The 72,089-nt window shown below is 36.2% G+C and overlaps 1 protein-coding gene and 1 long non-coding RNA gene across 2 annotated transcripts; one reads left to right on the forward strand and one right to left on the reverse strand.

Moving 5' to 3' along the window:
* Positions 1-19,995: 19,995 nt before the first annotated feature.
* LOC113716631 (uncharacterized) lies at positions 19,996-23,543 on the forward strand. Its single transcript, XR_011822805.1, has 3 exons — positions 19,996-20,546; positions 22,398-22,481; positions 23,170-23,543. It is a non-coding gene; the product is annotated as an uncharacterized lncRNA (long non-coding RNA).
* A 10,072-nt stretch (positions 23,544-33,615) lies between these two features.
* On the reverse strand, positions 33,616-35,434 carry LOC140017041 (polygalacturonase-like). The gene is made up of 4 exons (XM_072071401.1): positions 35,253-35,434; positions 34,783-35,094; positions 34,161-34,676; positions 33,616-34,065 (listed from the first exon to the last, which is right to left on the reverse strand). Exons 1-4 carry the CDS (start codon positions 35,382-35,384, stop codon positions 33,811-33,813), a joined length of 1,215 nt encoding a protein of 404 aa, XP_071927502.1. The 5' UTR covers positions 35,385-35,434; the 3' UTR covers positions 33,616-33,810.
* Between the last annotated feature and the right edge of the window lie 36,655 nt (positions 35,435-72,089).

The following is a 72,089-nucleotide window of genomic DNA, read 5'->3' on the forward strand; positions in this document are numbered from 1 at the left end:
TCCGCTTCACTTATGATATGTAATTTTGGAGAATTGGATGTATCATTCGAGTTGTACCTTGTAATTTACTTGAGGAATATAGTAAGTGAGTCCCGGCGAGAGTTGGGCAGGCGATCCGCCGAACCCTTTGGTACGTCTTAGGAGGAGGTGGGGTCGTCACAGGTGGTATCAGAGCATAGGGTTCAGATTTTTGTAGTGTATCCTAGACTTAAAATTTAGGATGCCGGACTGTGGGATTGGTTTGTACGTTCAGTGCTCTTTTGGAGCGTCAGTTGTGAATCTTGAAAGTGGTACGTGTAAGATATGATTTGGTTGAATTACGCTTGTGAGCGTACGGCCTGAGCTGTACAGTTTCTTAGTTTTGGATTCTTGGCTAGGGTTTTGATAGATTATGGTGGTGGCCGGAATTGTTGAGAAAAGTTTTGGGTTGCATTTTTCTTCTAATTTTCCTGTTTGATTAAGGATATACCACCCGAGTGGTAAATGTTAAGATTTGATACATTTGAACTGTCTAAGACCGACTAGACTGAGCTCATTTGAGACTTGAATTTGTATCGGCTAGTGTACCCATACGTACCCTTGATAGACCAGACCAGGCTAAAAATAGGGTATCTCTTTTACTCTTGAGCAAGTATCTTGATTCATCTATGATCCGTATGTGGATTTGAGTTTGATGACTGCTTGAGAGTGTGAATTACTGGGCATAAGCTAGGCGAGTGAGTTCCTACTCGTACTCATGTTCTTTGAACCTGAAATAATTGACCCTGCTTTTGAACCGATACACTTGAACCCTGCTTTTGACTCTGTTTCTGAACATTTTCGTACTTGTTTGGTTATAGACCGGCTACTACTCTTCTGTAGCGGTTGAACAGAACCTCTCTGGTGAGGCATTGCCTGTTGTGTTTTCAAGCACTGCCATTCTTCTGGCGAGGCATGCCTGTTGTGTTTCCAAGCACCATCAGGGATGAAACTTTGACTTGAGGCTCTCTGGTGTAGTTTAGCCGTAGTGCTAGCTTGATGTGTTTCCAAGCACCACCAGTCTTGAGCTAAGATCCTCTGGTGAAGTTTAGCCATTGTGCTAGCTTGATGTGTTTCCAAGCACAGTTTAGCCGTTGTGCTAGCTTGATGTGTTTCCAAGCACCACCAAGGATGAAATTTTGAACTGAGGTTCTTTGGTGAGGTATAGCCGTTGTGCTAACCTGTTGTGTTGTCCAGCACCGCCATGGACAAAATCCTGCATCTGAGATTCTGGTGAAGCTTAGCCATAGTGCTAGTTTGTTGTGTTTTTAAGCACCACCAGGGGTAATTTCTGACTTGAGACATCGTTATGTCCTGGATTATTTTTCCAAATATCAGGGACTTTAAGTCCGATTTCGAGCCTTTTGTATATGTATCCAGTTACTCGTCTGACTATCTATTGGATCAAGATTATTTGATAAGTTGGATTGGAGTACTTTTAGTACTTGATTGTGATGAGTGATTCTTAGTATGTGATTGACCTTTGAGATATTTGATCTGATTAGTATTTGATTATGATAAGCGAGACTGAAATGATTCTTAATACGTGATCGACTTTCGAGAACTATTTTGATCTGATTAGTACAAATTGGAATGTCGAGGATGACATTCTTTTAAGGAGGAGAGTTTGTGACGCCCCGAGGCAGAAGAAAAGGGAAAAATTTTCTGGTGAATAGTGTTTTGTGGAGAATCCGGCCAGAAGCCGTGCAAATTCCCTTATATTTTTCTTAAAATTCCCTTTTCTTTGACAAATACTACTTTATAATGGCCCTACTACTCAATCACCCCACAATAAGTGCCAATGAACCTAGAAAGTAGGGTTTCACTCTTTGGTTTCAAGATTGGAGCAAATTAGGGTTTTCACAATTTTTCGCCGGATGAATTTTCGGTACGGAGCAAGGATCAAATTTGGTGATTAAAAGTGACTCTTAAGTGAGAAATAATATGTAATTAGGAGCAATGAGATAAGGTTGGTGAATAGGAAGTAAAAACCCTAGTACGTGTGTTTTTAAGAAAAATTGCGCGAACCGGCGGGTCCCGCGCACTACTGATTGAAGGCACCACTTGACCACCACTTTCTTACCATACAAGTTTATTGATATTTGAGCAAAATATCTCCTAATTTACAGCTAAGCTTGACCGAAATTTGTGGCTCGAATGCAAGGAGGGAAAGAGAAAATTTTTGTGGTTGAGATTAAGCCAAGTGTTGGCGAAACTTGTGGTTAGAATTAATTCTTATCTTTCTACTTTCTTATAAGACAAACTTAGCTTAATCTCCTTCATTATTTTCTGCATCTTAGCCGAGCAAGAGAAAGAGAAAGGGAGAGCAAGAGAAAACAAATTCCTTCTTGATTTACACCAACCAAGGGCTAAAATCGAATTCTAAACCTATTGATTGTAAGTTTGGAAGCTTGGCAAGCTAAGGGAACCAAAAACTTCAAGAAATAGTGGAGGATCACTCTTGCAAGCCTTCTTTTTGAGATATAAAATCTGATCTATGGCTTTGATCCTTTTATTCTTGTTTAAGATGTTAAATAGTCCATGTTTTGGGTTTGATTACAAGCGATGCAAGTTGTTGTGGTGATTTTTGGATGGAATATGTAAGTTAGAGTTTGATTAATTTCTGCCTAAACTTGTTGTATTGTTAGTATATGTTGTATATAAGGTTATATAGGGGGTTTTGGTAGCAAGTGTAGCAAGAAATTATGAAAACTATCATTGAAACCAAAAGATTTCAGATTTCTGGAAATTTTCATCCTATTCTGCCCGTTTTTTTTGCCTCATGTTAGAGGCCGAATTGGCCTTAGATCAAAACATGAAAGTTGTAGAGAATGGTATTTTCTAGTTTCCTACAAAATTTCAGCTCAATCAGAGCATCTTAGCTTGTGAAAAGATGAAAATACCCTTGCTGATTTAGGTTACATTTAAGAGTTCCGCGTGGACAGTTTAGTCTATTTGATTACGTTTATTCATTATAATCCGTTTGGATTTAGCCTTTCACCAAAACATGAAAGTTTCAGTGCCCTGTCTTAACTTTGTAACGCTACCAAGAACGCCTTAAACGGACCTTGGTAGACTGAGATATGGTCACCTGAATGCAGTACGGTCGATTAGCCGAATAGTTGAAACCAGGTTATGTGAGTTGGGAATTTGATCAGGTTACATTGAAAATTTGACTAAGTGATCTTCATGAACATTGTAGCCCTGTGTCTTAGCTTCGAAATGGCATAAGTTGCACCTCAATCCGATAAGTATAGCCTCGGATGTGTTATTTCCGCAACCACACATCGAATCTGTCTTTTGCTAGATTGTATTTCCGCACTTGTTATTACTTTAATTCTTATTCTTATGATGTTATGAGCCTATGGAACGGCTTTTGACTTGAATTTTTGATATGTGTGACTTTGGGTTTTGGTTGAGGAAAAATAATGAAGCCTAAATGGTTGGAAAATTAGGTAAACACAAGGGGCATGCTGCCAAATTTTCACGAGAAAGATAAACTAGCTTTTGGAGTTCTAGTTCTATATTTGGCAAATTTGACTTGGATAAACTGAAAACTTGGTTGAGGTGTCTTCATGAAAGTTGTAACTCTTTGTTTAAGCTTCGAGAAACTACCTAGTACATTTTGATCTGATAACCACAGCTCCAGTTATGGGCAAAATCGTATAACCCATTTTGTACCATTTTCATTTCCGCGCACGCCCGATGCATTCCTTTATTGTTTTTCCGCTTTGATCGTTTTAGTCCTTATTTCCATTTGTGATCTAGGGTTTGGACTTGAGCAAGACAATAATAAATGATGGATGAGGTTCGTGAGTCGTGGTTGGTGAGTGATCTCTCAACTATTTCCAAAGTTACTTTGAACTAATTCTTGCATTTATTACTCCATTGCATATCATTTGGGTTTGGGTGTGTGCCATGACATAATTTGGCTCCAATGAGTTCCTGGAAAGTCTTGTGCTTAGAACCAATGTCTCCACTACTGTTTACACATTCTTTGGAGTACGATGACTCCTTACTTCTGTTTCACGATTACCTGATCTAAACGAGCATTGGGTATTTAAGTACAAGAACTTCACTGGCTCACATGAGCAATAAATGAACATTTGATTACTGCATCATGACATCATATCAATGCTTTATTGTGAAATATACTTGGCTGTTACTTTTACTAGTCACTCACTGAGTTTCTAGCTCACCCCCTATTATCTTCTTCTCCCCACAGGGATCGAAGTAAAGGAGATCTTGTATTAGAATCTTTGTGTGGCTGGATGGCGTACATCTTGTATAGTTTAGATTTGGTTTTGGTTTATGTACTTTGGGCTTGTATAAATATTTGGAATTGAATCGGATGTATATCTACATTCTACGCTTAGAACTAGTTTCCGCTTCGCTTATGATATGTAATTTTGGAGAATTGGATATATCATTCGAGTTGTACCTTGTAATTTACTTGAGAAATGTAGTAAGTAAGTGAGTCCCGGTGAGAGTTGGGTAGGCGATCCGCCGAACCCTTTGGTACGTCTTAGGGGGAGGTGGGGTCGTCACAGTGCCTGTTTTGTCCTTCTTCAATCGCATTAGCGATCCAAGTTAGAGTCTCGTGCTCATCTCTATTGTTTTCTTGCTATGAGATAGCTCATAAGGGTTATAGATGTTATGATTCCATTTCTCGTAGGTTATGTATTTTTCAAAATGTCATTTTTTGGGAACATAAATTCTTCATTGAGATACCTAAAACTCATTTTCATTCCTTCTCTTTACCTCCTTATCTTACCAATCCCTTAGCTGATCTCTTTCCGGAAAATTCTTCACCAGATTCTGAACAGTCACTTACGCCTCCCGATGAGTTGTCTTCACCAGAGGATCTGCCAACTCTTGACTCTCCTGCTCATGATCCACCTACTCCTAACTCTCCTCGTTATCCCTGTTCGGTAAGAACTCAACCGACCTATTTTCGTGACTATCTTTGCTTTTCTTCTTTATCTGCTCTACATGAACCAACATCTTTTCACGAAACTTCTTCTCATCCACCGTGGCAAAAAGCTATGTAAGAAGAGCTTGATGCTTTGCTCAAAGCACATACTTGGGGTCTAGTTGATTTACCTCCTGGCAAAACTCTAATCGATTGCAAATGAATTTATAAAATTAAGACACATTTTGATGCTTCCATTGAGTGTTACAAAGCTCGTCTTGTGGCTAAATGTTACACTCAAGAATATGGTATTGATTATGAAGAGACCTTTGCTCCAGTTGCTCGTCTTACTACTATTCACACTCTTATTGCTGTTGCTGCTGCTCGTCACTGGTCTCTCTTCCAGATGGATATGAAAAATGCATTTATCAATGGTGATCTTAATGACAAAATCCATATGTGACCACCTCCAGGTTTTTCTCATCCTCCTCATAAAGTCTGTCGCCTTCGTCATGCTCTATACGGACTTAAGCAGGCACCTCATGCTTGGTTTGCCAAGTTTAGTTCTACACTTCACAGTTTGGGTTTCATATCTAGTTCTCATGATTCTGCTCTCTTTCTTCAACGCACTGTTGCTGACACTATCTTAATTCTTCTTTATGTAGATGATATGATCATTACAGGTGATGATTTGGATGGTATCCTCCTCATTAAGTTTGAAATGAAGGATCTTACGAAGACCCTGGGCCATTATTAGAAACACCAATGAGATAAAAAAATTGGTCATAAAAAATTGAAATAGTACTAGAAAACCATGTCCTACTTTCTTCATAAGCTATTTGTCCACGAAGAAGTCTCCATGAAATATTTAGATTACAGTTATTCTCAGAATTGTAAACTTTATGTTTCTCTCTTTTGATAGTTAATGGAAAGTCTAGGTGCTTCTTTTTTTGCTATCATTTATAAGTGTAGAATGAATATTGCTGCCCTTCGTGGAATAGAAGCACTTCTCATTTAAGAACTCCTTCAAGTCATTTTTGCCATGCTCCTTCAAACATCCAACATGATTTTACTTTTCACACTGAGGTAGATAACTACACTTCTTTACTTTTCTTGGCCTCTTTTCTTGGTCTATGTGTAGCTTTTTCAATCTCAGAAATATATATCAGTTCACCTATACAAGAAAAATGTGACATAAATCAGCAAAAGTACCAGAAAATAAAAACTCAAAAAGAAAGAAATAAATCAAATTAGGCACCAATCTCTAACAATGGCGCCAAATTTTTGATAGGTCATCAGCTAATCAAAAATAAAATATCTACTCTAGAAAAAAAGAATTTGTATGCAATGGTGAGTAGGATTGTGTCCACAAGGATTGGGCTTGTTTATTTCCTTCTAAAGTAATGAATAAAAGGGAAGATTTTAAAGAATTAAACTAAATAACTAATTCAAACACAAATAAACATACGAGAATTAATTAATAAAAAAAAATTAAAGCTCCAGCCAAAGAAATAATATCAAAAGTGGTTCAAACAATTAATCCTTAATACAAAAATAAATTCAAATATTCATGAATAAATTGGTTATAGTTTACAATAAGTTCTAACAACTAGTTTTTCCTTACTTTAATTTGTCCGTAGCCAAGGTATGATGGTTAACTAGTTCATTAATAAAAGACAACCTTAGGTATGACCATAGGATTTAATCTCTTAACAGCACTAAGAATTAGAAAAGCCCAATTTTAAATAATAAACATGCTATGAAAGTTTATTTAAATTAAATCATGTATTTTCCTAACACAAATCTAATCATACTAGTTGCCACTACTATTAAAACAATCAAATAATTACAGAAGCAATTATTTTAATTGGCAATAGATTATTGTGAATAATTAAATATCATGCGCCTATTTAATCACACACAATAATCATCACCCATGTTATATAGAAAATATACAAATATCCATGAATATGTGAAGCATTAAAAATAAAATAGATCTCACAATTGCTGTAGAACCAAATATTCAATTGTTATCTTTTGACTAGAAAAGTAGGTTTAACCACTCCTTATGAAGAAAATGCAACCAAGAAAATTAGGTATTTGTCTTGAGAGAAGAAGAAAGAAAAAACTAACTATGATGTTTTGAAATAAGAGTGAGAGTTGGAAGTATATTGATCTTCCACACTCAAAAGATATCTCTCCTAACAAAGGAATTATCTCTTGTCTAACAAAAATCATGGATAAAATTGAATAAAAATCCTAACTAATTATTCATTCAAATGAGATTCTCAAAGAAAATAGGACTCTTGGTCTTTCTCCAAAGCAGCAAAAATCAATCAATTGTCCACTTTAATTACTAAAATTAATTTTGAGTCTACAACCTCAGAATTTTGAATGTTCTTTAAGACGCATTGGCCACTGGTGTCTTACAACAAGTAGTTTCTGCTGCAACAACTCTTTTTAGCACTTTTTCATCCCAAATTCCTAAGACACAACCCAAACACAAAACATAAGTAGAATCAACCCAATAACACAATAATCTATTAAAACCAAGGAGGAATTGACACAAAATATATATATCAATTAAGCACACTATCAATGCCTTTGATAGACAAAAGTGAATCCCTGGACGTAAACGAATATCTTGTCGAGGAAGTGATAGTAAATTTAGACAAAGCATCACTGAGTTAAACTCATAAAGTCCATGACTGAGAGTTAATTTGATCATAAAATTTTCCTATAATAAATAAGTTTAAATAAGAATCTCCTCGATCAGCTAGGAGCTTTACTACAACCAGTGAATTAAGGAGAGGAGAAACTGGATATCCATTTTCTAAAATTAGTATTTATGTTATATTTTAGGAGGGGAGGCTGTGAGGACCCGAAAAATTTCTTATTTTTATCGAATATTAATGGTTTAATTAAGTATTTATCCACCTGTTTTCCCCAAATAATTTATTACGACCATTTTAAATCCATTCGTATGGAATAATGTCTTCATTATGCTTTTAAAACGTCCCGTTAACAACTTCAATTTTCGGAGGATTGTTTAGGTGAGAAATAATGAACACGATTGTTTCAAGGTGATATTATATTCGAGATTATGATTATCCTGGGGAAATTAAGAACGGACAATAGCAGATTAAGAAAAGTTAATTGAGAATTAAAGGCGAATAAGTTCTAAGTGAGCATATACTACTCACGCGTGGATAGTGTTCCAAAAGACGCATGGATACAAATTTATTGGAGATTTGAGGATTTAATACTCGACTCATGTGAGGACTCGTAAAACTCCTATTAAAACCCTATTTTGAGATTATTTAATTATTTACTTGTTCATTTATTTCGAATATTATTTTCTAGACCTATTGAACCTAATTACGTGGAAATATAGCTTCATTATATTTTTAAAGTGACTTGTTTCAAAAATTAATTTCCGGGAGCGCGTTTAGTGAGAATAGTGAATAGTGCTTGGAAATTTTACCCGATTGAGAGCACAATAGGCTTGGAATATTAAAGACTTATACAATGGACCTAAATTCGGTATTTTAATGATTAAATACTCAAGTGATAGTTATTAGTATTATCGTTATAAGGATTTCTTGGAGGTTTCGCGTTATCGCGCTTAAATTGGTGGTACACGTTTTCACGCGCGCGATTTTAATTGAGGGACTTTAGACCCTTATTTTGGGACGAATAAGAGTGAATAATATTTACATGAATATAAGTGCATTAGAGGTTTAGTGCACTAGTGAAACAAATGCGAGAGAAATCGAGCCCAAACGCACCCTACGCGCACTATTGAGAGTTGACTTTTGCTCCATTTTACACCACACAAATGAAGCTTCTCTTGGAAGCTAAAATTGAATCAACTCTCTCTCTCTTCCTCACTAGAGCAGCCGGCCAAAGGGGAGCAAAGAACAACACCCAAGTTCTTCCATTTTCTTCTTCATTTCCCTCACCAAACTTGCACCATTTCACATCAAATTTTCACCACACTTAGTTTGTTACTTGGAGAGTTCATCTAGCTATCAAAGGAGCTCACTTTCCACGGTTTTCTTGGAGCTTCAAGGGACCGAAATTCTGCTCTTGTACACCCACCAAAGTAGGTAATGATCCAACACTCTAATCTTGGCCTATGGAGGTTGTTTTACACTTAGGAGTTTAGATATTCATGTGGATGGCTTGTTATTGTTGGAAAATTTGAATGTGGGCTCTATGAACTCCCACTCTTGGGTTGATGGCTGATGTGGTGCTTGATGATGGATTTAATGTTGGTTTAGTACTCAAAATGGTAGATTAATAGTGCATAGCTAGTATAAACTTCAAGGAGTGCATGAGAGAAAAAGTTCCAATTCTGCCCCTGTTTTGATCGTGCCCTTTTTTGTGAAATTTTGAGGGTTTAATGACTTGTATATGATGATTATATATTGTATGGACAGTGTACAAAATTTCATGGAAAAATATTGCGGTTTGGTTGGTCAAAGGAATTATTTTTGTGAAGCTAGTAAACCTGGAAACTGTTCCCGTAATGCTCAGACCAGCTTTGTTGTTTCGTCCATAACTCTGTGCTCCGACGTCAAAATTGAGTGCCATCAGTGGCATTTTAAATTAGACATTCCCAGCTTTCCAACGGTATAAAACACACGTTCTGGTTCCATGTGTGTGAGCCGAACCAACCATTTAAAGTTGGCTGTTCTGTTTCTCTGTTTTCCTGGAATGAAATGCTAAAGCTGCGACTTGAGGCTCGAATTCGAGCTAGTTTTGTGCTGAATTTTAAAATGATTTCTTCTGTGAAATTATAGCTCTATGGATGTATTTTCTAACGCCATAAATCATGCTCAATTCTGAGTTAAATTGAGTGAGTTGTGATCAAAATATGGAACCTGCCCTGCTCTTGAAAACCCTTACTTTTGGACAGAATTGATGCAAGGCTTGGTGTAGACTTGCTAATTGAATTTCTTGGTGTTAATCACCCACAAATGTTGTTTTGGGATGCCCTTAGACCTTTTCTATGTAAATGGACCATGGTTGAGGTACCCTCTAGGTTAAACGTTTTGAAAACGGTAAAGCGGAACTTACAAGGCAAATTGCCTTGGAAACTTTGAAACTTTGGTGATTTAGTTCACCAAATTCCGTGCATATTTATTCATGAAATTTGGTAGAGGAGTAACCCTCATATGGTAGTATGTCCATACCAAATTTGGTGCTATTCCAAAGCCGTTTCAATTTTCAATCAAACTTCCAAAGTTCATGATTTAAGCTGAAAAACCCTTGTTTATCAAGGAAATTTTGGTAACTTTGGGTCACCATATCTCGGTACTCAAAACTCCATTTATCATTCTGCTTGTTTTGTTATACTCTTGGATTGCAACTCTAACAGAGTTTCAAATTTCAAAGACTAGTTCAAATCGAGTGAATTTTGCCAAATTTCCAAAGTTGGCCAAAAACCAACTTAAAACTACCTTGGTAACTCAAGTTACCAACTTTGAGCCAACATTTGAGTGCCTTTCACTTAGATTCATGGAAAGGTGTCTTCTAGGAAATTTTAGTACTTTGGAAAACATTTTCAACAGTACCAAATTTGCCAATTTTTGACTTGTAGAAAATAAGTTATGATTTTTTCAATGATTACACCAAAAATCGAAAACTTTGGAACTTTCAAAAGAAATCCGCGCGGGAACTATTCTACCAGAATCCGGCCTTGAATCCGGCCAGTTTCTGGCCGGATTAGCGACTGGATTGGTGATGGGATTTGAAAAAAAATGGAGGCTAGCCACTGTCTCCAACCCGGCCAAGAATCTGGCCGTATCCGGCCAGGTTCCGGCCGGATTGTGACGTGGCTCGTCTCCTTCCGATATCGATCGTTCGTTTTGCAATCTTTTTACTCGTACTTGCTTCCGTCCAATGATTTCAAGAATAATAATCCGATTTTACTCGAGTCTTGTACCCTTTTGCGAATCCAACTTCAAAGACAAACTCAAACGAAATTCCCAAAATATTTCCAAACCCTACTCGTGTTCAATCTTTCTCACCACTTGGGGACCTGTAGTAATGGTCTACTATTCGTTGTTCAGGCACACACGAGGACCTTCAAGAGGATTCTACGGTGGAAGTTTGAAATCTCGGTTGAATCTACTTGCTCGCATAACTTGGTGAGTGTCAAGTGTATGGCTACTTTAACTCTATGGACTTGATTCATGCTTGGCTTACCTAATTACATGCTTAGCCTACTTGGTTTTTTGAAAAATGGAGTCGAGTGTGTACTTTATCGCACTCGTTCTCATTCGAAACAAATGACTCATGCTTAACATGGTTTACCTGGTATACATGACCTGAAATACATGCTTAAACCTGTCAAATACTTGAATACATGACATGGTATGCTGTGGCTGCATACGTCATTAGAGTGAATCTCCTCGACACTTACATAATACATGGGGGACGCCCAAACTCATAGGCCGACCTTGGGACTCGAGCCGGCATGGGCTTGGTCGGGAACCTTGAGGAGCCATAAGAATCACATGATATGCTTGATCTATTTGAGAGATCTTGCTTGGCATACTCGTGGAGTATAGCCTTATAAATGTCGTGTGGGCCCGAAGCGGTGTAGGGTGGACGGATGAGAAGTAAGTGGTGATCTACGGTTTGGAAATATCAACCCGGTTGACGGAGAGTCATGGTAGGAAGATATACGAATGAACTGGCAAAGTAAGTGGAACTTAGCTCCTGAGAGCTACCATATTCTTGAATTGTTTCTGTTTACATTTCGTTGGTTTTATGAATTACTTGTAATTTATCACTTGAACTGTTATTTGGGCTTGTTACTTGAACAATGTACTTGCATGTGTGTTCTTGGCCTCACGAGCATTTTGCTCACCCTGTAGATTTGTTTTCCTTAACAGGATTGGACTTGGAGAAATGTTAGAGAAACCCCTCTTGGCGTACTCTTGTTTTAGGGTTTCCGTTGCACTTTGGGGCTAGACTTGTGATTGATGTATATTTTGAATATTGATGTATTTCGAGGTCCCGATGTAATGATTGGGCAGATGTTGAATATTGATAAGCTTGAATGCTTACACACTGATTGTATTTATGATATTTAATCGTAACGTCTAGTATTGTATTAAGTTTGGACGGAAATTGCTTGAGTCCTGGCGAGAGTTGGGCAGGCGTCCCGCGGATACCCTTTGGTTCGCCTTAAGGAGAAATGGGGGCGTCACAGTAGCAATTGCCAATTTTTCACTCTAAACAATTCAAACGTCAATAATCCAACAAGTATCAGTCAACTAGGTACTCAGTAATTATCATTCATCAAGTATTCAATCATTATAAACAAATATAGAACATTCACTCAAGTTAAGTAGGTTACACCTCGGTCTTGGGGATTGCTTTCATGCTCACTAGTGGCTCCTGAAATATATTACATGTACCATAGTTATTTACTAGTAAGAATAAATACTAAGTGCAAATACTTTCCTCCCCAAGAAATAATTAGGGTTAAGGTTTGGTCTTAAAATTGGAATAATTTTTTCTAGGTTTGCCTAATTCATTTCCCTTGTATAAAAGATTAATTTCTTGCTCAAGTCAATAGAAAACTCTCATAAAATTCTACGGTCAATATACTAGGGGTATAAAATGCCAAATATACAACATACGTGGCTAAATTAGACAATGGATGTTGCATAAAGTGAGTCTTAACTAAGTTCAATAAAACTCTTAGCAAGAAAACTGAAAATTTCCAGCTTTAGTGTTTCCTCCAAAAACCAGTCTTTTCCTGCTTTTAACTCAACAAATACCACATGCATGTTTAGATAAAAGAAGTAAATAGCATATGAAATGAGTTCTTGATCAAAACCAACAAAATTTTGGAGTTAAAGCTGCAAATTCCCAGCTCTACTCCAATGGCTCTCAAATATCAACATAAATAGAAATTTTCAGCATGGTTCCTTCAAAACCCAACACTTATCTCACTTGGATTCAAGCAAAACACTACATGCATATCATAAAGAGAGGGATAGGAGGTATATAAAGTACTTTTAGACAAAATCCAGCAAAATTTTTGAAGAAAAGAACAAAAAATTGCAGCTTTATCCTCTTGGGTTTCAAGCAGGAAAATCCAGTGATACCATTTATCATTTGTTCCTTACAGCTTTTAGAATTATCACACCAAACTTGATATAAATCTAACCAAGGTATTTTACAAGAATTTGCAGTAAAATAGCAACAAATTTTTGAAATAAGGCTGAAATTTAGCTATGGTTCAAAGTTGGGAGCTTCATCCCAAAATAGGTTGCATGCATGTTGATTTCTAACCAAAATCTCAACTTTCTTTCTTGATTCAAGCATAAATCATACAATATATCATAGGGTGACTATAGGGCATGAATATCTTTGCAAAACTTCAACAAAAATAGAAGTTATAGGCTGGAAAACAGAGCTTCCACCTTACGGTTCAGCCAAAACAAATTTCCAGCAAGCCTTTTCTCACCAAAACAGCACCCCACTTACTCACTTTCAACCATATATCACACAATAATAGACTTGTAACATGATATAAGGTATCAATCAGGCATTCCTGCAAAATCAGCAAAGAAATTTGCATCTAAGAGCTCAAAACTCAAGCCTCTTCCACGATTCCAAAGCTGAAAAAATTTCCAGCAAGAAGACAGTTTGCCAAATGAATTGTCCTCCTACAAAACTCTTTATTTTTCACTCAAATGCAACATGCATGTGAAGATTAATGTGTTATAAGATTTATTGAATAGAAATAAAAAATTTTGTAGCCAAAAATTCGTGGAGAAACTAAAAAAAATCTCTCTCTCCCTCACTCGGCCAGTTAAGCAGGTTTCCAGTAGTTCCTTCAAGCTTTTTCCATCTAAATTATCATCTTTCTACTAAATTCAAAGGTAAACATATTGTATATATCACGCAGAGCAAGAAATAAGACATGTCTCATACATTTCTAGTAAAAGTTTCCCCCAAGATTTCAAATGAAAAGCTGTGAAACATGATTGTCCGTAACCTGCTTAACTCACAACTTCCACATGGATAATTTAGCAGCCAAGCTCACATGCATTCTATGTTTATACCAAAATTCATCTATTAAAAGGGATTCAAGGATTTCTAGCAACTTACAGCAAAACAAGAGCCAAAATTGTAAGGACCCGAAAAATTTCTTTATTGTATTTCATTTTATTTTATTTCTTTGAATACATTTTCTTTACTTTACTTTAATGCCTTAATTTCTTAGATATTTTTATAAGAGTGTTAAGATTTTTAACCATTTTTCTTGTATAAGTTAGTGCATGATAAATTCGTAGTACATTATGAAAGTAGGACCCACTAATGAGGTATGTGTGATAAATTTTTGAAGATTAGGAAGAATTTTATGCAAAGGGATATTATTTTATAAGGTGCTAAGAGATAATTAGAGGTTGGCAAGATATTTTAGCATTTGGCAGACAATAGGATGAGAATTAACCATAGAAAGCCACTTGTCACTGATAAGAGAATATTTAACATACATTTTGTACAAGTTTGGCATGAATTTTTAGTATGTTTTGAGAAGATTAAAGCTATATTTGAACTCTTTTGGTGATAATTGTTAAATATTGTTTAAGTGTTCAAAACTTGATAAATGAGTGGATTAATGCGTTAATTTTGTGAAATTGTGAAGGATATGGATGTATGAAATTCATGCACTAGATGAAGGAAATGTAAGGATCGTCTAGAGGATAAAGTACACAAGAAATTAGGAGCAAAAGTGAAGAAAAAGAAAAAGAAGTGAAAAACTGAAAAAAAGACTAGAACGGATCCGAGCTCGGATCCGTGTGAATCAAGGGCGATCTGAGCCCTCGTCTGTACTTCTGGTGCAATGCATCCGAGGCCAGATGATCTGAGCTCAGATCATTAGAGAAAGGCCTCGGATCAACCTTGATCCGAGCTCGGATCATTGTTCACCCCTCGGATCCGAGGCTCGGATCTGCCTCTCTCTTGTGCAAGTGACACAGCCGTTTTTTCTCACTTTTCACACAACTTTTCAGCTATTTGGAGTGAGTGAATTCGGTGGCACATGCTTCTAGAACAAAAAGGGAAGACAAAATAAGTTAAAGAAAGTCAAAACAATATTTTCTTTTGACTTCCTTTACAAAATCTAAGTGTTTGAAATCATGAAGGAGAAAAAAAATGCCTTTCTACCACTTTTATGCAGAAAAACAAGGGAGAAGCAGGAAAGGACCTTACGTAGCTAGTTATCCTTCTTGTAACTAGTTTCTCTCTAGTTAGGAGTTCTTTGAGAAGCATTTGGAGTTTTCACTTGTAATCATCGTGTACAAAAACATAGCAGAAATTGGAGGGCTTCACCATCAATTGGCTAAGCTTTCTTTTATCTTTCTTATACTTGTACTTCATGATGTTTTGCATTAATAAACTTGTGAGTTTGATTGTTAAATCATTCATGAGTAGCTAATTTTCTTTATCTAGGGAATAGATGAAACTTATGGCTAAATAATATGAATTGAATGTGATTTACACTTGTTATATCTTGTATTAACTTGTCTATTTGTGCATGTAATAATTACTTGTTATTGCTTGATCACCAATAGCATGTTTATAGTTGTTATTGTTCAATAAGAATTGGCAGTAACAATGGAAACACATGAGTAAAGCTTAAGTTGTATGTTCATGAAAATAGAGATACACTTAAGTGGATTTTCTAGCATTTCATGAAGGAAAACAGAGTAGAACTAGTATTTCACCATGAAAATAGGAAAAACTATATTGCTCTAGGCCATTTCATCATGAAAATGAGATTTGGTAATATTGGAAATGAATCCCTGGTTAAACAAGAAAAATAACAAGAGGTAAATCTATTCATTTGTGTTGTTAATGCCATAAGTGGAATCTACATCTCTAGATTCAATCTTTAGTGAAATTTCTCCGTTTGCATTTAATAATGATTAAACCAGATTTGTAGACAATAGCATTATAATTTTCTTGCTCAGATTTATTGTAAGTCTAAATAAAAGAGAAAAATAAGGGCCTAGTACTTGTATAATATTGCTCCTCGTGGGATCGACCCGATACATACCCTACATTATGCTTTCGGCCTGTATACTTGCAGTCAACGGGTATAAAATTGGATTTAAACTTACATTGATATAAAAATCCCGTCAGTCACAAAAGCGTTGGACCTTTGACTTTGACTAATACCTTTCTTAACCTTTTATTAACAAAAAATTTGACCAAAAATCTACCATCTTTCCCTTTCCTTTGGCCGACCACTTGAGGGAGAAAAGAAAGGAGAACACTTCAACTTCAACTTCCAATCTTGCTTGAATCTTTGAACTTTCACCATAAACTTGCAATCCAAACCATAAAAAGTGACTTTTTGGGAGGATTAAGGACTTTGGTGGAGGGATTTGGAAGGAAGAAGCACTTGGTTTCCATTTCTTCTTAGGGTATTAAGGTAACTATATCAAGAAGCCCTCTTTTCTTTTATTACTTACAAATGAGTAGATTTAAGGTTTGATTTTGGTAGTTTACATGGAAAATTTTATGGTTTAAGTAGTGATTGGTAAATTTCAGCTTTAAGTGAGAAATTTCAGCTTAGACATGATGGTTTGAGTTTGGATATGATCTAGTAGCTTTGCCATGTGAATTTTCTACATTTTATATGTTATTTTGGCTTGATTATAGAAAATTTCAGCTTGTAGTTGAAAATTTCAGCTTAGGGTTTCAAATTTCGGCTTTGTTGTGGTTGATTTTGAGCTAGAAAATTGACTATTTTGGATGGTTTTGTGGCCTTAAACAAGTGTACTTTATAACCTATAACTTGTGATTGTGATTGAAGTTGGATTGATATGAATATAGGTGTTGAGTTAGGATGAAAAGTTAAGAAAATAAGAGGAAGTGCTGCTGAAATTTTATTTACTTTATTTCTTGTGGAATAAGTAATGTTAGAGGGGTGATTTTGGGTTGGTTTGGACTTAGGTTACATGTGATTGCTTGAGTTCATTTTGTTGGTGGTGTATAAGCTAAAATTTTGACAAAACCGTGTGTAAAGCAAAAGGAAAAGTAATGGTTCTTCTATCATGCTCTTTAGTTTTGTTTGTCCAATTTTAGACTCGAGGTTGGTTGTTTCTTCTAATAATGGTGCATATGTCTTACGTATGTCTTGCTAAGTTTCATGAGTTATATATATATATATATATATAATTTTCCTTTTTTGGTTTATTGCACCTTTTGAATCCAAGTGTTTTCTTTTCATATTAATAACTTATTGGAATTACTGCCTAGATTGCACTTGGATATTTTTCGATTAACACTTTCAAGTTGTCTTTGAATTTTATGTTTTAAGAGGCCAAATCTTGTTCCAAACACTAGTTAAGACTTTTGTATGTTGAACTTGATTGAAAACTATGAATTTTGGAAGGTGAAAACCTCATGATTGTGTTTGTTTCATTGCTGAAATTTTTGGTAGGCAGGGCAGTAGTATGCCTTGCCGTCTTTTAGCCTTAAAGTCCTTTGGTTTGGTGGTCTTTTGGACTCAATCTTGCTCATTTTACTTGCTAAAACCTTGAACTATAATGATTTGTTGAATTGGAGTGAATATCATAATTTAATGAGGTGAACTACCCTGGTTTCTTCACTGTTTTGCTGCTGGAAATTTCTAGCAATGAAGTGAAATGTGGAACTCTTTGGCTGTTTACATTTTTGAGTCCAAATGCTTTCCTTTCGTTCCAAAACTATACTTGAATCATTGCCCTAGTATGTAATTGGATTTTCCTTGAATTGCACTTCTAAATTTATCTTTGAACCCTTGTGTTTTGAGAGGCTAACTTGGATAGGTGTATGACCCATAGTTGAGTCTAAAATATGAATTTCGTTCACCTAAGTTTTGGATAGTTGGATCATAAATATCTTTTACCTTGGTTGCTCTTAGGGTTTGATGGTATTCGAGAGCCACTTGGAGACGAATGTTATCGTTGCTCTGTTTTGAACTGGTGAGTGTTTCAACTGCATAGTCCATGCTACTTGTGGTTCAAAAATGACTTGTTGCTTGAACTGACTTATTACTGCTTAGGCGAGTGTGTACTTTATCGCACTTGACCTAACTTAACTGAGTTCTTGATATCTTGTTTAAAAGTGTATTGATGTGAATGTGCATGACTTGATATCTGCCTGGGATCCTAAACCCCTATTGGTTCGTTGGTCGAATCGAGCCAACAAGGGTTTGGTCGAGAAAATTGGCGAACCATAGGTACTGATCACTGTTTATTGTTTCTCCTCTATTTACTGCTTTGTCCATTGGATGCGTCCTTTGGAATCGGTATATTCAAATATTACCACCTCTGTTACCATCTCTATTATTTTGGTATTCGGCCCCGATAGGGGGTTGATAGGTGCATGGAGATTGGAGATAAGCGGTATTCTACTGGATTTGTTACTATATTTCAAACGTTAATGGAGTGTCAACGGACATGGAAAATGCTACTGCGAAACCATAGATACTGATCACTGTTTACTGTTTCTCCTCTATTTACTGCTTAGTCCATTGGATGCGTCCTTTGGAATTGGTATACTCTAGTATTACCACCTCTGTCACCATCTCCATTGAAACTGCCCCTGCTTCATGCAATCAGTGATGGGAGCCATAATAGAGCTAAACCTCCGAATAAATCGCCTATAGAATGAAGCTAGCCCATGGAAACTGCGAACCTCCTTCAAATTAGTAGGAATCGGCCAGCTATGGCCTCCACCTTTTCCAGATCAACAGCTATCCCTTCATTTGAAACAACAAAACCCAAAAATACAACATTAGGAGCCATGAAAATACACTTCTTCAAGTTGATATAGAACTTTTCTTGACGAAGAACTCTCATTACTTGTTGAAGATGGTTAATGTGCTCCTCGTTGTTCTTGCTGTAAATTAAGATATCATCGAAGTAGACAACCAAAAAGCGGCCAATAAAGGGCTGAAATATCTGTGTTATGAATCTCATAAAGGTACTGGGAGCATTAGAGAGGCTAAACGGTATCACTAGCCACTCATAGAGTCCATCCTTCGTCTTAAAGGCTGTTTTCCACTCATCACCCGGACGAATTCTGATTTGATAGTATCCCTTTCGCAAGTCAATTTTAGTGTAGATAGTTGAACCAGCGATCATATCAATCATATCATCAAGTCTAGGTATGGGAAACCTATACTTGATTGTTATCTTGTTGATTGCACGGCTATCTACACACGTTCTCCAGGTTCCGTCTTTCTTTGGAGTCAATAAAGCCGGCACTACACAAGGACTTAAGCTGATTTGAATATGTCCTTTGTGCAATAGCATCCACTCGTCTCTTAAGTTTAGCAGACTCACTCGTGTTCATGCGACAGGCAGGCAAGTTAGGAAGTTGAGAGCCTGGTATGAAATCTATTGCATGCTGGATATCACGCATAGGTGGTAGTCCATGCGGCAAATCTTCAGGAGCTACATCAGAAAAATCGGACAGCAATTTGAGAATTTCTGGAGGCACTTCTTCAGAGTTGACAATTGCTGAAATTTTCACCTCTTTGAAGACTAATACCATAATAACTCCTTGCTCCTTGCTCTCCCTTTCAAATTGCTTCTTGCTCAAAATATGAAAAGGCTTCTTCCTTGTCTCGATCACTTCGTTAACTCTTGAATTCTCTTGTTTGGTTGGTTTCTTCTCGTGAAACTTCTTCATAGTTTCAGTACTCATGGGCTTTAAGACAATCTGCTGGTCATTAAACTTGAATGAGCAAGTGTTCGACTTTCCATTATGATACACATCTCGGTCATATAGCCAAGGTCAACCAAGAAGCATGTGGGAAACAGTCATTGGAATAACGTCACACCATATAGTATCACTGTAAGGTCCATGTTTAATGGACACCAAGCAACGTCTCGTTACCGGTATAGAGCTACTGTTGATCCAAGCAACCTTGTAAGGTTCAGGATGTGGCTCTGTAGGCAAGTTTAACCATTGTACGGTAGACTCTGAAGCCACGTTCATGCTGCTACCACCATCAATAATTAGCTTGCTAGTGTCTTGTCCACAGCAAACCAAGGTTTGAAAGATTGAAGTTCTTCGCCAGTCTTCCTTTTGTGACTTTGGTGCACTAAGGATACGCCTCACAACCGAGAGATAAGACGTGTCTTCTTCTTCCTCTTCCAAATCATCAACATTAAGTTGTGCTATCTCAGTCAAATAATCAGTACCTTCATTTTCCTTCACCTCTAGATTTTCCTGATCTCCGACATCAGCGCCAATGTGCAAGTTTCTCTTGTTCGGGCACTCCCATGCCATGTGTCCCTTCAAACCACACTTGAAACATCCATCTTTGTTCTTGTTTCTTTCATCGATTGTGGAAGCCTTAGTTTTTGTCTCTGCAGTCTGCAGGCTTGGAAGTTGCTTGAGTTGCTGCTGATTTATATGACTTGCCATTTGCAGCAAATCTTTTAGGAATTAACCCCCCCACCTTGAGTGTTGAACATCTTAAGTAGTGGCTGCTGCAGGCTCTTTTCAAGTCTAAGAGCTGCTTGGAATGCATTATCAACTGTGTAGATGTCACGTCCCATCAACTCTTTGCGAATTTCAGGTATCAAACCCAACTTAAATCTGGATAAAGCTTGTGCTGAACCTTCGGTGCCTCCGCAGCGAATTTTCAGCTCTTCAAACTTATTCATATATTCAGCAACTGTCATTTCTCCTTGCCTTAAGCTATTCATATCATCAAAAAGATCAGTTTCATAATGTAGAGGCACGTACTTTCTCTTCAAATGCAGTTTCATCTCTTCCCATGTCAAGTCTAGTTGTCCAGCAAGTCGAAGGTCATGCTCGACTCTTGTCCACCACACTTGGGCTTGTCCAACAAGTTTCATGATAGCAAACTTAACTTTTCTCTCATCAGTCATATTATACCAATCAAAATAGCGTTGCAAAGTAGCGAGCCAATCATAAAATACTTAGGATCAATTCTTCCATCGAAATCAGGGATATCTACTCTTACCTTTTTTGTGATGTCTCCTGCGAAATCACAGGGTCTTGTCTTCCTTGCCTTGGTGATTGAACAATCTGATCTGCCATGTCAAAAAGAGAAGCTTGTGGCCTTCCAAAAGATTGATTTAATCTATTTTCACTCCTACCAGATTGATTCCCAATTGTGTGTTCAGGCTGTTTGAGATGCTCTAGTTCCTTTCCATTGTTTTTGACCCGAGATCCAGACTCACCGTTGCCTCTAGATTCAGGAATTTGCTGTTGCTCAGTATTAAAAATTTTGTCTTCTAACACTGCAAACCTCTCTAAGAGAAGATTAATGATGTTATCCTGTTCCTTGTCTGTGTATCGACCCCTAAAATTTAACCCAGTTCTTGTCGTCATGGGAAAGCCTTGCTCTGATACCAAAACTGACACAACACAAAACTTGGTAGGCACACCAGCTTTGTGGAAAAGCTTAGATATTGAATGTCACCGAACTTATAATAGCAACTTGGAATAGGATGGCAGAATATGCTTAAGAAGGTGAAAACTGATTGGTAATTCTAAGAATCACTCCTAGGAATCTTTAGACCTTACACCTAAAGTTGGGATGTATCACACAGCCCTAAGGAAGACGCTAAGTCTGCAGGAAAATTTTATTAATTACCAAAAAACTGACACCTGTTTGTGGAGAAGTGGTCATTTATAGACCTTAGAACAAAGCTCATTCCAAACCTAATTAGGACTCCTAACTAGAGTAGAATTCTAGTAGAGAGCTAGAAGGCTAAACTTTTGTATTCCCTATAACAACTAAAATACTAATTACCAAAAAATAACTACTAAACAGAAAATTACCATAAACATAAAATTCCTGCAGCTAATTCAAATTTCTAAAGTACGCCTGCCGGCAAAAATCAGAAGATAAACTCCATAGAATTCAAACCAACTCCCAAGTTGGTTCCTAGTCATCAAAAGCATGCCAAATCAATGCTTGGGCATTTGACATATCCTTCCCATGCCTCCTATAAACCTTAGTGGATTTTTGCCATCTATCTCTATCAACTTTTCTACTTTGGAGGTAAAATAATTGATTTAGTTTCCTTCTTGTTCTTCAAATTATTTCTTGCCAATTGATAGTGGTATAAAATTGAGAAATAATATGCACCCCCTCTTTTTTTAGTTCAAAGAATGCCACTGGGGTCAAAGAATGCTGTTACTTTTTTGTCGAAACCCATTTTGTTTTCTCCATTGTTTTAATCTTTTTGGCTTTTTAAGACTTTCTTCTTTAGTTAGGATTTTGTGCTTTTGCATGTAGGTTTTGCTGATATAATTTGCTGTGCTTGTTTCTTTTGTCATTATTTGGTTGGTAGTAACTATGGAAATTTCAAAAAATACTTCTGTATTATGTAAATGTCAGATTAAGATAGCGTGGGGCCGATTAACCGAACAATGTATGATTGTGCTCTTGCAGGCAGTACAGGCTGGTGCTTTGATGTAATTTTTCTAACTGACAACAGTTTAAGCAACTCTTGGATGTCAAAAATATAAGGGAAAGGTATAGTTATTCATAACTTTGCAGGTTCTTCCTACCCTTTTTCAAATTAAACTAATAGATTGATACATGTTCAATTTGTATATAAAATATCAGCCTTCAAGTTTTTTAATCCATATATACAAACTCTAGTTCAATTACAATGAGCAGAGCAGTTTTATGTTGCTTGAAATTAGTGGAAGTGATTTTGTAAAATAAAATTGTTTGGAAAAAACTATTTTACATTTGTTTGAACTTCTGGAAGTTGGGGGACCTTTTCTCTTGTTGATACACTTGTGTTCTTTATCTTTTTTTCCCCCTTTTACTGATCTTTTGGAGACCCTTAACCAGGTGTACTTTTGTACATGAAAAATTCATAATAAATGTGTATTATATTTCTTGGTCATGTACGTTGATGTCCATGAATGTGTTAATATGATTACAATAATTGCAAAAAATTAATTGCTTAGGTGAAGATTGCTTTAATTAATGAGTTGTTATGAATTACTCAAAGAGAATGTGAAGAATGAGTTATTTATTGGATAGAAGTGGATGAAAGGGGAAAGGGGAAAGGGGAAAGGGGAAAGGGGATTATGTTACTCAGAGGTGGATGAGGAAACGATGATAATGTGTGACCTTGTGGTTCATAATACATTTTCAATTTGGAAAATATTTCTGGGTTCTATATGGTTAAATTTTCATTGGTGATTAGGCTAGGCGGAAAAAGGGAAACTTGATCAAGGATTTGAGAAGATTGGTAAAGCAAGGGCTTTCATTTATGAACAAGAGCTGCTTTTAAATTTGGTCAATTGGGAAAAGGCAGGAAGTTGAAGAGATGAACTTTAGCTTTTGGCTATTGGAACTTTATTAGCTTTCAAATGCTTGCTTCTCAAATGCAGTAGGTAACTAGGTAGGTAGGTAGGTACTACCTTTCTCTTCCTATGTGTCTCTTAGGATACTGGTATTATTGTCTGAATTTTTCAATAGTTATTTATGTTTTCACCTGCTGGTGATGTAATAACTTGGATTTTCCTAAAATGTTTTGAGCAGGTCTGAACTCTGTAGTTATTCATCATATATTCTGGACTTTGTTGGAGCCTGTGAGACTCGGAAACATAGAGCCTGGGAAACATAGCCATTTTTTTTATTTCAGATGTTTGGTTGTTGGCAAAGTATTTTTTGTGCATCGCTGTCATGAACTATATGGTGGAGTGGGCTTTCTTTTGTTGATCAAGAAGCTTGCCAGCAATAGTTGTTGGTGCTGTTTTAAATGTATTTTCTGGAACAAAGAAAAAATTCTTAATTGATGCTGTAAATGTATTTCCTGGAATTTAGAAAAGTTCTTGATTTAACGCTTATGACATCCCTTGCACTTAAAGAAGAATTAAATTTGCAATTACTATCAAAGTTTTCCTGCTATTTCGCTTTTTGACCGCCTTAGTTTTTTAGTTTATTTCGAATTCTGATCATGAAATCAATAAGCAGGGTGAGTGATAGATTATTGATAGTTTAGAGTATTTTTTTGGAGCATTTTTGAGATTTCCAAGAACTTATCAAATTCATATGAAAGGGGCAATTTTTAAACTATTTTAGTATGCGATGGGCAATTCTTAAACTATTTTTTTGAGCGGTTTATGCCTCCGAGTACTATACATATCTTGATAGGCCATGGCCTTCTGTTTTCGTTGTTTCTTTTGTAGATTTGGTTGCATATTCAGAGCATGTAACCATCTCAGATTTTTCTGAGAGAATGTAGATTTGAAACCAGTGATGATTCAGGTTTAATTCCGATGGAGGCTGGCTAATGGACATTTCATAATAAATTATTGAAGCGGTGAAAAAAGTGACGAGAATATCGAATTTTGGTCTCACACAAATTCAAAAAAGTAAACGAAATAAATAAGATTGCACACGCTAAGCAAATCAATCTAATAAACATAAATTTCAATACTCTATATTTCACCATTTAATTTTAAAATAAAAATTTCTAATTTGCTTGTTATCTTTTTAACGATTTTTTTATCTCATATACATTACATAACAAAAATATTACAGTGATTATTCTAAATAATATTTCAAATAATCTCCTATCCAAATATACTCATTATTAGTTTATGCTTTAGTCAAAAGTTACTATATTGTAACTTTGTACTAACTCAAAGTTCTAGTATGTTGATTAAAATTTATTTCAATAAAGTACTACTAAAAAAATACAATCAGAAATTTAGTAATTAGAAAGACTACAGGAAGTAATTTCTTTTTTATAAAAAAACTAAAAACCCAAAATTAGTTTGGAGAGGACAATGCAACGTCCAACAAAACCAACTTGAAATAAAGGCATGATATGGATTCACATCATTTTTGTATGTAATGGTAGTGAAATTGGATGGTAAAAAAAAGTGAAGGTGGAGAAACAATTCTATTAGGAAATAAGAAGCATGATTAGATATTTCATTAAAATTGCTTCTTATCATTCGTTTCTTTTCTTCATTTTTTATTTATACACTTTGCTTGTCAAGAAGATGGCATGAAACGAAATTCAAAAAAAAAAAAAAAAAAAAACACTGGCAAGATTTATTTTTCTTTATGGTGGAGATTACAAATTTAGGATGCATATACTTTGGCTAAGGTTAAGGTAGGATGAGTGTATTGCTAATGATCTCTAGATGAGCATTAGCCTCATGCAATAAACTTACTATTTAAGGACTTGCTACCTCATTTGTCTAAGAGGCCTTAATATGGTAGCCTTAATATGGTAGTTAAAGTTAAGACTCTATGTTTGGAAGTCTTGGGTTCCAATTCTTCTTATTCCTCTTCACTTTTTAAATCACATCTCTTCTCAGCTAATTCTTTTTTTTTTTTGAAAATCAAATTTTACAAGCTTTTTTTTTAATAACAAAACATATTTCATTAATGGATTGCTAGAAATCGTCCAGCACGATTGATATACATCACTCTCCTAATGGCAGATAAAATATGCATTAAACTTGTAGATCTATAATTTAACAGATACAAAAAACTTGAGAAATTAAGAACAGATCTAAAAAGTACCATAAATTTTAAAATCATCTACTCGTAGAATAAATCGATGCAGCCTACTTTGTGCATGTTATAATCGTCAGATCTGCTGATCAACAGTTGTAAACTCTAATAAAGATGATGAGATCTGTCAAAATAGATCCAAATCTGAAATAAATTCAGATCTGACAATCAGATTTGAAGTAAATTCAAATTTAAACAATAAAACAAGGAAAAATAACACAAAATCTCACTAGGAACTTCTAGAAAAGTAGAAATTCTCACTAGAAATTTTAGGAGAAACAGAGATCTCCCACTAAAAAAAATTTAAAGAAGACTTTATTAGGAAAATAACAAAAACGAAACCTATGGGAGGAAGACCAGCGAGACCATGGTGGTCTTCCTCTCAAAGAAGAAGGGATTCAGAGAAAAGGAGCAGTAAAAAGAAATCGAAGAAAAAAAAAGAAGTTATTCAAATTGTACAAGCTAGCATGACAAATATGTGCGATAATCCAAACTGATTTGTTGAGATAACCTTGGTCTAGTGGGCAAGACTGATACCCCAAGACCTAGAGATCTAGGGGCTCTCTCTCTCTCTCTCTCTCTCTCTCTCTCAAATTTCATCCCTCCCCACATCTTGCGATGATGCATTATCCAATTTGGGTGATGATTCTGCCTTTGTATCTTTAGGTTATCTTTCGTACATTTTACACATTAAATTTAATCATTGCATTGCAACTTGAGCTCAGGTTTTATATACCTCGCACCCTAGAGTCACTAACCTCATGTCATCGTTGTCAACTCTAAATGTTATTAAGCCGTCTCTTATAGTGGGAGTTTGGGGACCCCCATCAGTTTTGGGTGGTGAAATTGCCAGAACAAATATTTTCTTGTCAGAGCAATTTTGTATCAAGTACCTAACTTATCCTTCAATGGTAAAAATTAAGAGTAAATTTTTCTTACACTGATGGTGTATACACTATCAGCGTTGGATTCATGACATGTGTGTAAAAGTTGAATTTTAAATTCAAATTTTGCATAGTTGTTATTCATCCAACGCTGATAGTGTATACACTGTCAGTGTAGGAAAGATTAATTCAAAAATTAATAGTATCCCAACATTTTAACAAAACTCTCTCTCTCTCTCTCTGTTACTTCGCCGGAATTCTTACTTGCTTCCCAGCATGATGGGCCGTAGCCTGTAATTTAAAGACAAGAACAACATGCCAAACCTTGACAAGCAAAACTTTTGCAGACTAGAACCCAAGCAAATTCTAAACAAAAGGACGGATCCTCAAAGTGATATGAACGTGAATCATGTCTAAGCAATCTTCAAGTTGTGATTAAAATAAAATTCAACACCGATTTGCTTGGAGTTATTCATGAACAAATTGATCCAAAAGAACGTATTAACACTTGAAGCTGAGCTTTAAACTCTCTTAGTTCGAGATCCCTCTTACAAACCACCAGAATTAAACCAGCAGTGATGCTACAGTACATAAAAAATATTATCTTTTCCATTATGGATCATAAACTACAAAACTGACAGCAATTGGATAAATTCTCAAATGTAGAAGTCTCATGTTCTTCTTGCCATTCAAGAACCAATATGCATACTCGAATGTGTTAAAAACCAAATATTTCCAAGCATTTTGGTATTGCTTATAGTTTGTGTCACACCACAAATCCAGATTCCTAGATTAGATTTGCAACGTGGCACGCCGTACCTGTGACATCTCACTCCCACGAATACACGATATTGTGATGATAACTTATAAAAATTTAAAACTAAATACATACATTTCACTAAATACATCTACAAAAATACTTTACTCAATCTTCCTAGAATTTAAACATATGTCTATTTACCTTTCTCACTTGTCTTCTAAACATACATGATCTATCTTTCTTGATTTGTAAGAAAAAAAATAAAGAGACATTGGTTGAGTGATGTACGCCCCATAGATAGTACTTATTCCTTTGTCGGATCATGTAACTATATACATACTATATACATTTACAAATTCGGTCACACCATACCACATGCATACATCAAATAAAAACATTTGGATCATTTCATATAGGGATAATTGCATAAACCTCCCTTGAGGTTTCTGATGGTTGCACTCACCTCCCTTGAGGTTTGGAAAATAGCATTAACCTCCCCTATCATGAATTTAGGGCCTATAGTTGGCATAAGATAGGATAAATTTACTCCTATACCCTAAGAGTTTAAGATTGTTAGTGAACAAATTTGGGGCAAAAAAAAAATTAGGGCAGTAAACAAGTCTAATATAACTAATTAAACAAAATTAACGGTTATTTTTTGTTTTATTAGGCACTATAAATGCACTTATAAAATGGTGTCATTTTGATGCTCCAAGATGGTGCCATTTTGTAATGGACAATACTTGAGAGAACAATGTAAATCATATATTTTCTACATAGAAGAGAAGTAGAAGCAATAAAATGTAGGAGAAATAAACATCTAGGTAAGACTTCATAAAAGAATAAGTTTTAGTGGTTTTGATTGAGTTTATTTTTCTTATGCATTCATGAAACAAAAGGAGAAAGAAAGCAGAAATCAAGGCAAAATCTGAAAATTTTTCTATTAAAAATCTGTGACAATCAAAAGATGATAGGTAAGTAATCCTTTATCATCTCAACTTAATACACAAAGTTCAGGTGTTAGTTATAGTATGATGAAATTGCTATGTCGATCATGAGAGAACATAGCTATGTATGAAATATAGTAAATAGTGTGAAATCGATATACTATAAAGTATGACAAAAAGAAACTCTCTTATACGGATCAAAGGTGAATATTCTTGTTTGATTAACAGTCTCTTTATATGTTTTAGAACCTCATATTTCTGAACATATGTTTGTTGTTTCTTTCAAATTTTACTACTATCGTTGTTCGCTTTGCACATGTATCATCTGAGTTTCACTAATTGTTTCCATCTCATAATGTTTTTCATTCTTTTACTAATACTACCGAGGTAAAAAGGTATAAATGGAACAAAATTATTATCTCACTTCCCAAAAGACATTTTTAATGGCACTTTCTCTAACATGGGCTGAAGTTGCTATCAAAATCTTAAGTTCAGGGGAGATTAGTGCTATTTTCCAAACCTTAGGAAAGGTGATAGCAATTGTCAGAAACCTCAGGGGAGGTTTCTGCAATTATCCCTTTCATATATTACATAAATATATTTCATTGAAAATGAGCGGTATATACATAAGTGGCCTTCATCCGATGTGGCACTTAGACCCATAGGTTCTAGAGGTGACCTTCGCCGAATGTGGCATGGAAAACATATAACATGACATAATTGTATTCATTGAACATATTTTCAAATCATAGAAAATACCAATCATGTCATCTCATTTCATAAACATAACTCATAAATAAGTACATGTACTATCTGGTTTCTAAATACTTAGTGTAGAGTTTAACCCCTTCTAGAAGGGCAGTAGATCAAGCATTTTTCTTGATTTTCACTTGATCTACTCATACATGAGTCAATCAACCGGGCACAATGGCTACCATAACTATTCATAACCTATCAATTATTTTCCTTGATCTTAACTTGATCGTCATACATGATAGGACTATAACCCCTATTGTTTATTTCATGACTATTTAGAACTTTTCGTAATATAAAATCATTTTACATGTCACATGCATATTATTTTTTCATTTCATGAAAACTATTCATAACCTATCAATCATTTTCCTTGATCTTCACTTGATCGTCATACATGATAGGACTATAACCCCTATTGTTTATTTCATGACTATTTAGAACTTTTCGTAATATAAAATCATTTTACATGTCACATGCATATTTTTTTCATTTCATGAAAATATGCCACTTGTATTGACGGGTATTTTACATACGTATAAGTTAAAAAACCGAATTACATCCGCTCACTGCAAGTATATAGGTCAACTAGTAGTTTAGGGTATATATCGGGTCGATCCCACAGGAAAGAGTGAACAATTACCGGTATTACTAAAGCTTCTCTATTATTTAGACTATCAATGGATTATAACAAATTTAACCTACTGAAATTACACAAAATAACAAATAAAAACTCCTTAGGTTGTGGAATCCCCAACTACTCATGCAAGCGCTATATTCGGATCATTGAGTGCTATATCTAGGCTAGTTATGGTGTAATTTCCTTATGCATTTGAATCCTACTTTCGTAGTGAATCAATTATACTTATAACTAATCCATACCTATTCTCATGGTTATAAAATTAGTTACAAGTTCATTTCTTTAGTGAAATTACATGAAATGAACACTAAAAACCACATAGGTGCACCTCTACTTTCATGAGCGTACTCTCTATGTTTAGCACTTCTTAAACTAGTGTTAAATCTCAATTTTCATTGTGAAAACAACATCTTAGATAATCACAATCAATGGTACCAGATTAATCATGATTTAAAGAGCCAAAGAGCTAAATAACTTGCTCAAATCATAGCAATCAAATAACCAAATAATTATAGAAAGTTCAACCAAACCCAAGGCAAAAACTTTAGAAACACATATTGAACACAAAATCCAGAACTTGCATATTAACTATACTTAAGAATCTGATACAAAAGATAAAGAGTTGGAGAAGAGATAACCCATGTCACTTGAGTTTCAACTCCTCCTTCTTCATCTCCATCTTCATCCTAATCTAGCTAACATTCAAGAATGGATGAACTATACCAGTCTACACTAATGCTAACCTAACACTCAGAAGATGAAAGAGCTACATTTCTGTACTCTCCAAGTTCTCCTGTATATCTCTCTATATCCCTTCAATCTTGCAAGCTTTGGCTATATAAAGGTGAAAGTTGGTCAAGAAGTGAGGCTTACACCTCCCTTTTATAGCTGGGAATGTTTCTCACATGTCTAGCATCACATGTGACTTAGTGGAGGTGAAATTGAGTTTTCCACGTAAAGAGCAGACTTCTCTGACCACAATCCGACCAGAAATCCGGCCAAGTTCCCGCCGGATTGCTACAGTGACGTTTTGGTGCACTTTCGTTCAATTTCCAGCTCTGCTCCGATTTTGCGTCAACTTCAACCAAACTTTTCTTGATGATAAAAGCTGATTTAGCTCTTGACCAAAACATAAAACTTGTAGCTCTTTGAGTTAGCTTTCTAATTCATCAAGAATCACCTCATTTGAATTTGTGTAGACTGAGAAATGACCAAAATACCCTTACCTGCTCATTGCCCTGTTTCAGCTTCGACCAATAGAAATTAGCTACTGTAATTCGGCTTTTTGACCTGGAAAACCTTCAAACTGGATTCAGATGTCTTCACCAAAATTGTAGATCTATCTCTTATCTTCAAATTGGTTTAAGAATCATCTCAATCCGATCATTGTAGCTCAAGTTATAGCCAAAATACGAAAATGTGTCAAAACTGTCAAAATACACAAAATCCAAGTAAAAAGTGATAAAAACCTCATTTAATTACTTAAAAGCATTTTTCACCAATTATAGCCAAAATGATTCATTTTCTTCCAATAATATAACCAAAGTGACTAAAAATAATATAAAATATCATACAATTATTACGTAAATTAGTCACTTATTACGTATCCTAAAACATAGCATAGCAAAATATTTTAAACAAGCACACATGTTCCATTTTACATGTATTAATATAAAGCATTTAATTGAGAAAATTTATATTTAACATTTCATAAAACATAGAGGAGTAAACACCACCTACCTCAAACTGCTTAATTGAAGAGATCCTTAACGTGCCTTTGAACTCACCTCCAACTCTAAATAAAAGTTAAAGAATCCGATCCCAAAGTGCCAAAACTTGGTACATCTTCATTTTTTTAAAATCTTGGTTTATTTACCATTTTTTTACGCTTAGCAAGTGTCATTATTGATATTAAATCAAATTTTTTTCGTAAATACATGCTTATTATTACCAGTCACTTGTTAATTAAAAAATATGACTGTCAATTTGTGTCCCCACTAAATAATATTTCTAGCTCCGCCACTAGTTTTCTCGTGATACTCATATTATTGCTATATGTAAATTAGTATAAAAATAGTTTTGCTGATAGAAGTGCACATGATAATTTGTTTGTTTGGATTGTTAGTTTCTGCAGAAAAATTTTTACATTTTCTGTGAATATATATCTCAATCACTTTTTTATCTCACATACATTAAATCGCTACAGTAGATTTTTCAGCAACAACTCCTAAAAATAGCAATCCAAACGGCAAGATTTTGGAGGAATGTATTGTGCGAGACTAACAGTAAACTCTATTGTTGTGTCTATTGATTTTTTTCATAATTTGGACGTGATAGGATAGAAGTCCCACAAGCTACGATGAGTACCATCTTTCAAGGCAAGGTATATCTTCAATAGCTATTCTTTTTTACATTAAAATCCTGCTAGATCAGTGAATGTAAAAGGCCTACTCTTTTTGGTTGCTCTAATGCATAGTACATATGGAGGAACCAATTTGGTTTTGAAAATACAAGCACATATTCAGAAGCAATGCATAAAAGACTGTCAAATAATGATACTCTAAGGAACATCAATCTTGCATAAAAGACTAACAAATTATATGTTATTGAGATTTTAATCGTGATAGAGTATATATTATGAAGGTGTCGTGCATATAGGTACTCCTGAATTGTTGCTAAAGTAATTAGTTCATTCCTAATCCATCTGGATAAGATTATATTATCTCAAATTGTAGCATGTTATATACATATACATACATATATATATATATATATATATATATATTAAATTTACATCGTCAACTTTATGAGATAGTATTTCTATATTTTTCATTTTCTTCGACCAATTTTCTTTTTGAAAATATTATTTAAGTTTGGAGTACCATATCTAACATTCTTCATGCTATTTTTTCTTTTTATGGTTTTTCGATTACTTATAACTCCAACTCTAAGACACTGTCATTTTTTATCCAAGTTATTGTACACTCATAATATTATTATGCTTAATAATTATACTATGATATTTCCATCTACAAAGCAATACTGTTAAGTAAGAAAAGTGGATTTGCACATCAAAGGGTGGGAATAATAATAGAGTTTATATCAAATGCTTAATCTGCATCATTAATCTATGGAAGGTCATTTGTATAAAGGAATTGGCTTATTGGATTTGTGTCATTCCATGTTATTTGTTATACTGCGCCACCCACTTAATCCTTCTCCACCACCCTCCCAGCCAACTCATTTACCAACCATACCAGTGTCATGCTCAAATTGAAAGTAAATGACAAACAAGTTGTGAGAGTTCAGTTATTGGGTTAACTTTGTACATGTGAAAGTAGATGAACAAACACTTTATATTTTTTTTTTGGACTTGGTAACCTGAATTTTTTTTCCCAAAGGGAAGTAATTCTTTGCGTAGAAGTTGTATGCATGCTTATCATTGTTATTATTTCTTATTACATGAGAAAAAGATCGATAATGTTGCAATCACTGATGTTGATCCAATGATTATGGGAAGGCTTCAAGTCGAATCTTTAGACTGATAGTTGGGGACAAAAAATATATGGGAAGAGATGAGAGGATAGAAAATAAAAAGTTCATTAGTATTGCAATAAAGTTGCTTAATATGAAGTAAGACGCAATGTTTTTGAACTTGAATAGATGTATGTTGTTTGAACATGAGCTATATGCATTCTTTTGGGTGTAGTGTTTATTAACAACGGGGTGCAAATAATCCTATATATCTGATTGTTCTTCACTACAGTGGTTTATTGTCATTAGTTTAAACTTCATTTGGGAGAGATAGTTGGTTTTCTCTCTTTTTTTCTCTATTCTTTTTCTTTAATTTTAAGTACACTCCAACACAAAACACAACAAAAAGTTCTTTTTCCCCAAAGTATTTTTTTAATAGGGAGAATGACAATAAGTAAGAAAGTTTGACATGTAACATAACTAATGATGAAGTGTAATGTAGATAAAAGTTTTAGTTGGGAGTGTGGTAATTTAATGACCATTACAAGTTGAATTTCCTCTTTGTAATGGAGAATTTTATCTTTGTAACTATTGATACAATTAATTGAAAAACAACAAACATAATTATAAGATGAAGGGTATTAGGATACGGCAAAAATTGAGACAATATTTTATTTGTCTTCAAAAGTATCAAAACTAATTACATTTTCATACAGAGCATGGATTCATCTAAGAGAATTACTTCTTGAATGGATTCAAAAAATAATAAGACCTGAAATATATTTTTTAGAAATGGGGAAAGAAAAAAGAAGGAGAAAAAAAATTTCGAGCTCATTCCTACGCTTGCGGGAATTTAAGCAGCCTGAGCAGGAATGGTGGCATTGGCGCAGATTGGAGGATTCAGCTTGCCACTCAGAGCTGGCTTCACATTGGCACAATTGCTTGACACATTCCCTTGATTGCCATTGTATGCCAAGTCAATGTCAGCAATCTCTACACCATCGCATGGGATACTCTTACTACAAAGAAGTGTCACAGCAGCTGGTGTTGCTGAAGTGCCAGTGATGTTCTTGAAGCTGACCTGAGCAATCTTAACACTTGATGGGGCCTGTAAATCAAAACAACGAGGAGAGAAAAAAATTAGCTCGAAAAGAAATGCACTTTAGAATTTGATTGTCTTAGCATGCATGTTTTGCAACTTACAGTGTTTGTGCATTGGTTGTTTGGGCAATATTCTTGATCAATGATCACTGGATTGCTGACATTTTGCATGATAATACCTTCAAAGTGCATATTGGTGGCACTACCACTTTTAGCAGCTGGCCAGCTCTTTACTCTTACACCATTTAAAGTACCGGAGATGGTGCAGTCGGTAACAAAGATACCCTCAACAGGCAGTTCATTGTCATACCTTCCAAGACTTCCAACACTGATTCCATGGCCAGGTCCACATGTCACTTTACTTATATTAACTTGTTTGGCACCATCACCAATTGAGATGCAATCGTCCCCGGTTCCTATGTTTGAATCTGTGATGACTACTCCAGTGGAATGTCCAATGTGAATACCATCAGTGTTGGGACTGTCCCCAGGTGCTGTGATTGTGAAGTGTTGGAATGTTATATTGTTGCATCCGAAAAGATTCACGTGAAACAGTTTGCTGTTCAAAGAAGTTAGGTCGCGGATAACAGTATTGTTGACGAAATTCAAGCTCAAAGTCTGCAATTTCAAGTTAAAAAAATGACAATCAGATTATTAATTTCACTGCTGTATCATTGGCAAAACATTCATAGGTGTGTAATCAATGTTGTAAAAGTTGGCTCACATTTGGAAGTTTGCTGCATTCGGTTTTTACACGACATTCATTTTGGGTCCAAGCTTTGGCTCCTTGGCCATCCAAGGTACCACCTCCGGAGAGTGTCAATCGGTCAACGTACTTAATTGTCATCCATTCGTTATCCTTGCTTATTTGTGCAGGATCTTCAGGAGCTTTGATGATGCCTTGTATTTGAATCTCAACGGGTGCTTTGCAAGGACCTGCAAGGCTCGCTTCTTTTAATAAAAATGTGCCCTTTGGAATCAAAATTGTAGATGCTGTTGTAGAATTACATGCTTGTTTCCAAGCATCCGCCAAAACCTGCAACAATGGCAAATCTTTTAGAGCCCAATTGTTTATTTCATGGGGACAATGTTTTCGACAAATCACGAACTTTTCTTCAAATTTTGGTGAATTGATCAACCAACCAACTTGATTTCAATGCATGTAGCTTTGGCATTAAGATTAAGATTAATTACCTGGCTCATATCAGCACTGCCATCAGGTTTTGCGCCAAGTTGAGTGACATCAATAGGTCCAGTTTGGGCCTGGACAATGCATGTAAAGAACAGCCATGAACACAACAATGTGATGCCAAATGCTCCTGCCATCTTTTGCTATTCTTTTTTTCTTCTTTTTTCTTCCCCACTATTTGCATTTGTTTTATCTGAATAGTGTAATCGAAACTACATTTGTTGCCTTTTTATAGTCGTGATAAGGAATTTGGCACCGTTAATTATCAAAATTTATGTCTGTGGTTCCTAAGAGACTCGAGTGTTATGGTGCAGTTGTGGCTACGACTTCGGTTACCTTTCTTCCCTTTCTCCATCCAACCACCTCTCCCTTCCTGATCTCCCAATTTGGTCATAACGTCAACCTTATATTAACTAAAAATAGTTCATCAATCTAGTGGATATAGGATGGATTTTTCCAATGCGGGTGGATCTCCTAATGGTCAATGGTTTGCAACTTTGAAAGTCTTTCAAAATCTTTGGAGCTTATAGTTCTCCACAGTAAAGTGATTAACAATGAGCTAAACTAATAGAAGTATTGTATTAATAGGATTCCAAAATATCAAAATTGAGCTGCTTGGAATGTATTAATAGGATTTCAAAATTATCCAAATTGAGCTAGTTGGAATCAGATTCTTTGAAAGAGATGATGTTTTATTTTAGAAATGACATATATTGGCCTACGCACATATACTTTTGCAAATGGCTATTTCTCTATGGTCCTTTAAGGTTTGTCATAAAATGAAGACATCCCTTGTAGCAATTTTGAAGAGTTACAATGACCTCCCTATTCAAGATTGTGAAGTTTTTTTTCCTTTATTTTGATATTTGCCTATACTTAATTCGACTGTGAGGATAATATCTAGATTAGATCTTTAAAATTTCACAAGGACAATTTGGGTATTTGCAGTATATATACTTTATGCTATTATTACCTCAAAGCTAAAATGCTTATATATGAGCATGTTAAAATTGAAGAGTAATAAACTCGTAAAACTAGAGGTAGCGTTTTGCTTAAATCGACAAACTTCAAGAAAGGCTGGTGTAATATAACCTTTCGTGAACCACAATTGGTGGACGAGACCGCTGTACAGTACAAATACACAAAGAATCAAGTTTCAAGATAACTATGTCGTATAAAATGTGATTTAATAGTTTCTCTTTTTCGTTTTTGTTAAAGTAAATATGTCAATATGACATATAATTTTCTTGTATCAATTATATGATTCTCTTGTATCAATTACGTTTAGTTAGGACCAATTATAGATCTTTCCTTTTGCAAAAGTTAGTCTAGATTCAATGTATGTTAGTTTATAGACCTATATATAGGGACATCTCATTGTATTATGATTAAGAGAAATATATCACATTTTTTTCATTTTAGTTTTCTAACATGGTATCAGAGCTGTAGGTTCAAAATCTAGAGTCTCTTGATCCTTTATATTTCTCTCTTTTTAAAACTCACTGTTGTCTCTTTCATTCTAATCATTTTTTGGTTAGTTTCTTTGCCCTTTACATCAGTCATTCATCCTCCATTTGGATCTTCTTCATTTTTTTCACAAATATATTGACCATTATTATGGCTCAAAATGACGTGTCCCAACCTATTAACATTATCCTTGATGGCACAAATTATTCTCATTGGGCATATGCCTTTCAAAATTTTCTTCATGGTCATAAATTGTGGAAATATATTACTAGTCATGTTACTGCTCCTGTTGCTTCTGGTGGCAAGTCTTCTGAACAATTTGCCGCCCCGTTTTGAAGAGTGGGATAGTGATAATCACCAGATCATCACTTGGATCACTAACACATCTGTGCCAGCCATAAATCGTCTTTTTAGATGCTTTGACACAGCAAAAGGAGTCTGGGATTTCTTGGCAGATCGATACACAACAACAGACCTATCCCGACAATACCAACCTTCTCTTTAGGATATGCCATGAAACAACAGTCTGGACAATCTATTTAGGACTTTTACTCTCATATGGTTTGTCTGTGGGATGAGATTGCTGAATCCGAACTAAAGTGGACCTGCACTAGTGATGCAGACAAATTCTATACCTACCGTGATTCTCATCGACTTATCTAGTTCCTCATGGCCTTACTTGATGACTATGACACAGGATGCACATCTATTCTTAACAAGAAGCCACTACCTTCCCTTGATGCTGCTCTCAAGGATCTGATTTCTGAGGAAATTCGCCGCAATACTACAGCTCCACGTACTATCTATATGGGTCCTTGCTGCTCCCCGGCAGCCTGCTCCAACATATCGACAATCTACTACAACTTATAGATCACCTGTATCTGCTTCTTTAGGAACCGAATCCACCATTGAATGCAAGTACTATCACAAACTTGGTCATGACATTTCCGAATGCATCAAGCTTCAACAAAAAAAGGGAGAACCAAGATAGCATACATGGAACTCTTCTCCTGTAGCTGCTACCACTGTCACTGGTCCTATGACTAAATCTACTAGTTCCACATCTCCTACACCTATAAATACTACTGCTCCTTCTGCTATTGATTTGGAGGCCATAGTTTCCCAAGTTTTTGCTCGCACTGCTCAGCCTTCCGCTTGTGCATTTTTTGCCACATCAGGTACCTCTTCATTGCTTATTGATTCTGACTGCTGTAATCATATGACTTTTAACTCAGATATTTTCTATTCTAAATACTTACCTTCCCAACCAATTTCCATTTCTACAACTGATGGTTCTATTATGCCTGTCACACACACTGGTACTGTTTCATCTAATAATATTTATCTTTCTGATGTCTATTTTGTCCCTCAACTATCCCTAAACCTTATATCTGTTGGTCAATTATGTGATCTTGACCTTCACTTATTCTTCTCCCGTGCTAGTGGTCTTATTCAGGATCCACTGACCAAAACAACAGTTGGGATCGGCCATAAGATTGGACGATTGTTCGAACTTCCACCTTCTCGCGCCTACCATGTCTATTTGGTATTCTAGATTAGGTCATCTATGAGGATCCAAAAATTATTTTTATTTTTATTTTATTTTATTTTTTTGAATACATTTTCTTTACTTTATTTTATTGCCTTAATTTTCTAGAAATTTTTTTAAGTGAGTTAAGTTTTTAAATCATTTTTCTTCTATAAGTTAGTATATGTTGAATTCGTAGTGCATTATAGAAGTAGGATCCACTAGTGGGGTGTGTGTGATAAATTTTTGATGATTAAGAGGAGTTTTGTACAAAGAAATATTATTTTATAAGATGTTATGGGATAATTAGAGATTGACTAGATATTTTAGTATTTGGAAGACAAATAGATGGGGATTAATCTTGGAATGCCATTTGTCAACAAAGCCATGGAACTTTGACTTGGACCAAGACCATTCTTAGCTTTTTAAAATTTTTTTTTGAAATTTATGAGTTGTATGACTGTGATTTGGTTTAATCTAGATTGGACGAGTGTGTTTTTTATCACACTCGATTCCTCTTGATTATTTGATTGGTCTACTGTTTATTTGAAATCTATTACTTGTGCATGACTTTGATGTCGTCTGGAGCACAATATCCGACGACCTTACTGTGAATTTGAGGTCAAACGTCGTTGGTAGTTAATCAAATAGAGACAGCAAGGGTTTGATCGGGATAGATTGACGGGCCATGAGGAAACTGTCGCTGATTGACCGAATACTGGACTCTTCTGATAGTTGGTATACTTGAATATTAGCACTACTGTATCTGTTTGGTGTTCGGGCCCGGTAAGGATTATGTTTGGTAGACGAAAACTGGTGTAAAATGGGGATCTACGGTCAATATTTTTGCTTCTCTAAACGTTGACGGAGGGTCAGCAAGTTTGGATCAAACTAATGCGATTGGGAAATTTGACTCTTGAAAGTCATTTGTATCCTTTTATTTGAATCGCGCTGTAATAGTTGTGGTGTTTACTTATTCCTTTACTTGATCCTTATATTTGATAGATTAAAATTTTAATTATGTGATTTTCGAGTGCATGACCTGTGGTACCTCATTGAGTGAAAACTCACTCTGTCACCTTTGTTTTCCTTACAGAGGGATGAAGTCCTGGGAACGTGATTTTTGGAGAAGAGTTGAGCTAGTTATAGCTTTTAGATATTTTGTTTAAATTCCTCTGTATTAGTAAACCTTACATGTATTGTATAAGATTAAATACTTTGGTTTATACCTTAAATTTGAATCAATAGTGACTCTTTTGTATATAGTTCTGGATTGATGATTGGAAGTTAACTAAGTGTTTTAGTATTTTCTGTGAATTTTGGTTTAGTTAGTCCTGACGAAAGTTAGACAGGCAGCCTGCTAACCCTTGGGATATGTCCTAAGGAAAGGTGGGGCTATCACATCATTCTTCTCATGCAAAATTGAAATCATTAATTTCTCATGGAAAATTAGGGATTATTAAATCTGAGTCTTTTGATTGTATGCCATGTCAATTGGCAAAACAACCTGCTTTACCTTTTAATAAAAGTGATTCTCATTCCAGCTCCAATCCCTACCATGGGAGGTTCTCGTTATTTCATTATTTTTATTGATGATTTTTCTTGTTATGCATGGATATATTTGTTAAAATCCCGTTCTGAACTCCTTTCCACTTTTGATGAATTTAATGCCACGATCCAAACCCAGTTTTCTAAAACTATTTAGTTGTTTCGATTTGATAATACACGTGAATATACCTCTGGTGATATTCAAACTATATTCACCCCTCAGGGGACCTTACCCCATTTATCCTGTTCGGGCACTTCACAGCAGAATGGTAGAGCGGAACGAAAGCATCGTCACATCTTGGATATTGTCCGATTTCTACTAATTTCTGCTTCGTTACCTGAACCATTTTGGGGAGAAGCTGCACTTACTACCATCTATAACATCAATAGACTGCCATATTCTATTCTTAAAAACAAATCATCCTATGAAACATTATTTGGTATTGTCCCTGATTACTCACAACTTGAAGTTTTTGGTTGTGCCTGTGACGCCCCGAGGCAGAAGAAAAGGGAAAAATTTCTGGTGAATAGTGTTTTGTGGAGAATCCGGCCAGAAGCCGTGCAAATTCCCTTATATTTTTCTTAAAATTCCCTTTTTCTTTGACAAATACTACTTTATAATGGCCCTACTACTCAATCACCCCACAATAAGTGCCAATGAACCTAGAAAGTAGGGTTTCACTCTTCGGTTTCAAGATTGGAGCAAATTAGGGTTTTCGCAATTTTTCGCCGGATGAATTTTCGGTACGGAGCAAGGATCAAATTTGGTGATTAAAAGTGACTCTTAAGTAAGAAATAATATGTGATCAGGAGCAATGAGATAAGGTTGGTGAATAGGAAGTAAAAACCCTAGTACGTGTGTTTTTAAGAAAAACGGCGCGAACCGGCGGGTCCCGCGCACTACTGATTGAAGGCACCACTTGACCACCACTTTCTTACCATACAAATTTATTGATATTTGAGCAAAATATCTCCTAATTTACAGCTAAGCTTGACCGAAATTTGTGGCTCAAATGCAAGGAAGGAAAGAGAAAATTTTTGTGGTTGAGGTTAAGCCAAGTGTTGGCCAAACTTGTGGTTAGAATTAATTCTTATCTTTCTACCTTCTTATAAGACAAACTTAGCTTAATCTCCTTCATTATTTTCTGCATCTTAGCCGAGCAAGAGAGAAAGAAAGGGAGAGCAAGAGAAAACAAATTCCTTCTTGATTTACACCAACCAAGTGCTAAAATCGAATTCTAAACCGATTGATTGTAAGTTTGGAAGCTTGGCAAGCTAAGGGAACCAAAAACTTCAAGAAATAGTGGAGGATCACTCTTGCAAGCCTTCTTTTTGAGGTATAAAATCTGATCTATGGCTTTGATCCTTTTATTCTTGTTTAAGATGTTAAATAGTCCATGTTTTGGGTTTGATTACAAGTGATGCAAGTTGTTGTGGTGATTTTTGGATGGAATATGTAAGTTAGAGTTTGATTAATTTCTGCCTAAACTTGTTGTATAGTTAGTATATGTTGTATATAAGGTTATATAGGGGGTTTTGGTAGCAAGTGTAGCAAGAAATTATGAAAACTATCATTGAAACCAAAAGATTTCAGATTTCTGGAAATTTTCATCCTATTCTGCCCGTTTTTGTTGCCTCATGTTAGAGGTCGAATTGGCCTTAGGTCAAAACATGAAAGTTGTAGAGAATAGTATTTTATAGTTTCCTACAAAATTTCAGCTCAATCGGAGCATCGTAACTTGTGAAAAGATGAAAATACCCTTGCTGATTTAGGTTACATTTCAGAGTTCCGCGTGGACAGTTTAGTCTATTTGATTACGTTTATTCATTATAATCCGATTGGATTTAGCCTTTAACCAAAACATGAAAGTTTCAGTACCCTGTCTTAGCTTTGTAACGCCACCAAGAACACCTTAAACGGACCTTGGTAGACTGAGATATGGTCACCTGAATGCAGTACAGTCGATTAGCCAAATAGTTGAAACCAGGTTATGTGAGTTGGGAATTTGATCAGGTTACATTGAAAATTTGACTAAGTGATCTTCATGAACATTGTAGCCCTGTGTCTTAGCTTCGAAACGGCATAAGTTGCGCCTCAATCCGATAAGCGTAGCCTCGGATGTGTTATTTCCGCAACCACACGTCGAATCTGTCTTTTGCTAGATTGTATTTCCGCACTTGTTATTACTTTAATTCTTATTCTTATGATGTTATGAGCCTATGGAACGGCTTTTGACTTGAATTTCTGATATGTGTGACTTTGGGTTTTGGTTGAGGAAAAATAATGAAGCCTAAATGGCTGGAAAATTAGGTAAACACAAGGGGCATGCTGCCAAATTTTCACGAGAAAGATAAACTAGCTTTTGGAGTTCTAGTTCTATATTTGGCAAATTTGACTTGGATACACTGAAAACTTCATGAAAGTTGTAACTCTTTGTCTAAGCTTCGAGACACTACCTAGTACATTTTGATCTGATAACCACAGCTCCAGTTATGGGCAAAATCGTGTAACCCATTTTGTACCATTTTCATTTCCGCGCACGCCCGATGCATTCCTTTATTGTTTTTCCGCTTTGATCGTTTTAGTCCTTATTTCCATTTGTGATCTAGGGCTTGGACTTGAGCAAGACAATAATAAATGATGGATGAGGTTCGTGAGTCGTGGTTGGTGAGTGATCTCTCAACTATTTCCAAAGTTACTTTGAACTAATTCTTGCATTTATTACTCCATTGCATATCATTTGGGTTTGGGTGTGTGCCATGACATAATTTGGCTCCAATGAGTTCCTGGAAAGTCTTGTGCTTAGAACCAATGTCTCCACTACTGTTTACACATTCTTTGGAGTACGATGGCTCCTTACTTCTGTTTCACGGTTACCTGATCTAAACGAGCATTGGGTATTTAAGTACAAGAACTTCACTGGCTCACATGAGCAATAAATGAACATTTGATTACTGCATCATGACATCATATCAATGCTTTATTGTGAAATATACTTGGCTGTTGCTTTTACTAGTCATTCACTGAGCTTCTAGCTCACCCCCTATTATCTTCTTCTCCCCACAGGGATCGAAGTAAAGGAGATCTTGTATTTGGATCTTTGTGTGGCTGGATGGCGTACATCTTGTATAGTTTAGATTTGGTTTTGGTTTATGTACTTTGGGCTTGTATAAATATTTGGAATTGAATCGGATGTATATCTACATTCTACGCTTAGAACTAGTTTCCGCTTCGCTTATGATATGTAATTTTGGAGAATTGGATGTATCATTCGAGTTGTACCTTGTAATTTACTTGAGGAATGTAGTAAGTGAGTCCCGGCGAGAGTTGGGCAGGCGATCCGCCGAACCCTTTGGTACGTCTTAGGGGGAGGTGGGGTCGTCACAGGTGGTATCAGAGCATAGGTTTCAGATCTTTGTAGTGTATCCTAGGCTTAAAGTTTAGGATGCCGGACTGTGGGATTGGTTTGTACGTTCAGTGCTCTTTTGGAGCGTCAGTTGTGAATCTTGAAAGTGGTACGCGTAAGATATGATTTGGTTGAATTACGCTTGTGAGCGTACGGCCTGAGCTGTACAGTTTCTTAGTTTTGGATTCTTGGCTAGGGTTTTGATAGATTATGGTGGTGGTCGGAATTGTTGAGAAAAGTTTTGGGTTGCATTTTTCTTCTAATTTTCCTGTTTGATTAAGGTTATACCACCCGAGTGGTAAATGTTAAGATTTGAGACATTTGAACTGTCTAAGACCGACTAGACTGAGCTCATTTGAGACTTGAATTTGTATCGGCTAGTGTACCCTTACGTACCCTTGATAGACCAGACCAGGCTAAAAATAGGGTATCTCTTTTACTCTTGAACAAGTATCTTGATTCATCTATGATCCGTATGTGGATTTGAGTTTGATGACTGCTTGAGAGTGTGAATTACTGGGCATAAGCTAGGCGAGTGAGTTCCTACTCGTACTCATGTTCTTTGAACCTGAAATAATTGACCCTGCTTTTGAACCGATACACTTGAACCCTGCTTTTGACTCTGTTTCTGAACATTTTCGTACTTGTTTGGTTATAGACCGGCTACTACTCTTTTGTAGCGGTTGAACAGAACCTCTCTGGTGAGGCATTGCCTGTTGTGTTTTCAAGCACCGCCATTCTTCTGGCGAGGCATGCCTGTTGTGTTTCCAAGCACCATCAGGGATGAAACTTTGACTTGAGGCTCTCTGGTGTAGTTTAGCCGTAGTGCTAGCTTGATGTGTTTCCAAGCACCACCAGTCTTGAGCTAAGATCCTCTGGTGAAGTTTAGCCATTGTGCTAGCTTGATGTGTTTCCAAGCACAGTTTAGCCGTTGTGCTAGCTTGATGTGTTTCCAAGCACCACCAAGGATGAAATTTTGAACTGAGGTTCTTTGGCGAGGTATAGCCGTTGTGCTAACCTGTTGTGTTGTCCAGCACCGCCATGGACAAAATCCTGCATCTGAAATTCTGGTGAAGCTTAGCCATAGTGCTAGTTTGTTGTGTTTTTAAGCACCACCAGGGGTAATTTCTGACTTGAGACATCGTTATGTCCTGGATTGTTTTTTCAAATATCAGGGACTTTAAGTCCGATTTCGAGCCTTTTGTATATGTATCCAGTTACTCGTCTGACTATCTATTGGATCAAGATTATTTGATAAGTTGGATTGGAGTACTTTTAGTACTTGATTGTGATGAGTGATTCTTAGTATGTGATTGGCTTTTGAGATATTTGATCTGATTAATATTTGATTATGATAAGCGAGATTGAAATGATTCTTAATACGTGATCGACTTTCGAGAACTATTTTGATCTGATTAGTACAAGTTGGAATGTCGAGGACATTCTTTTAAGGAGGAGAGTTTGTGACGCCCCAAGGCAGAAGAAAAGGGAAAAATTTTCTGGTGAATAGTGTTTTGTGGAGAATCCGGCCAGAAGCCGTGCAAATTCCCTTACATTTTTCTTAAAATTCCCTTTTCTTTGACAAATACTACTTTATAATGGCTCTACTACTCAATCACCCCACAATAAGTGCCAATGAACCTAGAAAGTAGGGTTTCACTCTTCGGTTTCAAGATTGGAGCAAATTAGGGTTTTCGCAATTTTTCGCCGGATGAATTTTCGGTACGGAGCAAGGATCACATTTGGTGATTAAAAGTGACTCTTAAGTGAGAAATAATATGTGATTCGGAGCAATGAGATAAGGTTGGTGAATAGGAAGTAAAAACCCTAGTACGTGTGTTTTTAAGAAAAACTGCGCGAACCGGCGGGTCCCGCGCACTACTGATTGAAGGCACCACTTGACCACCACTTTCTTACCATACAAGTTTATTGATATTTGAGTAAAATATCTCCTAATTTACAGCTAAGCTTGACCAAAATTTGTGGCTCAAATGCAAGGAAGGAAAGAGAAAATTTTTGTGGTTGAGATTAAGCCAAGTGTTGGCCAAACTTGTGGTTAGAATTAATTCTTATCTTTCTACCTTCTTATAAGACAAACTTAGCTTAATCTCCTTCATTATTTTCTGCATCTTAGCCGAGCAAGAGAGAGAGAAAGGGAGAGCAAGAGAAAACAAATTCCTTCTTGATTTACACCAACCAAGTGCTAAAATCGAATTCAAAACCGATTGATTGTAAGTTTGGAAGCTTGGCAAGCTAAGGGAACCAAAAACTTCAAGAAATAGTGGAGGATCACTCTTGCAAGCCTTCTTTTTGAGATATAAAATCTGATCTATGGCTTTGATCCTTTTATTCTTGTTTAAGATGTTAAATAGTCCATGTTTTGGGTTTGATTACAAGCGATGCAAGTTGTTGTGGTGATTTTTGGATGGAATATGTAAGTTAGAGTTTGATTAATTTCTGCCTAAACTTGTTGTATAGTTAGTATATGTTGTATATAAGGTTATATAGGGGGTTTTGGTAGCAAGTGTAGCAAGAAATTATAAAAACTATCATTGAAACCAAAAGATTTCAGATTTCTGGAAATTTTCATCCTATTCTGCCCGTTTTTGTTGCCTCATGTTAGAGGCCGAATTGGCCTTAGATCAAAACATGAAAGTTGTAGAGAATGGTATTTTATAGTTTCCTACAAAATTTCAGCTCAAGCGGAGCATCGTAGCTTGTGCAAAGATGAAAATACCCTTGCTGATTTAGGTTACATTTCAGAGTTCCGCGTGGACAGTTTAGTCTATTTGATTACGTTTATTCATTATAATCCGTTTGGATTTAGCCTTTCACCAAAACATGAAAGTTTCAGTGCGCTGTCTTAACTTTGTAACGCTACCAAGAACGCCTTAAACGGACCTTGGTAGACTGAGATATGGTCACCTGAATGCAGTACGGTCGATTAGCCGAATAGTTGAAACCAGGTTATGTGAGTTGGGAATTTGATCAGGTTACATTGAAAATTTGACTAAGTGATCTTCATGAACATTGTAGCCCTGTGTCTTAGCTTCGAAACGGCATAAGTTGTACCTCAATCCGATAAGCGTAGCCTTGGATGTGTTATTTCCGCAACCACACGTCGAATCTGTCTTTTGCTAGGTTGTATTTCCGCACTTGTTATTACTTTAATTCTTATTCTTATGATGTTATGAGCCTATGGAACGGCTTTTGACTTGAATTTTTGATATGTGTGACTTTGGGTTTTGGTTGAGGAAAAATAATGAAGCCTAAATGGCTGGAAAATTAGGTAAACACAAGGGGCATGCTGCCAAATTTTCACGAGAAAGATAAACTAGCTTTTGGAGTTCTAGTTCTATATTTGAAAAATTTGACTTGGATACACTGAAAACTAGGTTGAGGTGTCTTCATGAAAGTTGTAACTCTTTGTCTAAGCTTCGAGACACTACCTAGTACATTTTGATCTGATAACCACAGCTCCAGTTATGGGCAAAATCGTGTAACCCATTTTGTACCATTTTCATTTCCGCGCACGCCCGATGCATTCCTTTTTTGTTTTTCCGCTTTGATCGTTTTAGTCCTTATTTCCATTTGTGATCTAGGGTTTGGACTTGAGCAAGACAATAATAAATGACGGATGAGGTTCGTGAGTCGTGGTTGGTGAGTGATCTCTCAACTATTTCCAAAGTTACTTTGAACTAATTCTTGCATTTATTACTCCATTGCATATCATTTGGGTTTGAGTGTGTGCCATGACATAATTTGGCTCCAATGAGTTCCTGGAAAGTCTTGTGCTTAGAACCAATGTCTCCACTACTGTTTACACATTCTTTGGAGTACGATGGCTCCTTACTTCTGTTTCACGGTTACCTAATCTAAACGAGCGTTGGGTATTTAAGTACAAGAACTTCACTGGCTCACATGAGCAATAAATGAACATTTGATTACTGCATCATGACATCATATCAATGCTTTATTGTGAAATATACTTGGCTGTTGCTTTTACTAGTCATTCACTGAGCTTCTAGCTCACCCCCTATTATCTTCTTCTCCCCACAGGGATCGAAGTAAAGGAGATCTTGTATTTGGATCTTTGTGTGGCTGGATGGCGTACATCTTGTATAGTTTAGATTTGGTTTTGGTTTATGTACTTTGGGCTTGTATAAATATTTGGAATTGAATCGGATGTATATCTACATTCTACGCTTAGAACTAGTTTCCGCTTCGCTTATGATATGTAATTTTGGAGAATTGGATGTATCATTCGAGTTGTACCTTGTAATTTACTTGAGGAATGTAGTAAGTGAGTCCCGGCGAGAGTTGGGCAGGCGATCCGCCGAACCCTTTGGTACGTCTTAGGGGGAGGTGGGGTCGTCACAGGTGGTATCAGAGCATAGGGTTCAGATTTTTGTAGTGTATCCTAGACTTAAAGTTTAGGATGCCGGACTGTGGGATTGGTTTGTACGTTCAGTGCTCTTTTGGAGCGTCAGTTGTGAATCTTGAAAGTGGTACGTGTAAGATATGATTTGGTTGAATTACGCTTGTGAGCGTACGGCCTGAGCTGTACAGTTTCTTAGTTTTGGATTCTTGGCTAGGGTTTTGATAGATTATGGTGGTGGCCGGAATTGTTGAGAAAAGTTTTGGGTTGCATTTTTCTTCTAATTTTCCTGTTTGATTAAGGATATACCACCCGAGTGGTAAATGTTAAGATTTGATACATTTGAACTGTCTAAGACCGACTAGACTGAGCTCATTTGAGACTTGAATTTGTATCGGCTAGTGTACCCATACGTACCCTTGATAGACCAGACCAGGCTAAAAATAGGGTATCTCTTTTACTCTTGAGCAAGTATCTTGATTCATCTATGATCCGTATGTGGATTTGAGTTTGATGACTGCTTGAGAGTGTGAATTACTGGGCATAAGCTAGGCGAGTGAGTTCCTACTCGTACTCATGTTCTTTGAACCTGAAATAATTGACCCTGCTTTTGAACCGATACACTTGAACCCTGCTTTTGACTCTGTTTCTGAACATTTTCATACTTGTTTGGTTATAGACCGGCTACTACTCTTCTGTAGCGGTTGAACAGAACCTCTCTGGTGAGGCATTGCCTGTTGTGTTTTCAAGCACCGCCATTCTTCTGGCGAGGCATGCCTGTTGTGTTTCCAAGCACCATCAGGGATGAAACTTTGACTTGAGGCTCTCTGGTGTAGCTTAGCCGTAGTGCTAGCTTGATGTGTTTCCAAGCACCACCAGTCTTGAGCTAAGATCCTCTGGTGAAGTTTAGCCATTGTGCTAGCTTGATGTGTTTCCAAGCACAGTTTAGCCGTTGTGCTAGCTTGATGTGTTTCCAAGCACCACCAAGGATGAAATTTTGAACTGAGGTTCTTTGGCGAGGTATAGCCGTTGTGCTAACCTGTTGTGTTGTCCAGCACCGCCATGGACAAAATCCTGCATCTGAAATTCTGGTGAAGCTTAGCCATAGTGCTAGTTTGTTGTGTTTTTAAGCACCACCAGGGGTAATTTCTGACTTGAGACATCGTTATGTCCTGGATTGTTTTTTCAAATATCAGGGACTTTAAGTCCGATTTCGAGCCTTTTGTATATGTATCCAGTTACTCGTCTGACTATCTATTGGATCAAGATTATTTGATAAGTTGGATTGGAGTACTTTTAGTACTTGATTGTGATGAGTGATTCTTAGTATGTGATTGACCTTTGAGATATTTGATCTGATTAGTATTTGATTATGATAAGCGAGACTGAAATGATTCTTAATACGTGATCGACTTTCGAGAACTATTTTGATCTGATTAGTACAAATTGGAATGTCGAGGATGACATTCTTTTAAGGAGGAGAGTTTGTGACGCCCCGAGGCAGAAGAAAAGGGAAAAATTTTCTGGTGAATAGTGTTTTGTGGAGAATCCGGCCAGAAGCCGTGCAAATTCCCTTATATTTTTCTTAAAATTCCCTTTTCTTTGACAAATACTACTTTATAATGGCCCTACTACTCAATCACCCCACAATAAGTGCCAATGAACCTAGAAAGTAGGGTTTCACTCTTTGGTTTCAAGATTGGAGCAAATTAGGGTTTTCACAATTTTTCGCCGGATGAATTTTCGGTACGGAGCAAGGATCAAATTTGGTGATTAAAAGTGACTCTTAAGTGAGAAATAATATGTGATTAGGAGCAATGAGATAAGGTTGGTGAATAGGAAGTAAAAACCCTAGTACGTGTGTTTTTAAGAAAAATTGCGCGAACCGGCGGGTCCCGCGCACTACTGATTGAAGGCACCACTTGACCACCACTTTCTTACCATACAAGTTTATTGATATTTGAGCAAAATATCTCCTAATTTACAGCTAAGCTTGACCGAAATTTGTGGCTCAAATGCAAGGAAGGAAAGAGAAAATTTTTGTGGTTGAGGTTAAGCCAAGTGTTGGCCAAACTTGTGGTTAGAATTAATTCTTATCTTTCTACCTTCTTATAAGACAAACTTAGCTTAATCTCCTTCATTATTTTCTGCATCTTAGCCGAGCAAGAGAGAGAGAAAGGGAGAGCAAGAGAAAACAAATTCCTTCTTGATTTACACCAACCAAGTGCTAAAATCGAATTCTAAACCGATTGATTGTAAGTTTGGAAGCTTGGCAAGCTAAGGGAACCAAAAACTTCAAGAAATAGTGGAGGATCACTCTTGCAAGCCTTCTTTTTGAGATATAAAATCTGATCTATGGCTTTGATCCTTTTATTCTTGTTTAAGATGTTAAATAGTCCATGTTTTGGGTTTGATTACAAGCGATGCAAGTTGTTGTGGTGATTTTTGGATGGAATATGTAAGTTAGAGTTTGATTAATTTCTGCCTAAACTTGTTGTATAGTTAGTATATGTTGTATATAAGGTTATATAGGGGGTTTTGGTAGCAAGTGTAGCAAGAAATTATGAAAACTATCATTGAAACCAAAAGATTTCAGATTTCTGGAAATTTTCATCCTATTCTGCCCGTTTTTGTTGCCTCATGTTAGAGGCCGAATTGGCCTTAGATCAAAACATGAAAGTTGTAGAGAATGGTATTTTATAGTTTCCTACAAAATTTCAGCTCAATCGGAGCATCGTAGCTTGTGAAAAGATGAAAATACCCTTGCTGATTTAGGTTACATTTCAGAGTTCCGCGTGGACAGTTTAGTCTATTTGATTACGTTTATTCATTATAATCCGTTTGGATTTAGCCTTTCACCAAAACATGAAAGTTTCAGTGCCCTGTCTTAACTTTGTAACGCTACCAAGAACGCCTTAAACGGACCTTGGTAGACTGAGATATGGTCACCTGAATGCAGTACGGTCGATTAGCCGAATAGTTGAAACCAGGTTATGTGAGTTGGGAATTTGATCAGGTTACATTGAAAATTTGACTAAGTGATCTTCATGAACATTGTAGCCCTGTGTCTTAGCTTCGAAACGGCATAAGTTGCACCTCAATCCGATAAGCGTAGCCTCGGATGTGTTATTTCCGCAACCACACATCGAATCTGTCTTTTGCTAGATTGTATTTCCGCACTTGTTATTACTTTAATTCTTATTCTTATGATGTTATGAGCCTATGGAACGGCTTTTGACTTGAATTTTTGATATGTGTGACTTTGGGTTTTGGTTGAGGAAAAATAATGAAGCCTAAATGGTTGGAAAATTAGGTAAACACAAGGGGCATGCTGCCAAATTTTCACGAGAAAGATAAACTAGCTTTTGGAGTTCTAGTTCTATATTTGGCAAATTTGACTTGGATACACTGAAAACTAGGTTGAGGTGTCTTCATGAAAGTTGTAACTCTTTGTTTAAGCTTCGAGAAACTACCTAGTACATTTTGATCTGATAACCACAGCTCCAGTTATGGGCAAAATCGTGTAACCCATTTTGTACCATTTTCATTTCCGCGCACGCCCGATGCATTCCTTTATTGTTTTTCCGCTTTGATCGTTTTAGTCCTTATTTCCATTTGTGATCTAGGGCTTGGACTTGAGCAAGACAATAATAAATGATGGATGAGGTTCGTGAGTCGTGGTTGGTGAGTGATCTCTCAACTATTTCCAAAGTTACTTTGAACTAATTCTTGCATTTATTACTCCATTGCATATCATTTGGGTTTGGGTGTGTGCCATGACATAATTTGGCTCCAATGAGTTCCTGGAAAGTCTTGTGCTTAGAACCAATGTCTCCACTACTGTTTACACATTCTTTGGAGTACGATGGCTCCTTACTTCTGTTTCACGATTACCTGATCTAAACGAGCATTGGGTATTTAAGTACAAGAACTTCACTGGCTCACATGAGCAATAAATGAACATTTGATTACTGCATCATGACATCATATCAATGCTTTATTGTGAAATATACTTGGCTGTTGCTTTTACTAGTCACTCACTGAACTTCTAGCTCACCCCCTATTATCTTCTTCTCCCCACAGGGATCGAAGTAAAGGAGATCTTGTATTAGAATCTTTGTGTGGCTGGATGGCGTACATCTTGTATAGTTTAGATTTGGTTTTGGTTTATGTACTTTGGGCTTGTATAAATATTTGGAATTGAATCGGATGTATATCTACATTCTACGCTTAGAACTAGTTTCCGCTTCGCTTATGATATGTAATTTTGGAGAATTGGATATATCATTCGAGTTGTACCTTGTAATTTACTTGAGAAATGTAGTAAGTAAGTGAGTCCCGGTGAGAGTTGGGCAGGCGATCCGCCGAACCCTTTGGTACGTCTTAGGGGGAGGTGGGGTCGTCACAGTGCCTGTTTTGTCCTTCTTCAATCGCATTAGCGATCCAAGTTAGAGTCTCGTGCTCATCTCTATTGTTTTCTTGCTATGAGATAGCTCATAAGGGTTATAGATGTTATGATTCCATTTCTCGTAGGTTATGTATTTTTCAAAATGTCATTTTTTGGGAACATAAATTCTTCATTGAGATACCTAAAACTCATTTTCATTCCTTCTCTTTACCTCCTTATCTTACCAATCCCTTAGCTGATCTCTTTCCGGAAAATTCTTCACCAGATTCTGAACAGTCACTTACGCCTCCCGATGAGTTGTCTTCACCAGAGGATCTGCCAACTCTTGACTCTCCTGCTCATGATCCACCTACTCCTAACTCTCCTCGTTATCCCTGTTCGGTAAGAACTCAACCGACCTATTTTCGTGACTATCTTTGCTTTTCTTCTTTATCTGCTCTACATGAACCAACATCTTTTCACGAAACTTCTTCTCATCCACCGTGGCAAAAAGCTATGTAAGAAGAGCTTGATGCTTTGCTCAAAGCACATACTTGGGGTCTAGTTGATTTACCTCCTGGCAAAACTCTAATCGATTGCAAATGAATTTATAAAATTAAGACACATTTTGATGCTTCCATTGAGTGTTACAAAGCTCGTCTTGTGGCTAAATGTTACACTCAAGAATATGGTATTGATTATGAAGAGACCTTTGCTCCAGTTGCTCGTCTTACTACTATTCACACTCTTATTGCTGTTGCTGCTGCTCGTCACTGGTCTCTCTTCCAGATGGATATGAAAAATGCATTTATCAATGGTGATCTTAATGACAAAATCCATATGTGACCACCTCCAGGTTTTTCTCATCCTCCTCATAAAGTCTGTCGCCTTCGTCATGCTCTATACGGACTTAAGCAGGCACCTCATGCTTGGTTTGCCAAGTTTAGTTCTACACTTCACAGTTTGGGTTTCATATCTAGTTCTCATGATTCTGCTCTCTTTCTTCAACGCACTGTTGCTGACACTATCTTAATTCTTCTTTATGTAGATGATATGATCATTACAGGTGATGATTTGGATGGTATCCTCCTCATTAAGTTTGAAATGAAGGATCTTACGAAGACCCTGGGCCATTATTAGAAACACCAATGAGATAAAAAAATTGGTCATAAAAAATTGAAATAGTACTAGAAAACCATGTCCTACTTTCTTCATAAGCTATTTGTCCACGAAGAAGTCTCCATGAAATATTTAGATTACAGTTATTCTCAGAATTGTAAACTTTATGTTTCTCTCTTTTGATAGTTAATGGAAAGTCTAGGTGCTTCTTTTTTTGCTATCATTTATAAGTGTAGAATGAATATTGCTGCCCTTCGTGGAATAGAAGCACTTCTCATTTAAGAACTCCTTCAAGTCATTTTTGCCATGCTCCTTCAAACATCCAACATGATTTTACTTTTCACACTGAGGTAGATAACTACACTTCTTTACTTTTCTTGGCCTCTTTTCTTGGTCTATGTGTAGCTTTTTCAATCTCAGAAATATATATCAGTTCACCTATACAAGAAAAATGTGACATAAATCAGCAAAAGTACCAGAAAATAAAAACTCAAAAAGAAAGAAATAAATCAAATTAGGCACCAATCTCTAACAATGGCGCCAAATTTTTGATAGGTCATCAGCTAATCAAAAATAAAATATCTACTCTAGAAAAAAAGAATTTGTATGCAATGGTGAGTAGGATTGTGTCCACAAGGATTGGGCTTGTTTATTTCCTTCTAAAGTAATGAATAAAAGGGAAGATTTTAAAGAATTAAACTAAATAACTAATTCAAACACAAATAAACATACGAGAATTAATTAATAAAAAAAAATTAAAGCTCCAGCCAAAGAAATAATATCAAAAGTGGTTCAAACAATTAATCCTTAATACAAAAATAAATTCAAATATTCATGAATAAATTGGTTATAGTTTACAATAAGTTCTAACAACTAGTTTTTCCTTACTTTAATTTGTCCGTAGCCAAGGTATGATGGTTAACTAGTTCATTAATAAAAGACAACCTTAGGTATGACCATAGGATTTAATCTCTTAACAGCACTAAGAATTAGAAAAGCCCAATTTTAAATAATAAACATGCTATGATAGTTTATTTAAATTAAATCATGTATTTTCCTAACACAAATCTAATCATACTAGTTGCCACTACTATTAAAACAATCAAATAATTACAGAAGCAATTATTTTAATTGGCAATAGATTATTGTGAATAATTAAATATCATGCGCCTATTTAATCACACACAATAATCATCACCCATGTTATATAGAAAATATACAAATATCCATGAATATGTGAAGCATTAAAAATAAAATAGATCTCACAATTGCTGTAGAACCAAATATTCAATTGTTATCTTTTGACTAGAAAAGTAGGTTTAACCACTCCTTATGAAGAAAATGCAACCAAGAAAATTAGGTATTTGTCTTGAGAGAAGAAGAAAGAAAAAACTAACTATGATGTTTTGAAATAAGAGTGAGAGTTGGAAGTATATTGATCTTCCACACTCAAAAGATATCTCTCCTAACAAAGGAATTATCTCTTGTCTAACAAAAATCATGGATAAAATTGAATAAAAATCCTAACTAATTATTCATTCAAATGAGATTCTCAAAGAAAATAGGACTCTTGGTCTTTCTCCAAAGCAGCAAAAATCAATCAATTGTCCACTTTAATTACTAAAATTAATTTTGAGTCTACAACCTCAGAATTTTGAATGTTCTTTAAGACGCATTGGCCACTGGTGTCTTACAACAAGTAGTTTCTGCTGCAACAACTCTTTTTAGCACTTTTTCATCCCAAATTCCTAAGACACAACCCAAACACAAAACATAAGTAGAATCAACCCAATAACACAATAATCTATTAAAACCAAGGAGGAATTGACACAAAATATATATATCAATTAAGCACACTATCAATGCCTTTGATAGACAAAAGTGAATCCCTGGACGTAAACGAATATCTTGTCGAGGAAGTGATAGTAAATTTAGACAAAGCATCACTGAGTTAAACTCATAAAGTCCATGACTGAGAGTTAATTTGATCATAAAAGTTTCCTATAATAAATAAGTTTAAATAAGAATCTCCTCGATCAGCTAGGAGCTTTACTACAACCAGTGAATTAAGGAGAGGAGAAACTGGATATCCATTTTCTAAAATTAGTATTTATGTTATATTTTAGGAGGGGAGGCTGTGAGAACCCGAAAAATTTCTTATTTTTATCGAATATTAATGGTTTAATTAAGTATTTATCCACCTGTTTTCCCAAATAATTTATTACGACCATTTTAAATCCATTCGTATGGAATAATGTCTTCATTATGCTTTTAAAACGTCCCGTTAACAACTTCAATTTTCGGAGGATTGTTTAGGTGAGAAATAATGAACACGATTGTTTCAAGGTGATATTATATTCGAGATTATGATTATCCTGGGGAAATTAAGAACGGACAATAGCAGATTAAGAAAAGTTAATTGAGAATTAAAGGCGAATAAGTTCTAAGTGAGCATATACTACTCACGCGTGGATAGTGTTCCAAAAGACACATGGATACAAATTTATTGGAGATTTGAGGATTTAATACTCGACTCATGTGAGAACTCGTAAAACTCCTATTAAAACCCTATTTTGAGATTATTTAATTATTTACTTGTTCATTTATTTCGAATATTATTTTCTAGACCTATTGAACCTAATTACGTGGAAATATAGCTTCATTATATTTTTAAAGTGACTTGTTTCAAAAATTAATTTCCGGGAGCGCGTTTAGTGAGAACGGTGAATAGTGCTTGGAAATTTTACCCGATTGAGAGCACAATAGGCTTGGAATATTAAAGACTTATACAATGGACCTAAATTCGGTATTTTAATGATTAAATACTCAAGTGATAGTTATTAGTATTATCGTTATAAGGATTTCTTGGAGGTTTCGCGTTATCGCGCTTAAATTGGTGGTACACGTTTTCACGCGCGCGATTTTAATTGAGGGACTTTAGACCCTTATTTTGGGACGAATAAGAGTGAATAATATTTACATGAATATAAGTGCATTAGAGGTTTAGTGCACTAGTGAAACAAATGCGAGAGAAATCGAGCCCAAACGCACCCTACGCGCACTATTGAGAGTTGACTTTTGCTCCATTTTACACCACACAAATGAAGCTTCTCTTGGTAGCTAAAATTGAATCAACTCTCTCTCTCTCTTCCTCACTAGAGCAGCCGGCCAAAGGGGAGCAAAGAACAACACCCAAGTTCTTCCATTTTCTTCTTCATTTCCCTCACCAAACTTGCACCATTTCACATCAAATTTTCACCACACTTAGCTTGTTACTTGGAGAGTTCATCTAGCTATCAAAGGAGCTCACTTTCCACGGTTTTCTTGGAGCTTCAAGGGACCGAAATTCTGCTCTTGTACACCCACCAAAGTAGGTAATGATCCAACACTCTAATCTTGGCCTATGGATGTTGTTTTACACTTAGGAGTTTAGATATTCATGTGGATGGTTTGTTATTGTTGGAAAATTTGAATGTGGGCTCTATGAACTCCCACTCTTGGGTTGATGGCTGATGTGGTACTTGATGATGGATTTAATGTTGGTTTAGTACTCAAAATGGTAGATTAATAGTGCATAGCTAGTATAAACTTCAAGGAGTGCATGAGAGAAAAAGTTCCAATTCTGCCCCTGTTTTGATCGTGCCCCTTTTTGTGAAATTTTGAGGGTTTAATGACTTGTATATGATGATTATATATTGTATAGACAGTGTACAAAATTTCATGGAAAAATATTGCGGTTTGGTTGGTCAAAGGAATTATTTTTGTGAAGCTAGTAAACCTGGAAACTGTTCCCGTAATGCTCAGACCAGCTTTGTTGTTTCGTCCATAACTCTGTACTCCGACGTCGAAATTGAGTGCCATCAGTGGCATTTTAAATTAGACATTCCCAGCTTTCCAAAGGTATAAAACACAAGTTCTGGTTCCATGTGTGTGAGCCGAACCAACCATTTAAAGTTGGCTGTTCTGTTTCTCTGTTTTCCTGGAATGAAATGCTAAAGCTGCGACTTGAGGCTCGAATTCGAGCTAGTTTTGTGCTGAATTTTAAAATGATTTCTTCTGTGAAATTATAGCTCTATGGATGTATTTTCTAACACCATAAATCATGCTCAATTATGAGTTAAATTGAGTGAGTTGTGATCAAAATATGGAACCTGCCCTGCTCTTGAAAACCCTTACTTTTGGACAGAATTGATGCAAGGCTTGGTGTAGACTTGCTAATTGAATTTCTTGGTGTTAATCACCCACAAATGTTGTTTTGGGATGCCCTTAGACCTTTTCTATGTAAATGGACCATGGTTGAGGTACCCTCTAGGTTAAACGTTTTGAAAACGGCAAAGCGGAACTTACAAGGCAAATTGCCTTGGAAACTTTGAAACTTTGGTGATTTAGTTCACCAAATCCCGTGCATATTTATTCATGAAATTTGCTAGAGGAGTAACCCTCATATGGTAGTATGTCCATACCAAATTTGGTGCTATTCCAAAGCCGTTTCAATTTTCAATCAAACTTCCAAAGTTCATGATTTAAGCTGAAAAACCCTTGTTTATCAAGGAAATTTTGGTAACTTTGGGTCACTATATCTCGGTGCTCAAAACTCCATTTATCATTCTGCTTGTTTTGTTATACTCTTGGATTGCAACTCTAACAGAGTTTCAAATTTCAAAGGCTAGTTCAAATCGAGTGAATTTTGCCAAATTTCCAAAGTTGGCCAAAAACCAACTTAAAACTACCTTGGTAACTCAAGTTACCAACTTTGAGCCAACATTTGAGTGCCTTTCACTTAGATTCATGGAAAGGTGTCTTCTAGGAAATTTTAGTACTTTGGAAAACATTTTCAACAGTACCAAATTTGCCAATTTTTGACTTGTAGAAAATAAGTTATGATTTTTTCAATGATTACACCAAAAATCGAAAACTTTGGAACTTTCAAAAGAAATCCGCGCGGGAACTATTCTACCAGAATCCGGCCTTGAATCCGGCCAGTTTCTGGCCGGATTAGCGACTGGATTGGTGATGGGATTTGAAAAAAAATGTAGGCTAGCCACTGTCTCAAACCCGGCCAAGAATCTGGCCGTATCTGGCCAGGTTCCGGCCGGATTGTGACGTGGCTCGTCTCCTTCTGATATCGATCGTTCATTTTGCAATCTTTTTACTCGTACTTGCTTCCGTCCAATGATTTCAAGAATAATAATCCGATTTTACTCGAGTCTTGTACCCTTTTGCGAATCCAACTTCAAAGACAAACTTGTTATTCTTGGTTTTGATGATCACAAAAGTTTGTTTATACAGACCAAGAAAGTGAACACTTTGATCAGGCCTGATGAAACAAAGAAAGCATATGGTTAATTGACTTCAGTCTACGATGCTTTGGATGTGGCAAACAAGATTGAAATAATATGAATGAATTTAGTCATTGTTTTATTCCAATCAAGATACTGTCTTGTTAGAATGTCAAGTGTGTTATTCTTGGTACTTTGAAATGTTTATCTAACTTTCTTCAAATATGAGTGTTTGTGTTTAGAATCAGGTTCGAATGTGTCATGAAATGCAAAACAATCAAAAGGAGAAGCACAAACAGGACAAACAGGTCGGACGGCCGAAAGGAAACTGTCGGACGTCCGAAAGAAGTAAGAACATCAAAAAGGAAACTATGTCGGACGCTCATAGAGATCCATCGGACGTCCGGAAGGTTCGGACGCACACCTCGGACGCACATCAACCGCATCGGACGTCCGAAAAATTCCAAGATAACTTGCTAGCTCTCGGCCCAAGGTCGGACGCTGTGCTGTCGGACGACAAAGAACTTATCGGACGTCCGAACCTCATCTTGGCCATCATCGGACGATTGGTTCGGACGAGGATTCGATCGTCGGACGTCCGACAGCCCCAACGGCTAGTTGACTCTTCAGCTGCCTTCTAACCGTTGAAAGCATTGATGAAGCCCATTTCTGGATCCCTTTAAAATCAAACTGGTCTGAACGAAGTAGGGACTTTTGCTCACTTTGTTTACAAGTTCTCAAGAGATATTTTAGCTAGAAAATAGTGTCCAAAGCAGATTTGTATTAAAGTGGTGTGAATTTCTGTTGAGCATTTCTTTTGTGGTTGAAAGGATCTTTAGTGTAGCTTTGTTGAGGGTTTTCTGAGTGATTGTAAAACTTCCTAGCTTGACTAAGTGAGGCTTAGGGCAAGGAGGAAGAGCTCCCTCCATTGTACATCTAGTTGATCTTCGTTCATCAAAGAGAAGTTGCTCTTTCTAGTGTTTGGTCTTCAAGTTTGGGTAAAGCTTGGTAGACACTTGGTTTGTTTCTCTATTTTATATTTCTGTTTAATAAAATCTTCATTGCTTATCTATACTTGCTTCTCTGATTAATATTGCTATTGTCTTCTAATCTACTTGGTTGATCATTACTAAAAAGGAAGGTAAATTTTCATTAAAGAAAAAGTGCATAAACTTGGTTAAGATTTTAATCAAACCAATTCACCCCCCCTCTTGGTTGTCTGTGGGACTTACAATTGGTATCAGAGCTTGGTCTCCTTGAGATTAAGCTCTAACGGCTTGGAGTAAAGATGACAACCAGTCATGCTATGTTTGTTGAGGGGCAATCTGTTACTAGGCCTCCCATGTTCAGTGGCTCTAACTATGTTAGCTGGAAAGAACGGATGATTATCTTTTTGCAATCTATTGATATTGAACTATGGTTTATTGTGAGTGAAGGACCGCATGAAGCTAACTTTCTTGATGCAGATACAGGGTTGCTTCGGCCAAAAACGAGAGTTGAAATGAATGCTCAAGATAGGACTAACCTCACATTGAATGCCAAGGCCATGAATGTTCTTTATAGTGCCCTAGATTCAAATGAATCAATTAGAGTAAAAGGCTGCAAATCGGCCAAAGAAATGTGGGATAAACTAAGGGAAATCCATGAGGGTGGTGACAACGTGAAAGAACAGAAAAAGGCTATCTTGGTTACAAAATATGAATCATTTAAAATTGAACCTCTTGAGGATATTGACAAAATGTATTGCAGGTTCACTGACTTGATCAAAGATCTTGAAGCATTGGGCAAAGAGTACACTTTGGGAGAGAAGAACAGGAAAATTCTCAATGCATTGGGCAAAGAATGGGAAAATAAAGTGACTGCAATAGAGGAGGCTAAGGATTTAAGTTCTGTGCCTATTGAATCTATCATAAACTCACTAACCTCTTATGAGTTGAAACTGAAATCTAAAGTGCAGGAGGAAGAGGATGCTAGAGCAAAGAGAAACATTGCTCTAAAGACTATTCAAGGTGAAGATGAGACAGCTCACCTGGATGATGAAGACTCAGAGGGTGATGATAATGATCTTGCTCTCATAACCAGAGGCTTCAAGAGAATCTTGAATAAAAGAAAGTTTAGAAGGGGAGGTCCTAGCAATCAATTCCAGAATCAGCCATCTATTGCAAAGTACAAAGGAAAACAAGATTTCAACAAGAAACAGCTGGACAAATGCTTCGAATGTGGACAACCTGGACACTATGCAAACGAATGCCCCATGAAGAAGATGAAAGATGGAAAAGCTGATAGGAAGCCAAGATTCAACAACTTTCAGATTACTTGGAATGAATGCAACTCCGAAGGGGAAGTTGAAGAAGAAGAAGAATCAGCTCAAATGGCCTTCATGGCTATTGGAAATAATGAGGTAACTTCCACACACTCTCTATCTGAAAGTGATGATGATGAAGATGATGATCTTGAATCCTTTGTTGAGAAACTGCATGATGCCTTGAAGGAATCGTATGATAAAAACAAGCAGTTAAAACAGAAAATGGCTTTTCTCATTCAAGAAAATACAAATCTTTTTCAACAAAATAAACAACTAAAGACTGACAATGAAAGTCTTGTAAGAGCCGGATGCAATGTTCAAAATGAGCTTGATAGAAAGACAAATATTTGTGAAATGCTGAAGGAAAGACATGGTGATTTGAAGAAAAGAATGGATAAATTGGATGAAACCTTGAATGCAAGAAAGCAGGATTTCTTCAAAAAGAACATGTCATCTACTCATCTTACTGCTTGTCAAAGAACATTTCCACACAACAAAATTGCACATGGCTTCACAACATATAGAAGAGGTGGATTAAGATATATTAAACCAGTACATGTTAAAAACTCTTCCATTATGTGTAGATTTTGTTGTCAAAAAGGGCATTTGAGTAGAGATTGCTATGTGAAAAGGAATTTGAACAAAGGGATGAGATGCATGTGGTTAGTTAGATACAATGCTAACTCTTATGGACCCAAAAATTAAAAAGGGTACCAAACACTTTATCTTTTCAGGAAAAAGGATCAAACAAGTCCAAATGGTTTATTGATAGCGGCTGCTCAAGGCATATGACCGGTGATCCTTCTTTGTTTATAAAGCTGAAATCAAAATCAAGTGGAAAGGTGACATTTGGTGATGATGTGAAAGCTAAGACAATTGGAATAGGTGATGTTGGTAAGGATGGTGAAACCTTTGTTCATAATGTGCTCTTAGTTGATAACTTAGGATATAATTTGCTTAGTGTTAGTCAATTGTGTGATAAAGACTTGTATGTGTTGTTTAAAAAGCATGAATGCATTGTACTTGATTCCAAATATAATATTGTGTTCAAAGGGAAGAGGTTCAACGATATATATATTGTGGTTCTAGATAAAATTGATTCTTCTAGCTTAAAATGTCTTAAAGTTTCAAATGAAGATCCTTGGTTGTGGCATAGAAGACTTTGTCATTTTAACATTGATTTACTAAAGGAAATTTCGAAAAAGGAGCTAGTTAGAGGCTTGCCAAAAATCAGTTTTGAAAAGGATAAAATATGTGATGCATGTCAATTTGGAAAGCAAACAAAAGTCTCTTTTAAACCAAAGAAGTGTATCTACTTCCAAACCTTTAGAACTTTTGCATCTTGACTTATTTGGCCCTACTCAAATCTCTAGCTTGGGTGGTAAGAAATACTGTTTTGTGATTGTGGATGATTATTCTAGATACACTTGGGTGATATTTCTTGCTCATAAAGATGATGCCTTCAAGAATTTTACTTCATTGTTTGCTAAAGTGCAAAATCTGCTTGGTTTAAAAATTGTTAGAATTAGAAGTGATAATGGAACCGAATTCAAATTTTGTGGTTTTCCAGAATTTTGTGATTATAATGGTATAACTCATGAGTTTTCTATTGCAAGGACTCCACAGCAAAATGGTGTTGTAGAAAGGAAAAACAGGACTCTCCAAGAGGCTGCTAGAACTATGTTGAATGAATGTAGATTGCCTAAATACCTTTGGGCTGAAGCGGTAAACACTGCATGTTATGTGATGAATAGAATTCTCTTGAGACCTATTTTGAAGAAAACTCCTTATGAACTGATTTTTGATAAGAAACCTACGGTTGGTTATTTCAAAATATTTGGTTGTAAATGCTTTATTTTGAATCTAAAGGAACATCTTGGCAAGTTTGATAAAAAATCTGATGAAGGAATATTTTTGGGATATTGTGAAAATAAAAGAGGATATAGAGTTTTTAATAGAAGAACTCTTGTGATTGAAGAAACTATACATATAACATTTGATGAAGCCAATGATGATAATTCCAAAAGTTTGTGTGAGGATGATGATGTAGGTGTTCGAGAAGGAATGGAAAAGCTATCAATTGGGAATGAAGGAAGTTCTAAACCAGCAGCAACTGAAATGGAAAATGAAGTTCATAATGATCAAGGAGTGGAAGATGAAGACAAAAATGATGATCCACTCAAAGATCTTCCCAAGGCTTGGAAATTCAGCCAAAATCATCCAAAAGAACTTATAATTGGTGATCCATCCGAGAAGGTAAACACTCGTTCCTCATCTAGAAAATTGATTGATAATTTTGCTTTAGTTTCTCTTTTTGAACCTAAAAATATCAATGATGCTTTAAAGGATGAAAACTGGATTTTGGCTATGCAAGAGGAACTTAATCAATTTGAGAGAAATGAAGTTTGGACACTTGTTGATAGACCTCAAAATCAGCCTATCATTGGCACAAAGTGGATTTTTAGAAATAAGTTGGATGATAAAGGTGTTGTTGTAAGAAATAAAGCCAGATTAGTTGCTAAAGGATATGCACAAGAAGAAGGAATTGATTTTGATGAAACATTTGCTCCCGTAGCAAGATTAGAATCTATTAGAATGCTTCTTGCTTTTGCTTGCTTCAAAGGTTTCAAATTGTTTCAAATGGATGTTAAAAGTGCCTTTTTAAATGGTTTTATTGATCAAGAAGTGTATGTGGATCAACCCCCCGGTTTTGAAAGTACAAAATTTCCAAGTCATGTGTTTAAACTTTCTAAAGCTTTATATGGTTTAAAACAGGCTCCAAGAGCTTGGTATGAAAGATTAAGTGGGTTCTTGATTGAAAAAGGTTTCAAAAGGGGTGTTGTGGACACCACACTTTTTACTAAGCATGTGTTGAAAGACCTTCTTATTGTGCAAATATATGTTGATGATATTATTTTCGGTGCTACTAATGAGTATCTATGTAAGGAGTTTTCCACCACTATGCAAAATGAATTTGAAATGAGTATGATGGGAGAATTAAATTTCTTCCTTGGACTTCAAATACATCAAGCTCTTGAGGGAATTTTTATAAATCAAGCAAAATATACCAAGGAATTGCTGAAAAGGTTTGGCATGGAGGACTCAAAACAAGTTGGAACTCCAATGTGCACTTCTACAAAGCTTGACAAAGATGAAGAAGGTAATCATGTGGATGAAAAGCATTATAGAGGTATGATCGGAAGCCTACTTTATTTAACCGCAAGTAGACCTGATATTATGTTTGCTGTTTGCTTGTGTGCTAGATTTCAATCTTGTCCAAAAGAATCACATTTGAATGCTGTAAAAAGAATTTTTAGGTATTTGAAAGGTACATTAGACTATGGTCTTTGGTATACTAGATCTAATGAGTTTGCTCTATATGGTTATTCGGATGCTGATTTTGGAGGTTGTCATGTGGATAGAAAGAGTACGAGTGGAACTTGTCATTTTCTTGGAAATTGTTTAGTCTCTTGGTTTAGCAAGAAACAATGTGCAATCTCTTTGTCTACCACCGAGGCGGAATATATTGCCGCTAGTGCATGTTGTGCTCAACTTCTATGGATGAAGCACACTTTGAATGATTTTGGATTGTTGTATGACTGCATGCCTGTATTCTGTGATAATACTAGTGCTATCAATTTGACCAAAAATCCTATTCATCATTCTAGGACAAAGCACATAGATATAAAGCATCACTTTATTCGTGATCTTGTTCAAAAAGGTGAAATTTGTGTAAATTATGTTTGTTCTAAAGATCAATTTGCTGATATTTTTACTAAAGCTTTGCCATTAGAACAGTTCATTCATCTAAGATCAAAATTAGGAATAATCGAAAAATCATCTTAATTTTCTTTGGGTCTTCGGACGTCCGAAAGAAGATGAACGGACGTCCGATGATGTTCTTCAGTCATTTTCCAGATTGCGCCTGTTCGGACGCAGCTGTCGGACGCACAACTTCGGTTGGCCGTCCGACAGTGCAACGGCTCATTTTTTAAAATAACTTTCTTCCTTATTTGCTTCAGTCTCTTCCTATTCTATCTCCTCTCGGACGAAAACTCTCTCTTCTCTCACTCTCAAATTCGTACCATTCTGTAGCTACCATTCCCAAATTGACTCAACCAAAACATTTCCCCATCGTTTGCGTTTCATTTCTCCTGATCATTTCACCAAACTGAGTAACATTTCGCAAATCCCCAAATTTTACTCACAACCCTACTCTTGCATAACCGCTCTGTCAAATCTCGTTCAAGGTGTTTTTGTCCCAAAATTTCTGTGCGATTCACTTCCCTACTGCTGTGTGCATCATTTGCATCCTCCATTCCACACATTTAGAACAATGGTTAATCTAAGGGGAGGAAAAGTTACTGCCGGACGCAAGCATCCACTCAGGGATGAGGATGAGGATCTTCCTACTGTCAAACGGACATCCAAACGCTTCAAAAGGGGAGCTATCAAGGGTCAAATGTCACGGCCTACTCCACAACCCACTTCTCAACCAGAATCCGGACAGGGGACCTCTTCTCAACCGCCTCCTAAATCAGTCCCTCTCCCTCCATTCTTTGATGATGCTGCGAAAGACAAATACGCCTGGATATCTCAGAAGGGTGTCATCCCTCAAAGAACTGTAAACCCCTCTGAATTTCGTTCCATAGGTTTAGAATCCATTCTAAGTCTATTTGATTTCCAGAAATGGTCGCATCTCATTTCCATGCCCAATGTCTACTATCCTGATATGCTGCATCAATTTTTTGCTAACCTTAGGAAAGGAACTGACCAAACTGAGATCATGTCTAGGGTAAATGGGGTAGACCTAATCTTTGATTCTGATACTGTGAATTCCATTTTAAAGACTACCATTGAACGTTTGTGCAAAGATAAGGTTGCTAATTTCTTTTCTTATGAAGAGCTTCCTACTGCTGCAAATCATTTTGATGGGACAAAAATGTTAACTTATTTCAAAAGAAGTTTTTCTTCACCTGCTGATGCTAAGTTGAATGATCTGACTCCTGTGAATTTGATTGCCTTTTCTATCATTTCAAACTTGCTTGTGCCCACTGATGGCCATAGAACTGATGCAAACAAAATGGAGCTGTATCTTTTTTATTGTTTTCGAGAAAAAATTCGGATTGATTTTGGCTTTGTCATGTGCAAGTTTTTACTTCGCTATGCTACTGACTCTCGAAGAAAACTATCCTATGGGAAGTTTCTTCAAAAGATTTTTGAATTTTACAAAGTTCCAATTCTAGGTGTTTGTCCCAAAGAAGCATCTTCTTATGCTTTTACCAGAGCATATTTTGAAAGGAAAAATCTTATTTTTAAAGATAATCTGTGGGCATATAAGGGGGCATCATCTAGTGAACAAAGATCTAAGACTGTACATGATTCTTCACCCATTTCACTCACTCCCATTCACCCTAGGAAGTCTACCACTAAAGCATCTTCCTCTTCCAGTAATGAGGTAATTGAGATTCTTCATGAACTCAAATAGCATGTTCTTCTTCTAGAACATGGCCTAATGCTCACCATGTCTTCTGAGCAACAAGCTGCCTTTCTTGATAAAAAGAACCTTCTTTTTTCTCCACCTGTGGTTGAGGAAGTCTCACATGACAAAGAACCTCGAACCACTGATCCAGGTTCATCAGTTCCAGATCCGAATCCATCAACTCCTGTGACTCCTCATGGCCCTTCCACATCAGACAAAGGCAAGGCACCAATTGAAGAAGCTGCTGAAGATGATGAAGAAACTGATGAGGAAGACCTCTCTCAATATCAGCTCTCTCGGAGGACTCCTGGATCCACTTAGTTCATCATTTAGGACATTTGCATTCTGTTTGTCTCTTTTATGTGTTTGTGGTATTCAACAATGAATATGTATTGTAATGGATATTTTAAGTTTCTTTTGGTATGATCTGGTGGATGTTTAAGTACTGTTTTGATGGATGTCTAAATATTTTGATTCTGCTTGTGTGAATGTAATGAATTTGTGGATTGTATGATTGTCTATTGAATATGATTGTCTATTTTAAGTACTGTTTTGATGGATGTGTTGGATGGTGGATGTTGATTTGTGAACGTGTGTAAATTTGTGACTGTGTGGATGACAAAAAGGGATGTTGATGTTGATGTGATTGGTTGCCCTTTTGTGATGACAAAAAGGGGGAGATGGTATAATGATTGGATTGAGTGATGATTGGTGATTGATGATTAGTGATGTTAGGATATGTTGGATTGATTGTTTAAATTTGGATTGGCTGATATGCTTAATTGTTTAACTCGGATGGGCAACCAAGTGAGGGGGAGTGAGGGGGAGTTTTTCAAATTTTTAAATTTTAGAATTCACTAAGACAGGGGGAGTTTTCATTACAATCATCAATTTCATTTCAAACGTTTGTTTTGTCATCATCAAAAAGGGGGAGAATGTTATTCTTGGTTTTGATGATCACAAAAGTTTGTTTATACAGACCAAGAAAGTGAACACTTTGATCAGGCCTGATGAAACAAAGAAAGCATATGGTTAATTGACTTCAGTCTACGATGCTTTGGATGTGGCAAACAAGATTGAAATAATATGAATGAATTTAGTCATTGTTTTATTCCAATCAAAGATACTGTCTTGTTAGAATGTCAAGTGTGTTATTCTTGGTACTTTGAAATGTTTATCTAACTTTCTTCAAATATGAGTGTTTGTGTTTAGAATCAGGTTCGAATGTGTCATGAAATGCAAAACAATCAAAAGGAGAAGCACAAACAGGACAAACAGGTCGGACGGCCGAAAGGAAACTGTCGGACGTCCGAAAGAAGTAAGAACATCAAAAAGGAAACTATGTCGGACGCTCATAGAGATCCATCGGACGTCCGGAAGGTTCGGACGCACACCTCGGACGCACATCAACCGCATCGGACGTCCGAAAAATTCCAAGATAACTTGCTAGCTCTCGGCCCAAGGTCGGACGCTGTGCTGTCGGACGACAAAGAACTTATCGGACGTCCGAACCTCATCTTGGCCATCATCGGACGATTGGTTCGGACGAGGATTCGATCGTCGGACGTCCGACAGCCCCAACGGCTAGTTGACTCTTCAGCTGCCTTCTAACCGTTGAAAGCATTGATGAAGCCCATTTCTGGATCCCTTTAAAATCAAACTGGTCTGAACGAAGTAGGGACTTTTGCTCACTTTGTTTACAAGTTCTCAAGAAATATTTTAGCTAGAAAATAGTCTCCAAAGCAGATTTGTATTAAAGTGGTGTGAATTTCTGTTGAGCATTTCTTTTGTGGTTGAAAGGATCTTTAGTGTAGCTTTGTTGAGGGTTTTCTGAGTGATTGTAAAACTTCCTAGCTTGACTAAGTGAGGCTTAGGGCAAGGAGGAAGAGCTCCCTCCATTGTACATCTAGTTGATCTTCGTTCATCAAAGAGAAGTTGCTCTTTCTAGTGTTTGGTCTTCAAGTTTGGGTAAAGCTTGGTAGACACTTGGTTTGTTTCTCTATTTTATATTTCTGTTTAATAAAATCTTCATTGCTTATCTATACTTGCTTCTCTGATTAATATTGCTATTGTCTTCTAATCTACTTGGTTGATCATTACTAAAAAGGAAGGTAAATTTTCATTAAAGAAAAAGTGCATAAACTTGGTTAAGATTTTAATCAAACCAATTCACCCCCCCCTCTTGGTTGTCTGTGGGACTTACAAAACTCAAACGAAATTCTCAAAATATTTCCAAACCCTACTCGTGTTCAATCTTTCTCACCACTTGGGGACCTGTAGTAATGGTCTACTATTCGTTGTTCAGGCACACACGAGGACCTTCAAGAGGATTCTACGGTGGAAGTTTGAAATCTCGGTTGAATCTACTTGCTCGCATAACTTGGTGAGTGTCAAGTGTATGGCTACTTGAACTCTATGGACTTGATTCATGCTTGGCTTACCTGATTACATGCTTAGCCTACTTGGTTTTTTGAAAAATGGAGTCGAGTGTGTACTTTATCGCACTCGTTCTCATTCGAAACAAATGACTCATGCTTAACATGGTTTACCTGGTATACATGACCTGAAATACATGCTTAAACCTGTCAAATACTTGAATACATGACATGGTATGCTGTGGCTGCATACGTCATTAGAGTGAATCTCCTCGACACTTACATAATACATGGGGGACGCCCAAACTCATAGGCCGACCTTGGGACTCGAGCCGGCATGGGCTTGGTCGGGAACCTTGAGGAGCCATAAGAATCACATGATATGCTTGATCTATTTGAGAGATCTTGCTTGGCATACTCGTGGAGTATAGCCTTATAAATGTCGTGCGGGCCCGAATCGGTGTAGGGTGGACGGATGAGAAGTAAGTGGTGATCTACGGTTTGGAAATATCAACCCGGTTGACGGAGAGTCATCGTAGGAAGATATACGAATGAACTGGCAAAGTAAGTGGAACTTAGCTCCTGAGAGCTACCATATTCTTGAATTGTTTCTGTTTACATTTCGTTGGCTTTATGAATTACTTGTAATTTATCACATGAACTGTTATTTGGGCTTGTTACTTGAACAATGTGCTTGCATGTGTGTTCTTGGCCTCACGAGCATTTTGCTCACCCTGTAGATTTGTTTTCCTTAACAGGATTGGACTTGGAGAAATGTTGGAGAAACCCCTCTTGGCGTACTCTTGTTTTAGGGTTTCCGTTGCACTTTGGGGCTAGACTTGTGATTGATGTATATTTTGAATATTGATGTATTTCGAGGTCCCGATGTAATGATTGGGCAGATGTTGAATATTGATAAGCTTGAATGCTTACACACTGATTGTATTTATGATATTTAATCGTAACGTCTAGTATTGTATTAAGTTTGGACGGAAATTGCTTGAGTCCTGGCGAGAGTTGGGCAGGCGTCCCGCGGATACCCTTTGGTTCGCCTTAGGGAGAAATGGGGGCGTCACAGTAGCAATTGCCAATTTTTCACTCTAAACAATTCAAACGTCAATAATCCAACAAGTATCAGTCAACTAGGTACTCAGTAATTATCATTCATCAAGTATTCAATCATTATAAACAAATATAGAACATTCACTCAAGTTAAGTAGGTTACACCTCGGTCTTGGGGATTGCTTTCATGCTCACTAGTGGCTCCTGAAATATATTACATGTACCATAGTTATTTACTAGTAAGAATAAATACTAAGTGCAAATACTTTCCTCCCCAAGAAATAATTAGGGTTAAGGTTTGGTCTTAAAATTGGAATAATTTTTTCTAGGTTTGCCTAATTCATTTCCCTTGTATAAAAGATTAATTTCTTGCTCAAGTCAATAGAAAACTCTCATAAAATTCTACGGTCAATATACTAGGGGTATAAAATGCCAAATATACAACATACGTGGCTAAATTAGACAATGGATGTTGCATAAAGTGAGTCTTAACTAAGTTCAATAAAACTCTTAGCAAGAAAACTGAAAATTTCCAGCTTTAGTGTTTCCTCCAAAAACCAGTCTTTTCCTGCTTTTAACTCAACAAATACCACATGCATGTTTAGATAAAAGAAGTAAATAGCATATGAAATGAGTTCTTGATCAAAACCAACAAAATTTTGGAGTTAAAGCTGCAAATTCCCAGCTCTACTCCAATGGCTCTCAAATATCAACATAAATAGAAATTTTCAGCATGGTTCCTTCAAAACCCAACACTTATCTCACTTGGATTCAAGCAAAACACTACATGCATATCATAAAGAGAGGGATAGGAGGTATATAAAGTACTTTTAGACAAAATCCAGCAAAATTTTTGAAGAAAAGAACAAAAAATTGCAGCTTTATCCTCTTGGGTTTCAAGCAGGAAAATCCAGTGATACCATTTATCATTTGTTCCTTACAGCTTTTAGAATTATCACACCAAACTTGATATAAATCTAACCAAGGTATTTTACAAGAATTTGCAGTAAAATAGCAACAAATTTTTGAAATAAGGCTGAAATTTAGCTATGGTTCAAAGTTGGGAGCTTCATCCCAAAATAGGTTGCATGCATGTTGATTTCTAACCAAAATCTCAACTTTCTTTCTTGATTCAAGCATAAATCATACAATATATCATAGGGTGACTATAGGGCATGAATATCTTTGCAAAACTTCAACAAAAATAGAAGTTATAGCTGGAAAACAAAGCTTCCACCTTACGGTTCAGCCAAAACAAATTTCCAGCAAGCCTTTTCTCACCAAAACAGCACCCCACTTACTCACTTTCAACCATATATCACACAATAATAGACTTGTAACATGATATAAGGTATCAATCAGGCATTCCTGCAAAATCAGCAAAGAAATTTGCATCTAAGAGCTCAAAACTCAAGCCTCTTCCACGATTCCAAAGCTGAAAAAATTTCCAGCAAGAAGACAGTTTGCCAAATGAATTGTCCTCCTACAAAACTCTTTATTTTTCACTCAAATGCAACATGCATGTGAAGATTAATGTGTTATAAGATTTATTGAATAGAAATAAAAAATTTTGTAGCCAAAAATTCGTGGAGAAACTAAAAAAAATCTCTCTCTCCCTCACTCGGCCAGTTAAGCAGGTTTCCAGTAGTTCCTTCAAGCTTTTTCCATCTAAATTATCATCTTTCTACTAAATTCAAAGGTAAACATATTGTATATATCACGCAGAGCAAGAAATAAGACATGTCTCATACATTTCTAGTAAAAGTTTCCCCCAAGATTTCAAATGAAAAGCTGTGAAACATGATTGTCCGTAACCTGCTTAACTCACAACTTCCACATGGATAATTTAGCAGCCAAGCTCACATGCATTCTATGTTTATACCAAAATTCATCTATTAAAAGGGATTCAAGGATTTCTAGCAACTTACAGCAAAACAAGAGCCAAAATTGTAAGGACCCGAAAAATTTCTTTATTGTATATCATTTTATTTTATTTCTTTGAATACATTTTCTTTACTTTACTTTAATGCCTTAATTTCTTAGATATTTTTATAAGAGTGTTAAGATTTTTAACCATTTTTCTTGTATAAGTTAGTGCATGATAAATTCGTAGTACATTATGAAAGTAGGACCCACTAATGAGGTATGTGTGATAAATTTTTGAAGATTAGGAAGAATTTTATGCAAAGGGATATTATTTTATAAGGTGCTAAGAGATAATTAGAGGTTGGCAAGATATTTTAGCATTTGGCAGACAATAGGATGAGAATTAACCATAGAAAGCCACTTGTCACTGATAAGAGAATATTTAACATACATTTTGTACAAGTTTGGCATGAATTTTTAGTATGTTTTGAGAAGATTAAAGCTATATTTGAACTCTTTTGGTGATAATTGTTAAATATTGTTTAAGTGTTCAAAACTTGATAAATGAGTGGATTAATGCGTTAATTTTGTGAAATTGTGAAGGATATGGATGTATGAAATTCATGCACTAGATGAAGG

Source organism: Coffea arabica, chromosome 11c, assembly GCF_036785885.1.
Source record: "Coffea arabica cultivar ET-39 chromosome 11c, Coffea Arabica ET-39 HiFi, whole genome shotgun sequence".
Taxonomy (NCBI): Eukaryota; Viridiplantae; Streptophyta; class Magnoliopsida; order Gentianales; family Rubiaceae; genus Coffea; species Coffea arabica.

Excerpts from the sequence above, each read along its gene's own strand:
- LOC140017041 (XM_072071401.1), bottom strand. The coding sequence starts at position 35,384 with ATGGCAGGAGCATTTGGCATCACATTGTTGTGTTCATGGCTGTTCTTT. Across the intron at positions 34,677-34,782 it reads AATGCAGCAAACTTCCAAAT|ACTTTGAGCTTGAATTTCGT; the intron begins GTGAGCCAACTT and ends TTGAAATTGCAG. Across the intron at positions 34,066-34,160 it reads ACAACCAATGCACAAACACT|GCCCCATCAAGTGTTAAGAT; the intron begins GTAAGTTGCAAA and ends TTTGATTTACAG.